General features: G+C 54.8%; 2 protein-coding genes and 1 pseudogene across 5 annotated transcripts; 1 reads left to right on the top strand and 2 right to left on the bottom strand.

Moving 5' to 3' along the window:
• Nucleotides 1-1,036: 1,036 nt before the first annotated feature.
• Nucleotides 1,037-2,425, bottom strand: LOC308226440 (ammonium transporter Rh type B pseudogene; annotated as a pseudogene). The gene has a single exon. The product of its transcript is annotated as an ammonium transporter Rh type B pseudogene (transcript).
• Nucleotides 2,426-20,143: 17,718 nt separating this feature from the next.
• SOX18 (SRY-box transcription factor 18) lies at nucleotides 20,144-23,622 on the bottom strand (the record flags this gene model as incomplete). Its single annotated transcript, XM_080628109.1, has 2 exons — nucleotides 22,858-23,622; nucleotides 20,144-20,994 (listed from the first exon to the last, which is right to left on the bottom strand). Exons 1-2 carry the CDS (start codon nucleotides 23,270-23,272, stop codon nucleotides 20,144-20,146), a joined length of 1,266 nt encoding a protein of 421 aa, XP_080484235.1. The 5' UTR covers nucleotides 23,273-23,622.
• A 14,253-nt stretch (nucleotides 23,623-37,875) lies between these two features.
• On the top strand, nucleotides 37,876-52,440 carry TCEA2 (transcription elongation factor A2). Of its 3 annotated transcripts, none has more exons than XM_080628013.1 (11): nucleotides 37,876-38,060; nucleotides 39,469-39,518; nucleotides 40,453-40,515; nucleotides 41,137-41,242; nucleotides 42,645-42,735; nucleotides 46,956-47,089; nucleotides 48,419-48,475; nucleotides 49,235-49,389; nucleotides 49,665-49,811; nucleotides 51,592-51,663; nucleotides 52,144-52,440. In XM_080628013.1, the coding sequence occupies exons 3-11, from the start codon at nucleotides 40,462-40,464 to the stop codon at nucleotides 52,150-52,152; spliced, it is 825 nt and encodes a 274-aa protein (XP_080484139.1). In that variant the 5' UTR covers nucleotides 37,876-38,060; nucleotides 39,469-39,518; nucleotides 40,453-40,461; the 3' UTR covers nucleotides 52,153-52,440. The 3 variants fall into 3 exon arrangements, with proteins under 3 accessions (XP_080484139.1, XP_080484138.1, XP_080484137.1); XM_080628011.1 differs by having other exon boundaries at nucleotides 37,926-38,060; nucleotides 39,310-39,518; XM_080628012.1 differs by lacking the exon at nucleotides 39,469-39,518.
• Nucleotides 52,441-55,339: the final 2,899 nt, after the last annotated feature.

Below are 55,339 nucleotides of genomic sequence, written 5' to 3'. Positions count from 1 at the left end.
GCCGCTCCGAGCCGGGCCGAGGGGATCCAGCTCTGCTCCCATCGCCTTGGCTTTGGGGACCCCCAACCATGCCGGGAGCCCCCTGCTCCTGTGGCCACCGCTGGTGGGGGGGGGGTTTGGCTGTCCCTGGCATTGTCTCTGCAGCAGCGGGATCCGTGGCAGTGCAGGGGCAGCGGTGACTCATGGAGGGGGATGTGAATCACAGCCTTGCTCTGCGGGCAGGATGCGGCCCTGTGCTCGCCGCATGCCAGCGATGGACCGCAGGCTTTGTCCTCCGCGGGGTGGAAGCGGCTCGCTGCCCGGGGAGGGATGGGATGGGATGGGATGGGATGGGATGGGGCTGCGGCTCTTCCTCGGGGCCTTGCAGCACCCTGGGATGCTGGCACAGCTTTCCCAGCCCCAGCTTCGGGGTGGGATGAGGGTGCTGCGAGGTGTGGGTGCCTCCTGGCTCTCTCCAAGGCTCCTCTCAGTGCTGGGGCTGGATTCTCATCGCTGTTTGCTGCAGTGGTGGTGAAAAAGCTGGTGCCTCCCTTGGCAAAATATCCTGGAGAGCCGATTGCCCATCAAAGGTTATCAAATCCATGCAAAACCCCTCCCCTGGGGCCGGTTCATCTTATTCCATCTCAGCCCACTGCTGCATTTCCACTCTGCAGGCAGTGGATGCTGAGCCTCCATCCCGCAGCTGAGTTTTGGGACAAGGCACCATGGGTGAGGCTGCTCATGGAGAGAGAAGCAGCCGGTGCTGGTGCCCTGCAGCGGTGCCATCCAGGTTAGCGTCCATCCAGAGGGAAACACTCTGAGTGTGTTGTTGCTGGGAATGGATGGATCCTGGGAGCAGCCAGGGCAGAGGAGGGGGTTCACAGCCACAGGGTGGGATGATGGAGGAGGGACTGGTGCTATGGTGCTGTCCCGGCTCTACCAGCATCCTCAGAAGCTGGGCAGGGGCTGGGAGCAGGCAGCATCTCCTGCCTGCAGCTCCTTGCCAGTGTTGGGGACAGAAAGGGCCGAATCCTCATCTGCAAGCACACCCCCGTGCCTAAACCTGCTCCTTCATTGCCAGAGCCTCTTCCTCACTGATGCCACCCATCCCTGTGCTCTCAGCCTCCTCCTGGACCTTAAAATACAGCAAGTCATCGAAGCAGAGCCTCTGCGGTGGCAGAGCCAGGCAGGGCAGCCGGAGCGCGGCACCGGTGAGCAGCCCGGTGAGCAGCGAGCCGCCAACAGCCAGCACCAGCCCCATTGCCTGGCACAGCGCCTGCCAGCCTGCCCCACGGCCCCCGAACTGTCCCATCACCGCCTCCTCGGTGGCATTGCCTCCAATGGGGGAGAAGTGGTACCCAGCGGTGACATCGGGTACCACCAGGATGGCCACGGCACTGGCTGCGGCTCCAAGGATGCCGGGCAAGCCGTGGAGGTTGTGGATGCCGCATTGGTCCTGCAGTGAGAGCTTCCTCACCAGGAGAGGGGTGAGGAACCTGAAGCCAAGGAGGCAAATCATGGCTGAGAGGCTCCCCAAGGCAAGGGCAGCCCCTGGTGCCATGGCCACGTCAGCCACCGCACCGATGGCCACCCCACCGGCCAGGCTGCCGTTCTGTAGGTGGCCAGGGCTGAGCTTCCCATCCCTCTCCATCAGGCTGGAGGCCACCACGGTGGTCACGGCGCTGGCGCTCATGGCCAGCAGGGTGTTGAGGATGGCGCGGTGCTGAGCATCCCCCGGTTGGCAGAGAACAGCCACAAAGCTGGGCCAGAAAACCCAGAGGATGAGCATCCCAACCAGGGACATGAGGTCGGAGCGGGGTGTTGGGGTCTCCTTGGGGTGCACCGGCTGCTGTGCTGCCCTGAACAGAGCCCTGGACACACCGAGGCCGAAATAGCAGGAGAAGACGTGGATGGTGATGGTGCCCCCCACATCCAGGACACCCAGATAGGTGATGATGGCCCACTCGCTGGTGAGGTAGATGGGGACTTCACATGTGGCCATGACGAGGAGCTGGCAGGGGCTGGTCCTCCCCAGTATGGCCCCCATGGAGATGAGCACTGTCACAGCAGCGAACTCTGCAGTGAGGATGTTGTGGAGGCCCAAGTGGACCTGGCCATGGTGGAAGCGATGGAGCAAGCCCTGCAGCAGCAGTGCCAATTGCATGGAGAAGTTGAGCAGGAGGAAGTTGTGGGTGAGGACACTGAGCCCATAGCGGGGCAGGAAGGTCAGTAAGAGCCCCAGCCCCACCACCAGCATCACCTGGATGTCCTGGAAGAAGGGGAAGATGCTGTAGAGATGGTTGGCCACCGAGCTGGCATCTTCTGCATGTGCTGAGGGCTCATCGTAGGTGACGAAGAGGGTGAAGAAGAGGAGCAGAGCAGCCTGGAAGAGCCCCAGGGAGAGCGGCAGGAGGCGGCGGGGGCTTGTGGATGGTGTCGTGGCCATCCTGGGATGGACAGGAGGGGACAGTGACCGGCAGCACTCTCAGGGTGAACTCCACTCACTCCGACACTGGGGGTTTTATGGCCATGGTTAATTTTTAACCAAAGATATGATTTTATGTGCCAGAAGAGGAGATTTTCCCCTTCCCTTCTTCAAACACAGCGCCCATAAATTGCCCACGTGCTCTCGTTTGGCCACCATAAAACGTGGATGATTTTGAGGGGAAACAAGAAAAACCTGCCATGGAGCAGAGAGGGGAGAAGGACGTGGGTACCATGGCATGAACCCCATTTGACCCATCCCTACCTGCCAACAGGGATAACACCACTGAACCCCCCAGAGCAATGCTGGAAGCTCAGATATCCCCAACTCCCAATCTGGCTCTGCCACATCCCACCCGGAACAGCTCTGGTGTCACCACCACTCCACTCTACTGGATGATGCCGGTTTTCTTTGCCCAGCAGCTGCCTGGATCTTAGGGAGCTCCAATCTCAGGACCCCAACGCTCATTTTCTCACAGGTTTGCATTGGTTTCAATGGCTGGAAATTCATTAACAACCCAGCGCGCGAGAAAAACAAAGGGCAGAGCAGCCAAGCAGCTCCCCCCAGGTTTCTGGGTTGCTGCTTCAGTGACATTTTTGCCAGTGAAATGTCTGGAAAAAAAAAAAAAGAAAAAAGAAAAAAAGAAAAGAAATTAGGGGAAAAAAAAAAAAAAAAGGCAAAGAAGAAGCCATCTCCGAGAACCACAAGAACAAAAGGCAGAGGGGTTGGTAAATATTTGTTCCAGAAAGAAGATATTTTTGTGCTGTCCCTGATCTCAACACCCCTGCCGCGGGCGCTGGCTCCGCGCCGCTCTTCGTCATTGTTACTGGAGGATGAGGCAGGCGAGGGCGCAAAATGGGAAACAATTGTTGAATAATGTGTGCGAGGCTCCCCTGCCAACCCCTCCCCGGGCCCGCTTTCAACCCCAAGAGGCTGGAAATGAGGGCAATGGAGAGGAGGAGGAGGTGCTTTGTAACGGGGGGGTTGAGGAAGGGTTGTGTTGCACCCAGCAGTGGTGAGAGCTGCGGGGTTTGAGGGGTGGGAGCTGGGGTGCTTTGTAAAGGGGTTGGGACTGGATGAGCTTCCAGGTCCCTTCCAACCCAAACCATTGTATGGTTCCATGGTTCTAGGTCTGCCCATAGCATTGGATCTAAGGAAGAAGTTCTTTACTGTAAGGGTGCTGAGGCACTGGAATGGGTTGCCCAAGGAGGCTGTGAATGCTCCATCCCTGGCGGTGTTCAAGGCCAGATTGGACAGAGCTTTGGGTGGCATGGTTTAGTGTGAGGTGCCCCTGCCCATGGCAGGGAGGTTGGAACTGGATGAGCTTAAGGTCCTTTCCAACCCTATCTAATCTATGATTCTATGATTCTATGTCCCTGCCACATGGATGGTGATGCTCCTGGCAGTGGATGCTCCCACAGGGATCCCTCACCCAAGGAAATGCGGGGCTGGGGTCCCCATGGTGCTGTATGGCTCTTTCTGTTGCCACCAGCATGGCTGGGGGTGGGATGGGATGAGTAGACAGGATGCTCCCATTGCCACAAAGGGGTTTTCAAGGGGACAGCCTGGCACATTAAAACCTCTTTCGTTGATGGCTGGTGAGATAAAACCCAATGGTGATGCTTGGAGCAGGTAGTGCTCCTGAAATGGAGGGGCCAGGCTGATCCTAAAGGGCTGGGAGAAGTGTTTTGATCCCATCTGAACAAGGGAGCTGCCTGCAAAGCAAGGGTTGGGCTCCCGTCGGTGTGCCTGCCACTGGGTTGCTCGCTGCTGAGCACTCAGTGCTGTGTTTTCGCTCCCCCCCTGCATCCCCACAGTGGCTCAGCCCTCCCCTTCCTGCTTTGGTTTTAAAGTGAGGTTAAATAAGATGCTCAAACAAAAAGCTTTGAAGAGATCGTTTACAAAGCAGAGCTTTGAAGATTTCAAGGCAATGGCACAGCGGCCTCCTGTGAGAAGGGAGAGGAAGATGCTGGAGCATCCCAGTGCTGCTGGAGAGGACAAGCATCGAGCTGGGAGGTTTGGGATGTAAAAGCCCTCCTGGATCTGACTGAGACCTCTGGCAATGGGCAGAGATGTGGGGACACAGGAGGTTGGGGTTGGCAGGCACGATGTTGGGGCACATAGGGAAGCAGCAGTGCAGGGTTACCGGCTCAATGCCCGGAGATGACACAACTCCTTATCTCCTTCAGCAGGAGATAGGGAATTGCAGGCTCAGCAGGATGTCCTTGGGCACGTGCTCCTTTTCCACCTGGAAACCTTGCTCTGGCAGCACATGGGGATTTGGGATGCTCATCCAGGCTCCAGAGGAGCGGAAGCCAGCAGAGGGGCTCCCTCATGACCTGCAGCCCCTCGCATCCCTCTCACATCCCTCCTGCATCCCTTCTGCAGGCTGGCTGTACTGCATCCACCATGAGGCTGAACCGTATCAGCACATGGAGGCTGGGACTAACCACCACCACGCTCCTTTGCCAAGCTGCTGGGTACCGCATCCGCTTCCCTTAGGGAAAAAGGCCATCCTTTATAGCCTCCCTGCTTCCCAAACCAGACCAGGTGCAAAGAGCAGCGATGCACCAAGAACCCCACTGCAGAGAGGGAGGGAAAACACCGCCGGGATGCAGATTAAAAAACAACCTTTATGGCACCCATAAAAGAAGGGCGAAGTTTCAAGAGGTCGCTGGGAAGGTGAAAGTCCCCCCTGGACCCAGAGCACCCCCAAGGACAGCAAATGATTAACCCCATGGTGCAGGGATGCCATGGTCCTCACAGCAAGAACCCGGCACAGGGAAGAAGGTCCAGGTCCCTCCAGTAACATTATCCAGGCACAGAGAGTTCTCTTTTGGAGCCGGGATGGAGGAAGCATCTGGCTGGGGTGGTGGGGAGGAGACCATGGAATTCCACCCCCCACGTCCCCCTTTCACTGTGGGGGAAGTTGTTTTATGGCAGGAGGACTCGGGGAACCATTTTAGCTTGATCCACGCTGGGGCTGCTCGAGGAGTTCCCTGCTGAGGGCTGGATACAAAGAAAAGCTGAATTAACCGAGGGTCATATAAGGCAACAGGATCCGACAGATCCGAGCCAATATATGCTGGCAACAGCCAGTCCATGGCACTGTGAGAAAACACTCCTGCAAGCTTAACAAATCCCTATGGTCTAGAAAGTCATGTACAAGAAATTACTGATGAAGGGATCTAGTCATATCTGGATTTCCAGACGTTGGTCATGCTCCCGCCGCGTTTTGCAGGCCATATAAGTACATGGATCTGAATCCCGGGTGCTGGAGACCGGCAGGATTGTTCCGATCGTCTTGTCTGACCTCCTGCGTCAGACCAGGGCTCCCGGCGAGGAGGAGGATGCTCAGCACAGCCGGGTGGTGGCGGTGGCCAGATCCTGCTGCTGGGATGGGTTGGGGTTGGATGGAGGAGTCCAAAGGGGTGTGAGGGTTGGGAATGCCGGGGCAGCAGCGGTGTGGATGGGTGCCTTCCTCCCAATGGCAACGTGCTGATACCCCAGCAGGAGAGAGCAGGAGCTCTGGCTGCATCCCTGCAGTGTGATGGGGAGGGATTGGCATCACTCTTCTCCCCATCACCCCCCTCTAGCTGCTTTCCTGAGCCCGGAGCACCCCGAAACTCCCCATTCCCTACAGATCCTGATGGAAAACCAGGCTCCACATGGAGCTACGCCTGGCTCCAGCTCCATCCCCTCTGTAGATCCCATATAAGCTCTTCCTGGCTTCTAAGCGAGCACCATGAGCGCTTTAAAAGCTCCCGTCCAGCTCCGACCCTGTCAGGAGGTGGGCAAGGGGCCAGACCCCCCCTTCCCCAGCCGGGTCCTACCGAGGACGAGGGGAGGGGGGACACACACACACATGCACACGACAAAGGGGAACAGACGTCACCCCGGCATCACGCGGTCCGAGTGGCCTTCTCCATCTTGTTAGCACATTGTGTAACACAACATGTGGAGGCGCTGGGACCGCACACGCATGAACTCCCTGACAGCTCAAACGGGGGGGGGGGGGGGGGGAGAAAAAGGGGGAGAAAAAATCAAAAACCCTCAAGAAAAAGAAAAAAATACACGGAAAAAAAAAAAAGAAAAATGAAAAAAAAAAAGGAAGCAATTTAAGCTTTGAATCTTTCTCTCTCAAATGTTCTCATGGCTCCGCTCGAATCTGCAGCCACAGAGGCTTTGAAGAGCGTGGTATAAGGAGTGAAACATCTGGAAAAATTAGGATTAATGAAAACATAATTCCCAAGACTAAAGGAAAGATTAATCCTGCGTTGCCACTTGTGTGTTCCACAGCTTTTCCCCAGCTCGTAACGCTGAACTTATTAAATCGCCCTGAGCTGAGTTTTCCTTTTTCTCTCTTCCCTCCCCTATTGAGCCCAATGGAAGCGAGTGATGCCAAACGTAACGATAACCAACTGTGCCAAGCAGCGTCCCCCCCCTGCACCCAGCAGCACCCACAGCCCATGGAGCACACCAGTGGGGTCCTGGGGTTGGGGGTCCTATGGGGTGGGGGTCCTGTAGGTGATTGGGTGGTCTCTGCACTAGGGTGATGGGTGCTGTGCCCCAGTGGGGTTGCACCTGCTTTCAGGTGTGCTTATGGGCAGGATGGGGTCCCATCGGCTCATGAGATGGGGGGTGATGGTGAGTTAAAGAATAGGTTAATAAATGTCCCTGCTCTGGTTTCTTTCAAATGCTTGAGACCAAATGGTACCAAGGCGGTGGCACCTCTTGGTGGCATTTGTGTAAGGGTCAGGCTAACCCTGGTGCTGTGCCGTGCCCGTGCTGGCACAACCCTCTGCTCCACAGTGACCGTGTCTCATTGCCACAGGGCCAGGCTTAGAGCAGGACATTGGGACACACCAGCCCTGTGACCTCTCATTGTGCTGTGCTCTGGGACTGCACCATGGTGATGGGGGCTCACATTGGCTGAGCCAACCCCTGCTCTGCAGCAGAGCGGAGGGACCAGCCAGGGAAGATGCTCTTGGGTGATAGACTCTTTGTCCCTGTATAATACTGCAGCAAACCCCTCTTCCTTCAGGGCAATGATGCCGCCAGCACACAGCACACGAGTGCCAGCGTTGGCCTGGGGGGGTCACATCCTGTTTGTCCCTGCAGCTTTATCACCACGGATGCTCATTTGCAATAAGGGATGGAGCCGGGGTCGGAGCGCGTCTCTCCCCGCTCTCTGCAGCAGCGCGGTGCTTCTGGAGGACAGTGAAAGAAAGCAGATATTTCACTTCATTGCGTCTTCATCCGCCCCACGCTGGGCGCGGGGAGGCCGGGCAGTGCCAGCTCTGCCGAGCAGCCCACCGCAGCTCCGCCGGCAGCCGGAGCCGGCAAACGGCTGCCCCAGCCGGCTGCTGCAGCCCTGCAGGGACCGGGATGCTCCGGAGAAGCCGTACGGGATGGGGATGGGGATGGGGAGGGGATGGTGACAAGGACGGGGACGAGGATAGGGAGGGGATGGGGATGCAGATGCAGAGGTTATGGGGATGGGGAGCAGCACTCACTCTGTGAGTCCCTATTGGTGTTTGGGTGGGCTTCTCAAAACCTCAGTGGGAACCAGCTGTGGTTTGCATCCCCTCCTCATCCCAGCTGCACCCAGCTGGGGCCAAAGGCATATTTGCCCTATGTACAGGGTGAAAAGGTCTCATTTGCCCCATGTACAGGATGAAAAGGGCTCCTTTGCCCCATGCACAGGGTGAAGGAGTGGAGCAGCATGCCCTGACCACCCCCGACAGACGGGAAGGCTCCCATGGGATGCATCAGGACCCTGCTGCCTCCTTCCCACACTGCTCCGGTGCTCCTGCTTGTTTTCCAGAGAGGAAACCGGGATCCCTGCTATTATTATGTTTCAAGTGTATATATATATATATGTATTGCCTTTATTCCCCTTGGTGCATGTGGGGCCCAGCTGGGGGGCAGCAGTGCCGGGTGCCGGCAGGACGGCGCGGGAGGTGCCCGTTGGCTGCAGTGGGGACAATGCCGGCAGCGCTCGCGGCTGCATTGTGTGTATGAGGAGGAGATGGATGAAGGTCACATCCTGCCCCTCTTCCGATGCCCGGCACCAGGAAAAAGCTGCGCTTTGTAAATAGCAAAACAAACAACAAACTCTTCCCCCCATTTACCACCTTTCCCCCCGCCCTGAGGACAACAACAACAGCCCCCACGGCACTGCAGCCACCTGCTTAGGGAAGTGATTTCTCATATAAGCAGGAAAAGGGGGTCTAATTAAACCTGGGGTCAAGAGCATAAAGGGAGAATGGAGGTTATTTAGGAGTCCTTGAGTGGGGATGGAGGGGTGGAAGAAGGATGCTCGATGCGGCTGTGGTTGCCTTCATTGGATGGTGCTTTGAGGGACAGCCCAGCGTATTTTGGCCCTGCGGTGGGTTGCAGAGCATCATCTTCCTCCTGCCAGTGCGTCCAATGTGCCATGGGCTGCACACCGGACCCATGGTCACAGACATGAGTGTTCTCTAAGTCAGGGATGCGCTGGGGGTGTCCCCGCTGTCCCCACGGATGGAGGAATGAGCGCAGGGAGCGTCACACTCAGACCTACAAGAGCGTCCCCAGCCTTCAGCGAGATCATATGAGGTTCCTGTTTCACAAGACGGAGGATGGCATTTCCATTGTGCTCGCCGGGGATGTGTTGCAACAGGGCAGCCGCTTCCATCCTTTGTCCTCCTCCCTGCAGAGGAGGAGTCTCAGCCTCTGCCAGGGTGACCCGTCACACCCTGGGCCCCCCCCAGCCACCAAATTCAGCTCCCTTGGCTGCATCAGCCCTCCTGGTGGGTCCTGGCTATAGGCATCACCCATATCACCAGCGCTACCCAGCTCCAAAGGTGCCTCCTTGTTGGCTGCCCTCGCCCACGGGGTCCCTGCCATGTGTGGGGACACTCCATGAAGGCAATGCCCATCTCAAGCCACTCCTAGTGCTGACCCCAGGGTGTTCTGGCTGCCTTTGCTGCAGGACTCCTGCCTAATTATCACAACCAGTTAACAAATGAGGGGCTGACCCCACCAAAGCCCAGTCGTGGATCCCTGGGTGCTGGCAGCAGCCCCAGCTCCCTTGGGATGATGCCACTATCCCGGCTCCTCTCCCCTGCCTGCCGCGGGCAGCTGCCTGCTGTTAGGAAGCGCTGCAGGAACCTTCGCCCTTGGGTCGGGTGCTCCCAGCACAGATCCGCTTTCTATTCCCCAGCCAAGGCCCAATGCTCTGAATATAAAGTAACACGGCATTGTTGGGAAAAATAATTAAACCCAACAAGAAGTTGAGCAGCAGCTGGAAGGGTGAATTCGGAACACGCTGGGCTGCCCGTAACCCTTTGTGGGCAGGCATGGAAGGCAGAGCAGGCAGGGGAGCAGCATTCCGCATCCCAGCTCTGCTCCTGGTACTTGTGAGATAGGAAGGAGAGGTGATGGGCTCGAAGTATCCCAATACAGACCATGGGAAGGATGGGGAATTGTTCCTCATGGGCAAGGGAACCAACCTATAAAACAGCAGGATTCAGGGATGCTGGAGTATGTCCCAATTCCCAAATCCCCACTGAACATGCAACATGGGGACCACTCAGCCCGAGTGCTGCCCATCCCCATCCCCAAAGCATCGGGTCCTTTCCACAACCACCAATGGGACACAAGTGCCACCCATCACACTGGGCACATGTCCCCTCCCTGCCACCAGCATCCCACCACTGAGCAGGGTACCAGTGGTTGTCGGCAGGGCTGAGGCCGCGTCCCCGGCCGCGGGCCTCGCTCCAGCTGGGCGCTGTTTTGTAAGGACTCCTGGGTCTCTGCGGCGCAGAGATAAGCCCAAGAATTCGCCGTCGGTTCCAAATATCCCGTCCGCTTCCTCCCGCCGTCCTCGCTGCCGCTCCAGCCCGCTTGTCTCATTTCCGCAGCAGCGCGCTGGGGACAGCTTCCTGTTTTCCCCCCCGGCCCCGGGGCAGCGGCGGGGGGCTGCGGGGAGGAAGGGCAGGACAATGGGTGCAGGCAGGGACGGGCAGCTGCCCACCTCCCAGCCTGGGGGGTCTGTACTGGGTAAGTGGGGCTTCCTCAGTGGTCTGGAATAGGGTTGAGAGAAAGGGGACAGGGCAATGGGGCTGGCAGGTGGCAGCGGCGGGGGTGTGGGTATGGCTGAGCTGAGATTGCGGATGGGGTTTCTTTCATTTCCTTTTGTTGTTTCTCTCTTTTTCCTGAAGGGTTTTGCTGTAAATCAACACAAGATCCCCCCAGAGCATCCTCTCTGTGCTGCCGTGGGTGATACCAGCTGGAGGAGCCCCCCAACTTCCACTTTGTCATCGCCCTGCCACCAGTATGGGGATGAAACTGGGTACCACTGCTCAGCAAATCCCTGTGTGGTGGGACCCTGCTCTCATGGGGAGAGGAACCTCCCCAAAGAGACACTTCTTAGGGTCCCTCCCTGGAACCATCCACCACAACCCCCCCTCGAGGCGCAGTGTGGGAGAGCAGCATCCCCAAGGGCCTGCCACCTCCCAGGATCAGGGAGCTGGGATGCTGCTCCCCCATCCCAAACCACAGCCGCGGGAAAAGAGGGATTTGCTCTGGATCTTTGCTCGCTCTGAGCCCAGCATCCTCTGGCCTCAGGTGGGATGGACCAGTGGGCATCCCTGCATCCCCCCTGGTTATGGGGAGAGGAGAAGGCTGTTGCCCCCCAGCTCCCAGGCTGAGTGTGAGTGTTTACCCTTTGCCTTTCTCACCGCTCACAGCGTGGCAGGAGTTATTCAAAGGCGGGCGGAAGCGAGCGCAGCAACTGAAACAACAATGAAAAGGAAACGGAGCTCGAAAAATTCTCCGTTCATAAATCAACTGAACTGCAGGTGATCCCTGGGCAGGAGCGAGCCAGGGAAAAGGCATGGATCAACACGGAAGGTGGCCTGAAAGCAGGGATGGGGGTGGTTCTGTGTGACGCTGGGGTTGGGGTCCTTGTCCCTGCACACAGGGGGCTTTGGGGCAGGTGAGGTGCAAGTAGCACTGTGCTGATTTATAATACCTATAAGCAAATCTGGATGTTAGAAGTGAAGGTGAAGCTGCTTTCTGCAGTGGGGATAGTGTCACATACACATGTACATGCACATGCACACACATGCAGCCATGCCGCAGCCGTGCTGCAGCCCCTCAGGGCTGGCAGAGTGGGGACATGGAGTTATTGTGGTGCTCAATGGGATGCAGAGCAGCCCACTGGCTCTTTTTATCTCCCCTGCAGCTTCACGCCTGCTTTTTGGGGTGAAACACATCACTTTGGATGAATCCAGAGCATGAATCCAGTCGGTGTCCATGGCATGGGGATGCTGGGGTTAACGGGAGATGATCCAGGGCTCTCAGCAGCATTGGGCCATGGCTCCTTGCTGGGATCTCATAAAGCCTTTTTCCTCCTTAGGAAAAGGAGCTGCTGTCTTGGGACGGTCTCCTCCGTGCTGGCAGCATCCCTGCATGGGCATGGATGCAAAAATCTTCCCCCCGCGCCAGGTCCTGCAGCATCTCGCTGCTGGCGAGATGGGGACCAGTTTGGACCAGGCATCCCCTCCTCACTGTCCCCTCTTTGCCAGCCCCTGTGAGCTGATTCCCGGTCTCAGGGACACCAAAAAGCAGCTCAGTGAATGTGGGATGGGACCAAGGACCAGGCTGGTGGCAGCAGGCTGAGCCTTACAGCAGAGGGAAGGATCTGGTTGTGATCCCTGCACTGGGAAAGCCGGGTGGGATTGCATGTCCCCCTCTGCCGCTCTGTGTCCCCCCTTCAGTGTGTTCCCTGTCGTCTTTCGGCAGAGCTGGAAAACTGGGAGACCACCGTAAATAAACCCTGTGTCTTTAAGCCGTTTTGTACAGTACAAGAAAATGCACTCGTTGAATTACAGCTTTTTAATCAAATACATGTAACCATGTCACTTAAAGTGCTCGCGAAAAGCAGCGAGGAAAAAAAACCCCAACACAATTGGAAGAGCACAAGATTAAAACCAGCTGCTCCCTTACCCCCACCACAGTTAATAGTTTTTGAATGTTCTGAATGAGAGAGAAACCAGAGCCAAGCTCCACTTTCATGTCCATCTTTCTGATCAAACCCTGTCAGACGGGGGGAGCCGGGCAGCCTGGCACAGAGGCGGGGGATGCGGGAGGGCTGCGCTCGCCTCTCCTGGTCCCTTGGGTTTTCTCTTTGTGGTGATGGGGATGGAGGAGCCTGGGGTTCTTCCTGCAGGCAAAGCAAGCAGCAGGAGGGCTGGAGGTACAAGCACAGGTTGCCCAAGCCCTGCAGTGTGAGAGATGCTGCCTTGGGACATCACCATCGTGTTGCATGTGTCCCCCCAGCCAAGCTTAACCCAACTTCATCTCCTTATGCTTCTTCCTCTGAGTTGGCATCACTGCTCATCCCCCGTGGTGCCCGTATCATCCCATTCCCCCATGCCACATCCCCGTGCCCCATTCCCTTAGGAAACACACATGTTGGGACCACCTCAATGCCTACCTCCGGCCTCGCTGGCCACCGACCCCCTCCAGCACAGCCTGCCAACCACCCCGAGCTGTGCGGTTCCCCCGTAACGTGGACCAACGCTCATTAAGCGTGAAGCAGAGACCACCAAATATGTCAAAACACACTTAAAATTTATTGTTTCATACCATACGTTTGAGTCTCTTGAACGCTGGCCAGTGTTTCTCCCTCTCTGCAATGGGGCCTATCTGCTGTCACCGGCGCTCCGCGTGGATGGTGAGCCCCGCTTGCCTGCTGCCTGTTCTTTTCATTCTCTCTCCCTCTCTCCCCCTTCTTTCTTTAAATGAAAAATACAAACAATTGATGGAAAATGTACATTTGTTCCATATGGGGACGGTCGGAGCGTGGAGAGGAGCCAGCAGAGTCATTTTTAGGCAGACTCCTCTCTCCAGCGGATGGCTGGATGGCTTCCCAGAACGGCCCCGCGCGGCCTGGCCTGACTCTCCTGACGAGCCTCAGACAGTCTGTGACGCTCCCGCGCTGGTGGGGGGGACGTGATTCAGTTCCCTGCAGGGATCGACCCCCCCTGGGGCTGCTGAGTGCAGGAGGAGGGAGAGGAGTCCACTGGGAATGTCCCAGAAGGGCTGCGCGGGAGGTGATGGGAAGACTTGCTCTGCGTGACAGGTTGGGTTAGGATGGTTGGGTTGGGTTAGGTAGGCTACATTGAGTTGGTTGAGTTGTGTTGGTTTAGGTTGGGGTAGGTTGGTTGGGTTGTGTTGGGTGAGATTGGTTAGGAGAGGTTGGGTTGGTTAGGATGGACTGGGTTGGCTAAGATGGGTTGGGTTGACTGTGGTTGGGTTGGGTTGACTGCAGTTGGGTTAGCTTATTTTGGGTTGGGTTGGCTGGGTTGGGTTATACTGGGTTGTGCTGGGTTGGGCAGGATTATTTTGTGTTGTGTTGGTTGTGTTGGGTTAGGTTGTGTTGTATTGGTTATGTTGGTTGTGTTGAACTGGGTTGGGTTTGGTGACCTCTGGAGAGCACTCCCAACCCTTCCATGGCACTTTGGCCACACAGCATTGCTGGCTGAGCTCAAAAGAGGAGCACAAAGTGGCTCTGATGGATGTCTGTGGGGCTCAGCTCTGCTGAGAGCCCCAAACTCTCCCATGACCCATGCAATGAGAACCAAACCTGCCTCTTATGGCCGGAAGGGAACCCAGCACATTTCTGGGTGAGCAGATGGATGATGTGGGGCCAGGGGCTGGTGGTGACCACAAGGCAGAGGGAGGAACATGAAGGGGGGTGATGCCAGGAGCTGGGGGACAACAGCCAGAGCTCCACCGGTGACGGAGAGGCTGAACTTCACAGTAAGGATAAAGGATTTTCAGGCTGTGCATCCTTCCCAGGGCACATTAGGGATTCCTCACTGGCTCATGTTCTCTTCCTTTCCCCAAACCTGTGTTATTTACGACACCACAGCCCCAGGTCCCAGCAGGGCTTTACCCTCCTCTGCCTGCAGCAGTGCTGGAGCAGTGCTCAGCATTCCTGCCTGTGGCTGGGAAACTGCTCTGGAGCAGAGCTGAGGAGAGCATCCATCATCACCCCGCGCTCCTCTGCCACCCGGCCGGCTGCTCCGGGCACGGCCACCGAGGAAATGGAGCCTTTCCTGTCCTGTGAGGAGCGTTGGGATTTTCAAACATTTCCTTTCCCAAACTGGGCTGCAATAAGGAAAGTTGGGGAAGGTTTGGGACGTTTTCCGCTGCTCGGGAAGGAAAGGTTGTGCTGGGAACGTTGGAAACCGCTTTTCACATTTCAACCTTTTCCCTTTGGTTAACCCCTGCGCCATGCAATGCCGTTACATCTCCAAACGGTTTGCCTCCCAGCTAAAAAAACCTGGAAAGTTATTTTTTTTTTCCAATGCTCTTTTTCTCGAGTCAGGAAATGTTTTGGAGCCGTTTCCCACAAACAGGTTTGGTTTTGATAAATCCTTTTGTGGTGGAAGACGAGGGGAAAAATAATCCCATCGCCAGCTCCAGAGCAGCTGCCTGATGGGGAACCAGCACCGGCAGCATCGCCCCGTTCCCACCAACATCCCCACCGCAGGGACATGTGGCGGTGAGCACCCAAAATGCATGGATTGAGAGGCTCAGATTCCCCCTTAACATCTCCAGATCCCAGCTGTGATGACTTCATCAGGGCTGCGTGTCCTTGGGCTCATGTCGGCATTCCCATCGCTCCGGTGTGCTCCGGGACAGGACGGCTCGGGCTGCCCCAGAGCCTTGGAGCGGCGTATCGCCGGCTGGCACATGCTGTTTTAATATGTGGGTGATGTCATCGAGCACTCCATAATGTCATAAAACCCCCAGAACGTCTATAAACCTGAGCAGTGAACCTCCAGCAGAACACACACGTGCACAGGCAATACACACACGTGTGCATGCACACAGATGTGCACACGCACATGCATACAGGGATGCACACGAACACGGATGCACACATGCATGCATGGAGATGCACACACAGACACACACACACAGACGTCGATGCATATGCATATGCACACATGTATACACTCGTGCACGTACAGATACATGGATACACATAGATGCACATGTAGATGCACATGCAGATGCACAAGGCGCATGCACATATACATGCTGCACACATGCACACACGCACTCAGAAGCACGCACATTGGTACCAAACACACACACCAATATGTGCACACATGGATGCCCACAATGATACATATATGCACACAGATGCACACACACAGATACATACAAAGGCATGCACTCAAACATGTTTGCACATGGGCACATTGGGATGCACACGCACACACTCTTCATGCCACCCCAACCCTCTCCTTGGTGTACCCGGCATCAGAGTCACTCACGCGTGTGGGTACCTCTGCAGAAGTAACCCCAGTGTGTGGGACAGTGAGCCCCTGAGGGATGCACAGCCCACATCCCCAGGGAGCATGGAGCAAATGGACCTTCCCAGGTCAGCATCTCCCCCTTTCCCTGCCCCACAGCCACCCTGGGAAGCAGCAGGATGGGCCTGTCAGGGTCTACATATACCTGTCAAATCTCTTCTCCATATTTCTGCCATTACGACCTGCTAAAAGCCCCTCGCTCCTCCTCCCTGGTCCAAAACCATAAGGCCTGGAGCTTTGGAGAGATTAAGTCATAAAAATCGGAAGGGGCTGTGTAGTAACAGCCCCGGCCTGAGCCATAATGGCAGTGAAATCATCCCCAAACTATTCCAGCCCGTCCATTTCCAGCCCCACGTCACACCTGAGCCACCACTGGTGGATGGTTTCCTGGCCCCAGTGCAGCCACAGGGGATGGAGGCAGGGGAAGGAGGTGATGTTGGGAGCACAGAAGCACTCCTGGAGCTCAGGGCTTTCCGGCTGTGCCTGGTCCCAGTGCCCGAGCAGAGCAGGATGTATCCCAATGGGACAGGGATTGCAGAGCTCCCACGGGCACGGCTGGAGCCGCTTGTTGCATCCCATCCCCAGTGGCTTTCCTGACCTGTGGTTAGGATTAAGTGACCTCGGGCTGAGCAGAACCACAAAATAGCCAAAGCTAAGGGAAACTGGGAGATGAGCAATTAGCATCAAACCAAATCCAGCTAATGAGTGCTATGGTTAAAGCTTGTCAAGGAGTCAGCACCCTTGCATGCCCTGCCCAGCTCTCTGCCCTTCTGATGGAGCTGGATCAACCGCTCAGTCCAAGCTTGGCTTTGGAGAGGGCTAAATCCTGCTCTGGCCATGGCTAAAACATGATGGAGCATCTCTGATGCCACTGGAAGGTGCTTGCCCAAACCCAGTACCAGTCACACACTGCCAGCTTGGAGGAACAGCTCCAGATAGGGACACTTCACAACAAATTTGGTGTCAAAACTGGAAGTTTAGGTGAAAAAGGCTGAAAAAGGCCCAGCGCAACACCAAGCAAAGGGAGGAGGCAGCGTGCCCCGAGTCTGGCACACGTCCTTCTGCCTGCTGTTATCTAACCTGAACCCATGCTCCTGTTTTCTTCCTCTCTCCTTTCCCTTCTTTCTCATTTCCCCGTGACCTGGGGTAGGGCTGGCCAGTGAGACGGGGCAGCCACACATTGTTCGCAGCCTCAATTGCAATTAGGCTTTATTATTAATGAAAACACCCAGGGCTGGGTTAGGCAGGAGGGTTGGCAGGGCCCTGCCTGCTTTTGTGGAGATGCAAGCCAAGGCTTTGGTAGCAAAGCCATGAGGTGTTGGAGTGATGCAGACCCAAATCTGCTGCTGGGTCTTGGTGACCTGTGGATGGGTGGGCACAGCAGGATGCTCGATGCTTTCACAGTGACTCAGCAGCCGTGGTTTCGATATGATGCATCCCTCGTGTGCTTATGGATGGGAGCGAGCATCTGGCACCAGTCTTCAGTCTGGTACCAGCCCCAGCCCCATGCAAGCATCACAGAATCATGGAATGGTTGGGGTTGGAAGGGATCTTAAAGCTCATCCAGTGTCCCACGGGCAGGGACCCCTTCCACTGGAGCAGGTTGCTCCAAGCCCCTGTGTCCAACCTGGCCTTGAACACTGCCAGGGATGGGGCAGCCACAGCTTCTCTGGGCTCCCTGTGCCAGCGCCTCAGCACCCTCATAGTGAAGAGACCCCTGATCCCCTCCCATCCCCACGGCAAAGTTAGATTCCAAGTTTGCAGCTTAAGCACTTTGGGAAAGCTCCTGCTCATTCCCAACCATGCTGCTGGTGCTGTCAAGCACCCGAACCCAGGACACGCTGTACCAGAGCGAGGAACCACAGCCAAAATACCACCCCAAGGATTTCTGGCCATGCTCTGAGAACAGAGGCGAGCTGGCACAGCTGGAGTCATGGGGAAAGAAGGGAATTTCTATGGCAGAAAAATGACCTAAGGTTTCCTCTGTGATGTGGTCCCCAGCACGGCAGGGCAGCTGGGCCAGGACCAGCGTATGCATCGCTCCTTTGAACCACAGGAAGTGATCGCATCCTCGCTGGGAAGGTACCTGGAAGCTGATGGTGGAGAGGGGGGGGGAAGCTGGAAAACAAGTCAGAGCTTTCTTGTCCCCAATCTCCTTCCTCCCAGGCCGCTTCGGGGATGGAGCCTATAGACGGCTGCTTCCTTTCATAGTCATCGGCGGCGGCACAGGATGCTTCTCATTTGGTGTTGTGTTTGTTTGCTGCAGCGCGGGGTTCTGGCACCCGCCGGGCGCCCGCCAGCCCTCCCGTGTAGGTAGTGAGGTCATTTTTCCATGTATTCCCCCTTTTTACATACTGTATATGGAAAGACAATGAAGCGCCTTTCTGGCGTTTAATGGGAACGCGCCGCCAGCCCCCGGAGTTGGTCCCGTTTATTGGTGCTTCACATGAAACAACAACACCCCCCACCCCCCCCCAAAAAGAGAAGTGAGTCAGGATTTAGTCGTGTTAACACTAATGTGAATTTAATTCAGGAGAAGCTTGAAAATTAATGTCATTTGTTAAATATCCATTTCCCCTAAAAGGCAATTCTTTGCCAACAACAACAACAAAAAACCCTCTTCTTCTATTCAATTTGATGGGGGGGGGGGATGTTAAATAGCCTTTTTTGGCGATATCAGCCTGGTTTAAATCACTCAGCGTTCAAGGAACGGATGCCACCAGGCTTTTATGCAACAGATTGTCATTGCTCCTCTGCAAATGGGACAGAAACATAGCTGTGTATCATAAAATGATTCATGGGAATGGGACAAAGCGCCAGTGGCTCCATGCTGAGTCCAACAGGGCACCGTGACCTCTTGGCAAGACCAGTGGAAGCAGCCAGTGAGTGAAGTGGAAGGGCTCCGACACAATGGGTTTTATTCCAGCTCCTAGGAATAGGAGGGAAGGTGTTGGAGGAGCCCGGCTCAGTTTTGGGGGTGTTTAAGTGCCGAACCCAGGGCAATGGGATATGGGGATGAGCCATGGGGACCTCGCGCTGCCAGCTTGGCAAAAGAACCACACCGAGGCCGTTTTAAGAGGCGGATATCGCATGTTTTATTGTGTTTCGATGTGGGAACAGCAGCTTTTCCTGCAGAGCACATCTCCAAGGAAAGGGGGGGGGACCAGCAGCATCACCCCATCCCGCTGCTGGCGCTCCGGAGCCGAGCAGAGCCACGCTTACCGAGCCCGAGGCGGCTGCCGGGGCGGGCGGGCGGCAGCCTGGAGATTAATCCATTTGCCAGGTTGTCAGAGCATTAATCAACGGATACAGCAATCTGGAACCGGTTGGGACAACATGGATTTGCGGAAAATATGTGTTCACACAACAAGCACACAAGATGGGAGCAATTAGATGAAGATGTTTTAATAATTAACCAGTATAAAACAGTTTGCTCTCCATACAAGAAGAAGTGTTTGCAGTCGTAGTTCCCTTTTGTACAAAAATTCCAGTCGATTGTTCCACAATATTTACATTGACATTCCCTTTTCCACAAAATATCTCCTTTTTTTTCTTTCTCCCCTTTTTCCCCCCCTTTTTTCCTTTTTTTTTTTTTTTCTTTTAAAATCCAGCTTTGCTACATAAATGCTTTAGATCTCATGGATATCCCTTGGTTTCTTTTGAAAAAGTCTAATAAAAAACCAACCCCGACACCCCAAAAGACATTAAATACCATTTTATATATAAAAATGCTTAGTAAAAATATAGTTTTGTTGCCCAATTAAAATATATTGCTGAGAATACAGTAAAAACTGTCCTAAAGCCCACCCCTAACGGGCACCGACTCTTTAATGGCCCCGGCAAAGTCTTCCTAAAAGTGATGGTTTTCCCCTCCCTCCACAAGTTTTCCTGCCCTTGGGTTAAATACTGGGAGCAGGTCGCTTCGGCTCATGCTGGTGGTGGTTGTTTCAGGCAGGATTTATTGGGATTGGCTTCAAAATGCCCCTGGGAGCTGCAGGTACGCCCTGCCGAGGGCTGGAGCGGGAAGCGGGAAGGCAGGCGAGTGCTTGGGAAAGGCGTCTATCTGTGTTATATAGTTATATGGTATATCAGTGAGTTCAGCATGGAGTTTTGTCTTAAAAAACCCATAAAAAATAGGAATAAAATTTAAAAAGAAAAGGAAAAGAACCAAAAAGAAAGCGATGCATTTAATGAGATACTCTAAATATGATGGAGCTCGTGGTTAAAGGAGGATGGCTTTTTGTTTCTAGAGGAGAGTCGAGGCTCTCCATTGTGAGCATCGGATGGTGGGGCCAACCTAACCGGTGATGCATGGGCTATAGTAGACAGCGCTGCTGGCATCGGACAAGGCAGATATCAAGCTGCTCTCCTCGCAGGAGATGCTTCTAGGAGTCACTTTGGACAGGGAGACATGGTAAGGGAGTCCCGAGGCTTCGGGACGAGTCCTGCTCATGTTCAAATACTGGTCAAACTCATTGCGATCAACGTCTGTCCACAGCTCGGTTTGGTTCAAGTGATCCACGCTCTCCATGTGATGGGCTTCAGGAGGGGGTGAGAGCTGGCCCAGGTGGGCAGAAAGCCCGTTCTGAGTTCCCGAGCACATCTGGTTGTAGTATATGCTGGAAGGATGGGGAGTCCTCATGGCGTCGGCCAAGTGCGAAGGGGTCTGCGCATAGGGCACTGCCACGTCCCGCCCCATGCACTTCTCCTGGGGAAACTCCATCTGGTGATGGTGGTGGTAGCTGCGAAAGGGCATCATGTTGCAGTCATCCTGCATGTGCGGGGGGAAAAACGCCGGCTCGGTCTGTTCCAAGACATCCAAGGGAGACATCTCAGGAGTTGGCAAGCCATAGTTTTCAATATCCGACCCCATGGAGTGGAGTTCTCTGAAGTGGTTAAGTGGGGGAGGCTGGGGGTGGCCCGGCTGGCTGCCACCGTGGTGACTCATGCTGAAGTTGTCACTGCAAGGCTGGGAAAGGTTATGCAGGAGGATGTTGGGTTCCATCCTCTTGATTTTCTTGGCTTGCTTCTTTCTCCTTGGGCGGTACTTGTAGTTGGGGTGATCCTGGAGATGCTGGATGCGCAGCCGCTCGGCCTCTTCCACGAAGGGACGCTTGTCGCTGGCGCTCAGCGCTTTCCATGACTGGCCTGGAAGGGGAAAGCAAAGCTCTTGTCACATCAGCTCGGCCACCCGCTGCCGGTCGGGGCATGGGCATCAGGGGACATGGAGACTTTGGAGTGGGAAGGGCTCCCTTGGGCAATGCAGCACCTGAATGGGGTCCTGGTGCTGGCACAAGGAAGGGCTGGGGAATGGGAACCCAAGCAGGACTGTCCCCATGTCCTCACGTCAGGCTCAGCACTGCAGCACAGCAGGAGAATGGGGGTTCAAAGCCAGGGCTGGGGATCGTGCACCCCACTGCCCCTCAGCACAGCCCGGTCCCTGGTGTGCCTGATTCCCTGCATCCCGCATCCACAGCCCCGCACCTCTGCAGCCTCAATCGCCCATTCCCAAACCCAGCAGTCCCGTATCCTGAGTCCCATGTCCCTGCAGCCCTGTGTCTCTGCATCCTGCTGCCATATCCTGCTTCCCGTAGTCCCGCATCCTGCAGCTCCGTCTACCCATATCCTGCTTCCCGTGTTCCCACATCCCGCATCCTACAGTTGTGTATCCCGCATCCTGCAGCCTTGTATTCCCATATCCTGCATCCTCACAGCTGTGTACCCCACAGCCCTGTATTCTGCATCCCGCAGCCCCATTTCACTGTGTTTTGCATACAGGCAGCTCTGTATCCTCACATCCCACAACCCACAGCCCCATATTCCCACATCCTCTAGCATCATATCCCACAGCCCTGTAGCACTGCACCCTACAGTCCTTGATTTCAAAGCCCTGAACCCTTATATCCCACATCCCTGCATCCATGCCTCCGTTCATTCCATATCCCTACAGCTCACATCCCGCAGCTCTCTAACTTTGCAGACCACAGCCCTCTATCTCACGGCACCTGATCTACACACCCCACAGCACCCCATCCTTGTAACCCAGCTTCTGCACCACCGCGTCCTCACATCCTGCATCCTGTAGCCCCATATCCTTGCAGCCTGCATCCTGCAATCATGTACCCTCGCACCCCGGCTAGCACAGCCCTGTATCCTTGTATCCCGTGTCCCGCTGCCTCAATTCCTCTCAGCCTGCATCCTGCAGAGCTGTACCCTTGCAGTGTACTTCCCAATGCCCTCTACCCCTTCATCCCACACTCACAGCCCTCTATCCCTGCATCCCAACACCCTGTACCCCTGCAACTCACATCCCCAACCCCATATCCTTGAATCCCAGCATCCCATAACTCTGCAGTGTATATCCCCAGCCCTGTAACTCTGCATCCCACTGCCCCATACCCCTGCAGCCCACATCTGAAGCCCTATATCCCTGCATCTCGCTGCCCTGGATCGCTGCAGCCAACGTTCCCAGTCCCACAACCACCTATCCCTTCATTCCCAGCCCTGTATCCTCACGTTCCTGCCTCTTCAGCTCCATACCCCTGTATCCCACAGCCCTGTACTCTTGCAGCCCACATTCCCATCCCTGTAACCCCACATCCCTAGCTCTGTATCTCCATATCCTGCTGCCCTGTACTCTTGCAGTCTGCAACCCGAGCCCTGTACCCTCACATCCCATTGTTCTTAGCTCAATACCCCCATATCTTGCAGCACTACTCTTGTCGCTGGCATCCCTAGCCGCATATCCCTACATCCCTAGCTCCGTACCCCGGCATCCCACCTCTCTATACTCTTGTAGCCCACATCTCCAGACCCTTACCCCCGCATCCCCAATCCCATATCCCCATATCCCCACATCCCTGGTTCTGTACCCCTGCATCCCGCAACCTTCCACTCCTGCAGTCGCATCCCCAGCTCCATCCCCCCTCATCCCCGCATCCGTAACTCCATACCCCCTCATCCCACATCCCTGCCCTCCCGCACCCTCCTCCCGCGGCCCTCCCCGCTCACCCAGCATCTTGCTGAGCACGGCGTTGTGCAGGTCTGGGTTCTGCTGCGCCAGCCTCTTGCGCTCATCCTTCGCCCAGACCATGAAGGCGTTCATGGGCCGGCGGATGCGGGAGTCCTCGCCGGCCTTGCCCTCGGCGCGGCCCGCCGGGGGGCTGTATCCATAGCCCGGCTCGGGGCTGGGCGAGCGGCTGGGGGCCGCGCCGGGGGCCGCGCCGGGGGCCGCACCGCCGGGGCCGGGGCCGAAGGCGAAGCCGGGCTCGGGGCTGGGCGTGCGGCTGGCGGGGGACGCGGCTCCCGGGGGGCGCGGGAAGGCGAGCCCGGGCTCAGCGGCCGGCACGGCGGCGGTGACCCATGAACAGTCGCCCCGGGGTTGCGATATCTCCTCTCGGCAGTAGTTAGACTCAGATATATTCATTCCAGCTGGACAGCACTTTGTGTCCGACCCGACCGGGTGCCGGAGAGAGAACCGGGTCCCGCCGCGTCCCACCGTGTCCAGCAGCCGCCGCGCAGCAGCCCCGCCGCTCTCCGCCCTCGCCTGCGCTCCGGGGGAAACCTGCGCTCGGTCGCTTTGTTTTGGTTTCTTTTCTTGGGGATTTTTTGGTTTTCCTCTTTTATTTTTTTATTTTTTTTCCCCTTTTTTCCCCCCCAAAAAAAAAAAACTTTTGGGATGATGTTGGGCTGGAAAGGGCAAAATATAGCAGGGCTGGACCAATCAGGGCGAGGAGGGGAGGAGGAGGAGGAGGAGGACGAGAGGGAGAGGAGGAGGAGGAGGAGGAGATGAGGGGGAGGAGGAGGAGGAAGGGGGGCGTCCCCAGGCACCAGCAGGAAGAGCCACCCGGGGAGGGCCGGGCTGGGACCGGTGTGGACGCTTCTGCCCTTCTCCCTTCCTCCCAAGGCGAGGGCTGTTCGTGTTCTCTCTCTGCCTTCTTTCCTTTCTCTCCTTTCTTTTCTTTCTCGGCTGGCTGCGACCCGCCGAGCCGAGCCAGGGAAGTGTTTAGATTCGCCTGCCAGGCTCCCTGTTTGCAAGTGGACAGGGATGCTGAGGGCTCGGCGTTGAGTTCCCTTAGGCTTTATTTCGTGTGTGTGTGTTTTGGCCGGCATTCCCTGCCCGGGGTCGGGAGCAGCCCTGGGGTGAAGCAGGGGCAAACCCCCTTCCCCTGGCATTTTGTGGTGGGAATTTCAGTGCCGGGATGGGGAGAAACAGCTCTTTTTGAGCACTGTTCACATGGAAACAAACGTATTTCCAGCCTGTCAGCAGAGGGACTTGAGGAATTGGGGGTTCACCAGCAGCACGGTGATAGCAGCTAAAACCTCCTGAGCTGCGCTGCTGGGGCTGACATGGCCATGCCATTGCCACACAAGTCATAGGGCACCGCAGCATCCCTGCGGCATAGCAGCATCCCTGCGGCATTGCAGCATCCCTACGGCATGCTGCCATCGGCAGGCAGGTTATCGTGGCATGGCTGCATCCCCATGGCACAGCAGCATCTCTGTGGCACACTGCCATTAGGAAGCCACCAGTGCCAAGCATCAGGCTCGGTGGTCTGAAGGTCCTTCCTGCTCTTGGCACAGGGGAGTTATGATCTCTGCAGGACACGTTTGCAAGCAGAGATGTGCTCACACAACACCCTGGCTCCCTGACTCCCTCCAGGCCATCGGGTTGATGTGGGAAGGATGCCCCGGTTCTGGGTATCTGCTCCAAGCCCCCCCCAGCTATGGAATGCCCAAGCCTTGAGCCCAAAATGTGACCCTCAGCATTAGGAAGACTTGGGGCACTGAGTTGCGCAAGCGCCCGGCTCGCAGCCTCCTTGCAGCAGTGGGGCATTGCATGCCATGGTTTCTGTGTGTCTGGAAGTGATTTGGAGAAGCCGATCACTGTTAACCCTGAGCAAAACAAAGGCCTTGCAAAAAGAAATACAAATACCAAAGCCTCATCTCGCTTGTTCCTCAAGCGCTATCCGGGAGCGGCGGAGGCTTCGGGAGAGATTCCTTTCACCTTCCTGCAGCCTCTTATTAATGTTTCGCAAGAGCAAATCAGCACCAGTCCATGGGAGAGCCCGTGCGGCTGCAGGAGCCTTCTCTCTGCTCTCCCCATCTTCCAGGGAGCCGGAGCATCGCTGTCCCGGAGCTGCTGGAGGCTTAGGCTCTTTGCCCCTGCCTTAGGGAGCAGCAAGGTGGGTGCTAGGGGGAGATGGGGGTCCTCAGGCCAGGGCTCATGGCTGCTTGTGGGGTGAAGTGAGCAGCATTGGGGCAGTTAGTGTGGGAAGCTGCTGGGGATAGCCCAGCATTATCCCACTGCTACCAGTCCTGGTTCTTCTCCCCGTGGTCCCAGCAGCATACTTGGCCTCTAGGATCAGAGCTGGCCTGGAGCTGAGTTTGGAGTTGGTGGCACTAGCTGCATTTGGGATGTGGTGGGGATGAGCTGCAGTGGGGTGGGACTGGGGAAGCTCAGACTTTTCCTGCCCTGGAAAAGATGCTGAGAACCAGGACCAACCCACAGAGCCTCGTGCCTGCTGCCATGCTTGCTCCCTGCAACCACTCCGAGCGTGGATCTCCTCTGCAGGGAATGTCATGGGCTGGGATCAGAGCAGTGCCACTGTCCCTGTGGAACTAGGTGCTTTGGGACCTCCTGGAACAAAGCCCAGGACTTGGACCCTAGAGCACGCATGCAGTGCAAACCCTGCCTTGCAGCATGTCTGCAAATCCAGCACTTGCTTTTGGTGCTGCATCCCAGTGCAGGGGAAAGAGCCAGGGAGGGTGGTGGATAGGAAAAGGAAGGGCATGGTTGCTGGAGAAGAAGGGATGAGGGATGAAGCAGGGAGAGAAGGGAAGGAAAGCTGCAAGGAGGGAGGGAGCAGCATCCAAAGCACCTAAAAATGCTTGGGTGCGACAATGTCAGGGTGCAAAGCACCCAGAAATGCCTGGACCAGCATGGAGGGGCTGCGCTGCCTGCCTGGGCAATGCCACGCTGCTTCACACCCACCCTGGTGTGGAGCAAAAGCACCATCACCAGCCGGGGTGCAGGGTGCACTGCATGGGGTCCATACTCAGGTTCCTGGTGGGGACGGACACAGAAACCCCCTCCCATCACCCTGTGCCCCGGCTCCTCGCTGACCACAGCACAGAAAGAGGAAGCTCAGGACATCCCTGGGCAGAGATAACATCGGTGAGCACCAGCGAGTGACCTGTCCTCGCCGCGCTTGGCGTCGGGCGAGCAGGACCCCAGCAGGCACCCGGCACCAGGGCTTTATTCTCTTATTATTGCTTTTCCTTCCACCCCCTTCAGTTCTATTGGGCTGGAGACTCTCTTCCCCCCCCCCCCCCCCCCCCCCCCCCGGCCTCCGCTTCCCTTCCTCGCATCCCAGCACCACACCTAAGAGAGGAAGCGGGGCGGGACGGCCGCGCTGCGCCCCGGCACAAAGGCGCTTTCCCTGCCTGCTCCCAGCCCGTGCCGCGGGTTGTTCCTGCCAGCCCGGCTCCCACCCGCCTAAAAATAGATGTGGCACCACCGGGACCATCCCAAGGGGTGGTGGGGGATAAAAGGGGGTGGAAGAAGGCAGGGATGAGCGTTGGTGTTTGAACGTGATGGTTATTTCTGGCTGCGGGTGGGTGCAGGAGCCCCAGGGGCTGTGCAACCATGATGGGAAAGTGGCATTTTATTCCCACTTTGCAGAGGGTGCAAGGCACAAGGGGAGAAATCAGTGGGGCAGGGGCAGGATCCAGCCCCTCACATGGACCAGTCTTACTTCTAGAGGTGTTCACACCGCGAATGAATCAACCACCACGTAATCACCGGTGTGGGGCTGGTGCCGAGGTGCATCCAATTGGATGAATGAGAGATTTCACAGGAAGAGATTTGTGGTTAATCACAGCTCATCATTTTCTTTAGGCTGCACCACACAGGTACCCAGCACCATGTGGCCAGGCAGGATGGATGCATGCATGCATGCATGGATGGATGGACCAACACCCGTTTCCGCTTCTTCACCCCAAGGGCGATGCTCTTTCTTGGGGTGGTCAAGGGGAGCAGGGACATATGTGGGACCCTTGCAGGGCTGCCCAGCCCGGTGGCCCCCTCAGCACCCCGAGATGTGCCCCCATGCAGGCGGGTTCTGTGGGGTCCCCCGGGGCTGCTGCAACCTTGGTGGAACAAAGGCTTCCCAAAGAAAGGCGCTTCCTGCAGAGCGAAGGACTCAGGGCTGCGGGTGTGTGTGAGCCCTGCCGGCACTGAAGTCATCTGCTGGGAAACGCTCCCTGCTCCACCAGAGCCTCCCCTTTTCCAGAGCCCAGCTCAGCGCCTGGTTTCCTCCTGCACAAAGGGTTCAGTGGGTCAGGCAGAGCCGACCATGCCGGGGAATGCAGGGCGCCAGCAGATGCACTGTGGCATCCGTGTTAGGAGCATCCTGACAGCAGCCACCTCTGTGCAAGGGTGACACGTCCCCATGTCCCCAGGCCAAGGACTGGACTCTTTCCCACCCAAGCTGGGGCAATGGGGAGAGGATGGGTGGTTGTGGTCAGCCCCATTGGAGAGGGGCTTTTCATCAAGGACTGTAGCGATAGGACAAGGGGTGATGGGTTCAAGCTGAAACAGAGGAAGTTCTTTAGTTCTTTTAGATATAGGGCAGAAGCTCTTTCCTGTGAGGGTGCTGAGGCGCTGGCACAGGGTGCCCAGAGAAGCTGTGGCTGCCCCATCCCTGGCAGTGTTCAAGGCCAGGTTGGACACAGGGGCTTGGAGCAAGCTGCTCCAGTGGAAGGGGTCCCTGCCCGTGGCAGGGGTTGGAGCTGGAGGAGCTTCAGGTCCTTTCCAACCCAGACCAGGCTGGGATTCTATGAATGGCCGGCTCAGCAGTTTTCTTCTCATTTGCTCTTTTTCTTGGCTTCCAGCTCCATCTGATGAGCAAAGGGCACTGGGGACAGAGGGAAGGTGCCCTGGGGCACGGTGGCACGGTGCCGGCCAAGCCCGGCAATCAGGCACCGCATCCGAGGAAGCGGAGAGAGTTGTCTTTCTCTTTCAGCTCTTTTCAATAACCAGAGGTCAGCCTTGTTTATGCAGGATTATAACTGGAATGACAACAGCCATACCCGTTGTGCGAGCAGCGAAATCCACAGCTAACCCGAAAAGGCTGCTTGCTCCGCATGGGCAGCAGCCAGAGCTCGTGGTCCTCACCAGGGCCATCCTGCATCCCTTCCCCTTCCTGCACTCCAGGGATGGTCCTTGGGGTGCCTCATTTACACCCACATCACCCCATGTTTGCTCCCCAACCTGCTCCCTGTGAAACCCAGAGCTCCCAAGCTGCAAATCCAACCAGGATAATGCCAGGAAAGGCTTTGCTGTGTGGTGCAGAGCTGGAGGAGCTTCCCCACAGCTGATCACGGCAGCAGTCATTGCTTCAATGCTCGGTTCCCATCACAGGGAGAGCCCAGGCTTTTAGGAAGGGAAGTCTTACACTTCTACCAAGTATTCCAAGACTCCCATAAACACATTTTTGGTTCAGCATTAATGAGTTACCTCAATGTGGAGCTGCTCATGCCAAATACATGAATACAGAGCGCAGAAAAGCCACCGAGGAGCAGACTTGGCTGCTGTTCAGCTGCTCCCATCAGCACAGTTTCTTCTCTCAGTTACAGGAAGCAAAGGAGCTCTGCCTGTGGCATCGTGTCCCTGCAGATCCTGGGCACACAGGGGTTCCTCGTTGCTTCCATCCCTCAGATTGGCAGAAAATGCTGCTCAATGGTGTCTGTGCAGGGGATGCAGGCAAGAGATCCTGCTCTTTCCGCATGCCCAGGCTCACTGCTCCGCACTGCCTGACCATCACAGAGTTCCAGCCTTGTTTGGGCTGGAAGGGACCTTAAAGCTCCTCCAGCTCCAACCCCTGCCACGGGCAGGGACACCTTCCACTGGAGCAGCTTGCTCCAAGCCCCTGTGTCCAACCTGGCCTTGAACACTGCCAGGGATGGGGCAGCCACAGCTTCTCTGGGCACCCTGTGCCAGCGCCTCAGCACCCTCCCAGGGAAGAGCTTCTGCCTAAGAGCTCATCTCAGTCTCCCCTCTGGCAGGTTAAAGCCATTCCCCTTGGCCTGTCCCTACAGGCCCTGGTCCAAAGCCCCTCTCCAGGTCTGTTGGAGCCCCTTTTAGGTATTGAAGACTGTGATAAGGTCTCCCCGGAGCCTTCTCCTTGCTGGGGCTCTGCTCTGTGTGCTCCCACCTCCGCTGGGTGTTCATCCCTTGCTCTTCAAGCACCATCCAACTGAAAGCACCATGGATAAATGGGCTTGTGCTACACCCAGATGAGGATGCCACTTTCAAACAGGGGAGGGGAGTGGGATTCAGGCAGTCAATGCAGCGATCACACCTCCGTTGCTCTGCTCATCAGCAGGGGCTGAGCTGGTTATTGCCTCTCTGCAATGGGAAGCAAGCAAGGGAGGGCGGCTGCTGGCTGCAGGGGGGGACACCCATCCTCTCCCTCACCATGGGGGCTGATGCAGCAGCTCAGGATGTCTCCATCTGGGGAAGGTTTGCTGTTCTCCAGAGCTGCTGTGGCTCCTGACATGTTCCAACTTAGCACAAGGCATTACCTCACCGCACTGCCGCAGATGGCAGATGGCTGCTGGCTGTGCCGCGCTCCCCTCTCCCCTCTTCCCACTTCATCTGCAGCCTGAGACCAGCTCTTTCTGCTTGGGTTTTTCCACACAGGAGCTGGTTTGCTTACAGGACCCTGGGGAGGAGGTTGTCAGGTTTCTGAGCATCACCCTTGCCCAGGTCTGGAGGAAGGGGAGCCCTTTGCAGCATCCCTAAAGAAGGGGAACACTTTGCAGCATCCCTGGAGGAAGAGGAGCCCTCTCCTGCATCCCTGGAAGTGGCGACCTTCACTGAAGCTTGCAACCCACCTCCTTGCACATGGGGTCTTGTGGCCACCCCTCTGCTTCGCCAAGATTTTCACTGCCTAGCAGAAAGGATGGTGGTGATGCTGAGAGCATCCTCACCTGCATATAGACAGGGCAACCCTTCAGTGCCAAACACAAGTAGAAAAGAGAGGGGGGTTAGATGTTGCTGTGACTTTGTGCCTCAGTTTCCCCATGTGCTGTGCAGGGCATGGGGCAACCCAGCCTCTCCTCAGGCCCCTAAGAGACAATACCCTCCCTGGCAAAGGGCAGGATGTAGCAGGGTAATTCCCACAGAATGCTTCTTTCCTGAGAGAGAACAATAATAATAGTGACAGGAATAACGCTAAGAATAAAGCAAAGGGCCTGAGAGCTTTTCCTCCCTGCAAGCAGAGGAACAACTTTTGCTTTTCAGTGCTGTATGTGGACATGAAGGGAAGGGAAATGTTCATGAAGGTGCTGCATCTGCAGATCAAAACCCCAAGAGCTGTGACATCCCCCCTGTAAACTCGCCTAAAAATGAGATTTAAAAGCTTGCCACGGGCAGCATCTTTGCTTTCTGGTTTCAGCGCATCCTTTGTGCTGCAGCTGAGGGAAAAGGGCATCTCAGCAGCGGGGCTTGGGGATGCTGTGACCCGGGGGATGCAGGGTGTGAGGAGGAGGATGCCGTGGCCCTCCATGGATGAAGGCTGCTGCCGGGGAGCAGGCGGGAGGCAGCGGGGAAGGGCTCCAAGGCAGAGGCTTTGTTCGCGGGCCAGCCAGGAGCGTGCGAGGGCCGCCGGGTTGCAGCGCTCCTCCTGCGCTGCGCTCCTGCTGTGCGCGGGAGCCGCGCCAAGGTGGAGCCGGGCGGGTCCCTAAGGAAGGACCGGGACAGCCGCGCGTTGAGCCCTTAAACTGCCTGGGAAAGCGGCCCCATGATTCCAGCCCCCTCCAGGGCTCTTCCCGCACCAAGGCTGTTTCCCAGGCTGCTCGCCCCGAACACCTCCATCTCCCTCCTCCTCTTGCTTGGATCTGGAAGCGCTTGGGAGGATAAGGGAAAGGCTCGCCACAGCCCGGTCCTTCGTGGTGTGCTGGAGGTGGAGAAATAAGGTTAAAGGCTCTTATCTGATGGAGCCGCAGCCTTGCCAAAGCCTGTTGCTATCAGCTCGGGACACATGTGCTATTGGCAAAGCTTCGGGGACACAATAATACAAACAGTTTTCATTGTCGAGTCAACAATGATGGGAGAAGGAGCCTGGTGCTATTACCGGTATAAAGGCTGAACTGTAGGAAAGCGCAGGACAGGAGGATGCCGTCGGGATCAGCAGCAGGGTTTAGCAGATTACAGTTATATTTGTGCTTGGGAAGGAGAAACCTTCCATCCCCAGTGGGCTGGAGCCAGAAGGATGGAGCCGGGGAAGGGGGGGGGGGGGGGGGTTAGGTTGGGAAAAGCTCTTAGAGCAGCATTGCTGGAAGCAGCTGCAGCAAAGTGCTGATGGCAGCAGGTTTAGGCAGGGGCAGGAGGCAGGTTTGCGACTCCCCTGTCAGTCTACATGGGGGGTTTTGGAGAACATACGGTACTGGGCTGGGTTGGATGTGCAGGAGGATGAGTGGGATGGAGCCATCATCCTGCCCAGGGCAGCAGCACCTCCGAAGCAGCATCCATAGGGCTGTCGCATGCCCCAGTGCTGCACACTGGTGAGGGTACAGAGAGGGTGCTGAAGGGATGCAGGGCCCAGAGCACAAGACAGAGGGTCTCCAGATAGCCACATCACAGAGACTGGGAAGAGGTACCCAGCACATGGGGCACAGATTCCATCCCATCACCCCGTGAGGTGGTGAGGAAGAGGATGCAGGTTTGCCAGCTGCCGTGCCATGGTGGTGGGGGCTAGCATGGAGCTCTTTGAGAGGCTGGAAAGCCGGGCAGGAGGTCAGGAACTTATCGGCTGCTGTCAGGGGCTGAGCAGGGCTGGGGAGGACATTCCCACCGGGAGCAATGATGTCAGCCGTGGCCGGGGGGCAGGAAGCCCGATGCAGCCAGCGAGTCTGTCCTCCTCAGCATCCCCCATGTGTTTTTGTGAGCCGTGCATCCCGTGCCGGCCCTCCCCCCCCACAGCAGCCTTGCACCCTTGCTGGCATCCCAGCCACTGCACTGTGCCGAGTGCTGCTCCCCATCCCTGTGGGCTGCAGGATGGTGCTGGTGCATGTGTGGGGCAGAGAGGTTGGTTGCCCAGAGAAGCTGTGGCTGCCCCATCCCTGGCAGTGCTCAAGGCCAGGTTGGACCCAGGGGCTTGGAGCAAGCTGCTCCAGTGGAAGGTGTCCCTGCCCGTGGCAGGGGTTGGAACTGGATGAGCTTTAAGCTCCTTTCCAACTCTAATCATTCCATAATCCAGCCGTGCCTGGTGTTCACATATTCCAGCTGGAAGCTGCAGTGATGATTACTCAAACATGCTGAGGAAAAGCTCCAGCAGACTGAGGCGCTCAGTGATGCTGCGAGATGCAGAAGAGCCTCTTGGAGCTGGGGGTCCACTGGGGCCACGGGAGCCACGAGCCCCATCTCTACCCTCCCAACCTGGGCACTTTGGGCTTGGTGTTGCCTCTTGGAGCCCTGAGCATCCTTTGAGAACCCAGCAGGCACTCAGAACAGGCAGGGTGATGGCAGGCAAGCACAAATGGGGTATTTGGGATGGGGCAAAGCACTTGGTGGTGAACACCCAGAGGGAGAGGGTCTTCCTGAGCATGACCAGCTAAAGGATGCCCCGGAGGGCTCCTGCTCAGCCTCTCCCCATAGCACACCCTTGTTTTGCCTGCAGAGCTGGGGCTGGCAGCGCTGGCAGTGGTGTCCGTGCTGGTGCCGACAGGCCGGCTGGCACGCTTCCCCCGGGAGGCTCCGGCGGGAGGCTCTGTGTTTCTGGGAATTGTGTCGGGCAGGGAAGGAGGTCATTGTTGGAGCTGCGAGTGTGCGGTGCGCTGATGAGATCAGGGCTCGGGGCTCGGCCATGGGGCTGCTGAGCCGGCTGCAGTGCCGCTGGTGGGGTGATAAGAGGGAGAAAGCTCTTATCTGCGGTGCCATGGCTGCGGGTATGGTGAAACCCCAGGGACAGGGCTCTGAGCGGGCTTGCCGTGTGGTGTGCAGGGGGTTTCTAAGGGAATAATGAAGGCAATGAGGTAATATTGGACTTGACGATCTTAAAGGTCTTTTCCAACCTAGCTGATTCTGTGGATGAGGTAGGAACAGGCCGCCTTCAGCCTCAGCATGCCATGGTGCTGCCACCCACCCTGCTGACTTCACCCATCAGACTCTTCCTCCCAGTCCTCCCAGTTCAACCAGCAGCCCTTTCAGGTACATGAATGCGTATCCATCCCTAGAAGCTCCAATAGGTTTTAGGTCACGGGCACCTTTGCCATGGGGGGAATCTGCCCTGCACAGCTCCCGAAGCAGTGCCAAAGCAGCCTCCACTCCAGCCGTGGATGGAGGAGGCCAGACTCTGCCTGTTCGCTGCCTGATTTCACCCTCTGCCTCGCTGGTGGGCAGTGAGGTGTGTGTCCATGCATGGGCAAAGTCCTTGTGTCCTCATCATGGTGGTGATGGAGAGCTCCCCAGCCCATGGATGGAACCCAGAGGGCTTTGTGCTTTGCCAGGGCAGCTCAGGGAGGGTATTCCTGAGAAAAGCCCCTCTGTGCTGCCCTCTCTGAGCACCTCCTTCCTCCCTCTCCGCCAGTCAATCCCTGTCTCCATCCCCTCTAAGGTCTCAATCCTAGCCCCGGCTGCTCTGCCATGTGCTTGCTCCATTGCAGACAGGACACAGGTCCCATCAATCCCAGCCTCTGCAGGAGACAACATCAGAGCTGTGTATAACCAACAAGAGAATGGGCTGGGGAGGTGAAACCCCTTTGCAATCCTTTGCTATGGGTGAGGGATGCCCATGAGGAGCTGAGCATCCTCCTCCTCCTCCTCGGGAGGATGCCTCACTCCATGCACCGTGGCTTTTGACACAGAGCAGATCACGAGAGCCCAGGGAGGACCGAGCTGGTGCCATGGCGGGGCACGGCCATCCGGAGAGCTGGAGATCGAGCCGGGACAGCATAGGAAATGCTACATGGGAAAGCCCTGTGTGAGAGCCCAGGAGCCCCTGCCTTCCCACAGCAGACTTATCACGGCCCCAGTTCAGAGTGGCGCTTTCCATGGGCCAAAAGGGAAGTGCAGACACACCAGACTCCTCGGGGTCAAGGATGCTGGGCAAGCAGCGAGGCTGCAGGGGGCAAGGGAGGGAACCGGGGCGTGGGGAGGGAGACACAAATAGCAAAATGAATGGCTTCGACTTCCTATGTTTTATGGAGGAGAATAAAAGGAGACAGAGAGGGGGAGAGAAAGGAGCCCTGAGCGCTCACACACACAGGGACCAGCCCCAGAGAGCACTGGTGGCCGGTGTGGCACGGCAGCATGGACCCATTTGGCTGGCATGGCTCTTCTGGTCCATTATCCCCCTAAGAGCATCTCACAATGAGTGATGGGCTCAGCACTCGTTCCTGCCCCTGTCGTTATTAGTTTGAACAGCAGCCAGGTTTAGGGAACATCCAAAGGGCCTCGTGAAGAGCATCTGCAAAGCTGGAGGTCCCAAACCTCACCCTGGCGCTCACAGTGAGCAGAGCCCAGAGGAACAGACATCTCCCTTACATGCTCCCTGTTTCACATGGGCTCCCATGCAGGGCAGTCCTGGCCATGTTCCCCTTCATCCCTCCATGGCTGCAGCCCTTCCTGGTGCAGGACTTGTCCCAGGAGGACCAGATGGCAGCGTCCCCAGGCACCAGCAGCTCCGGGACAGATGCAGTGGGAGGTTGTGGGGCTCCTCGGAGGAGAAGACAGGACGGGCTGCAAGACAGAAATGCCAAGTCACCATTAGCACTACATTCTCTGGGTTTCTTATGGGTTTGGATGGAGGATTTTGGTCTCCAGGGTCAACTGTCCTGGTGTCAGGGCTGGGAGACAGAGGATATGAGACAGTTGCAGCAAGGACGGGGACAAAAGGCAGATCCCTGCCTCTATTCTGTGGCTGGCACAAGCTCATGTCTAGGGGATTGTTCCCTTGGATTTCTCCTCCTCCTCCCACAAATCTGAGCTAGGAAGAAGCGCAGGATCAGCATCCCCAGCATGGCCAGTGCTAGGAATGGTTTCACCATCAGCATAACCATCCCCAGCGTGGTCAGGAATGGCTTGACCACCAGTGCAGGAGGCTGGCCGGCTATGGGCACCCTCACCAGTGACGCACAGAGGTCCTGCTGTGGTGGCTGCAGTGCCAATGGAGACAGCCAAAGGTCAAAGCAAAGCACCCAGCACAGCCAGGAGCCTTCTGGTGCCAACAAGGCAGGTTCATGAGGGTGAAAAGGAGGGGAGATGCACCAAAACTCCTCCTCAAAACCGGTGTTGGCAAAGCCTATGGCGGCTGCCCCCATCTCCTGCCTGGTGTTCATGGCGCTGGATGGGGGCTCAGGGTATTCCAGCTGCTTCCTGGTTGATGTTCCCTGGATGGGGTGTCTCTACCAGCTCAGAACCCAATGTGTCACCAAAGGACAGCCAACATGAGCTATTATCCCAAGGTCCCTATGAGCTTTGATCCCAAGGCTGAGATCCTGGATACCCTGGTCTCAGGATAGGTGTGTGGGCAAGGCTGGGTCCAGGAGGGCTTCTCCTCTCTGCCTTCTCCTAGAGTGGACCACATTGAGCCTCCGGTGGTTGGGAGCAAGACAAAGGCTGTGGTTTGGTGGCCCATCTCCAAATGAATAACGGTGACTTGAATCTGCTGGGGATGCTGGAAGCAAGGAAAGCTCATTTGACCTGATCCAGCCCATCAGATGGGGTCAAATTGGCTGAGAATCACTTGGGAAACACAGGAACCGGGTAGGAAAACCAGGTGAGCTTTTGTGGGGCTTGATTTAGCAGCAAGGTCTGCCTCTTTAATGGTGCCTCTTGGTGTGCAGGGTCAGCTAGAGCCCCTTCCCAACCTCTCCCCCCCCAAGCCCAGCTCCAGCCTCGCCCCTGCTCTGTTTTTAGCCCGTTCAAGGAGCTGCTCTCACAGAGAGGTAACGGAGAGTTCACGGCTCCGCTGCCAGAGCAGCCCTGAGCGGGAATTTCTCTGGGAATTCCTGCAATAGCAGCCCTGCTCCCGCGGAGGTGGAGTTTCCTCTGCATCCACCTCCACCCAGGCTTGGGGAGCGCTCTGGCCACCGGCTCCGCGCTCGAGGGGCCGGGCTGAGCGACGCCGCTGCTGGTTCCCAGCCAAGGTCAGGCAGGAACCCTCCCTGCTCCGCTCTGTTAACCCTTGGCAAGAGCAGGGTGATGCCGCTGGCTGCCCGCAGCGGCGATGGGCACGCTTCCATCCCAGCAGGCAGCAATGGGGTTGTACATAAGGTTTCCATACCATGGCGTTCCTCAGGGATACGCTGCCCATCACCGGGCAGTCATAGGGCCTGGGGGAGGCTGGTGTTGGTGGGGTGATGGGTTTCTCACTCGGAGGCAGGGAGCAATGGGGTGATGGCGCTCGGCATCGGTGACTGGGAGCTCTGGAATCCGAGACACGTCCCCGGCCATAGCTGTGGTCAGGAACCATCCTGGCGTTGCAGAGGCACAAACCGCAGCTCCAGTGGCAGCAGTGCCGCTCGAGCGTGCCTGTGACGCCAAGGACCGGCGTGACCCGACCCCACACATGGGTCCCGCTTCCAAGGAGCTCCACAGCTCCCCTTGTTGGGACTTGTTTCTTCCTGCCCTCGCAGAGGTGGGCCCCTGCAAAATGGCATCCCCTCGCTTCCCAGCCAGCTCCTGCCAAGGGATGGAGGCTTTCCAGATGCTGCAGAGGCTCCAGACGCCGGGTTGGAGGGAATTGCGTGTGCAAACATGGGGCCAAGCCAAGAAGTTTCAAGGTAGCTCCAAGTGCCATGGCAAGGAGAGGGTCTGGAGCTCAGGTTTGGTCTGGGGCCACCTCTGCTGGTTTGGGGCTGAATTGAAATGTGTCTCGCACATCTGGGGAGCAGCTCTCACTCAAGGGGTATGTCCAGCTCTATGTGAGCTGCTGCAAAGGTGCCTAATGGGTGGGTTTGGGGGACAACCACAGTAGAGGTTTAACACTGATCTGTTCAATGCTCCCCACCTTTGTGTGCTGGATAAGCTTAAACTCTGCTCTCGGTGACTCAGTCACCGCAGGACAGAGCATGGACAGAGCTGAGCACAGGCAACCCTGACGGCGCAGCCTGAGGCCACACAGCAGCGCATCCTCTGCTTCCCCCTGCGCTGCAGCCGCGCCGGGGCAGGATGCGGCCGCTCTTTACCAGCGCAGGCAGGGCCGGGAGGAGGCCATGGAAGTTCTCCCGCTGCCAGGAACCAGCTGGAGGGAACAACAATATCCAGAGTCCCACCGCAGGTCCCGGGGGACGCGGGGCGCTCGCACAGCGTACGAGTGCCACCTACAGGGGGGCTCCGCGCCTGGGCACCCCTAAACCATCCAGCCCTGCTCCATCCCATCCTTCTCTCAGATACCCCCAAGTTCACACTGGACCCGTTGCAAGGCTCCGTGTCTTAGTCCAGTGGGGATAACCAGAGCGCTAAGGGTCACCCGATGCAGGGCTGCAGCCATGGGTGATGCCCCTGTCGTGCTCAGGGATGGAAAAGAGACTCCAACACTGATCAAACACCCAATTCCAGCCGCCTTCCAGGCACTGCTCCGGGCTCCATAGGGACCCACTCACCTGCGGCTGCTGCAGGCGGCCAAATGGGGCTCAGCTGTGGCAGGGGCTGGGCAGTTCATAAAAGGCTGGGCTCTACGGGCCAGTGCTGCAGTGCTCAGCATTCCCCTTGGCACTCACCTGGGAGCCGTTGGGGGATGATGGAACCCTGCGGGATGGGGCAGCTCGGCCTGGCTGAAGAAGGAGGCGGCCCGGGGTGCCCCACAACCGGCGTGTCCCTACTGCTTAGGGGAGGCCTGAGGCAGCACCCGGGGGGAGCCATAGGGACCGCGCTCCAATGCCGGGCCTGCGGTTGGGGGCTTCGGACTACAGCCCCCACAGTGCCCCGGGGTGAGCGCGGGGCATGCTGGGAGTTGTGGTTCTCCACCCTGCCGGGAAGAGCCTGGCTCGCGCCCGGAGGACTACAAGTCCCATCGTGCCCTGCGCGCCGCCCGCTCTGCCTGAGGGACCGGGGGTTGTGGTGGGCGCCGGGCAGCTAGCGACAGCTCCCCCGTCCCGGCCGGGCCCCGGGACCGGCGGCCGCGGGCAGTGGCGGGATGGGCGGGGAGGAGGAGATCGTACGCATCGCCCGGCGGCTGGACAAGATGGTGGCCAAGAAGAGCGCGGTGAGTGGCGGCGGCCGGGCCCCCGCTGCACGCCTGGGGTGAGCGGCCTCTCCTTTACGCGATGCCGAGGCTGGCGGCTGCAGCATCCATCTCCGCGGAGCCCCCGTCCTCGCTGCGGGCCCCCTGCTTCTCCCTCTGCGCCCGTTGTGAGGGGGTCTCCTCCTCCCCCAGCCCTCATTTTGGGGGCTTCTTTCTGTGGGCACCCCCCCTGTCGCTATCGCGATAGAGCAGAAGCCCCCTCCTCTATCAAGGTGCGGTTCCCTCTCCCAAACGGGGCGGCACTGAGGGACAGGCCCCATGTCCGTTCCCCATCCGTTGCGGTGCTGCGGGTTCCGCCCGCTGGCCGTTACAGGGGGGCGGCCTCCGTGCGCCCCTGTGGTGCTATGGGAGCCCTTCCTCCCCACATCTCAGCATCCTTGGGGCTTATCCTGCTCCTGTTGGGGTGCTCCCCTCCTTGGAGCTTCCTCAGTCTTTGAGTTGGGAGCCATTGGGAAGGGGGATCCTTGCACATCCCTCCCAGCGCTGCCCTTGGAGCTCTGTTGTGGGCCCTCAGGGAGAACCCCAGTGCTCCTGTACTTGCCTGCTGCATCCCTGTCCCATGCCAGCACCACTTCTGCTCACTCTCCTGTGGTGTTTGAGCATGGAGCTTTGGCCTTGCTGCTGTCTGCACAGCCGGGGTCTCACAGGGTGAGAAACTGTCGGGGGGGGGACATTAGGAAGTGTTTCCCTGACTAATGGGATGTGTCTGTTAGTGCTCATACAAGTACAAACAGCATCAGGAGTGCTAAGGCAGCAAGCTGGCTGATGAGGGTTTGTGACGGTGGCCTGCTGTACATCTGGGGCTGGGGAATGGCGGTGGGGAGTGGGAGGGGATGGGTGAGGAGGGGATGGGGTTAGGGAATGTGGTGTTTGGGTGATGGGATGCTGGCTGCTGTCATTGGAATGCCAAACAGGCTTTGCCAGCGGTGAATGGGGTGAGCACTGATGCTTGTGTAGCTGTAACAGCCCAGGAGAGTGTGTTTGGGCTAAACCACAGCCTGTGATGTCTGTTCCTGGTGATGGTAGATTTTCAACATCATTGTTGAAATAGGAAAGGAGCAACTTTTGCTGAATTTGCTTCCAAGCTTCATTGGGGAAGAGGCAGCTTCTTCAGAGCGGTATGCAGTGCTTCCTCTCAGCTGGCATTGATGTGGTACTGAACCATAGCATGTGTCTTGTACATCAGCTAATTTGCTAACTCTTCCTGCAGGATGGTTGCCTGGAGTACCTCTTTGTTGCTCTAGTTTTTGCATGGATCCTCATTTGCTGCCAGTGTGCCAAGTGACTCCCTTTCTGATAACGGAGACAGGAACCACCAGGTCATTTTGTATGTTAAGGGCTGGATTTAATGGAGTCCTTTTGGCTGCAGGAGGAACGGGAAGGTGTGAAGCTGCCCGAGTGGGAAGCTGCTCATTCTGGGTATGGTAACGTGTGGTTTACACTGGTGTGTGTTGCTTTTGTGCACGCTGACAGCTTTGACTCTGCTTTGGCTTTCTCAGCATCTGTTCTGTAGGGTGGCACTTGGCAGCTGGATTGCTTCCTGCTGTGAATCGGGAATGTAGGGAGGATGGGATCCGAGGATAGGGCCAGTGCAGGCTGCTTCTCTTCTCCACAAGCCTGGGCTCTGTAGGCCTTGTGCTGCCAATGAGCTTGGAGTGGTTGGTGTTTTAAATGAGTTCTGAAATGGGAACACTAGAAGGCCTTGTCTGATAGAAGGGAATGGGAGGAAAGAGCCAGCTGAATTAGACAGGCATACTGCAGGCTGTGATCCCTGCCGTTTCTGAGTGACTATCAATTTTAGGTACCTACGTATTGCCTAGCCATATTTTTTTTTAGATCCAGGTTCTGGAATGCAGAACTGATGCAAGGAAACCTCATATAATGAGTTTAAGTGACCTGCTCTTCAGCATCACTGCTTGATGGCTTTGCTGCTGGTATCAGCTCTAGTCCTGAGCAGAGTGGGGTATTAATATGAAAACTAGGAAACAGCTACACTAAGTTTCATGCTCCAAGAGGATACTTTGAGCTCTGGACAGTGATTCTGAGCTTTAGGTGGGTGACTGAAGCTCTTGCAACTATGCAAATGGTTCTTGTGAGCCATTACTTGCCAGGTAAGGACAATAAGCTAATGCTGCAGTTGTTCCATACACCAGCAAAGACCTGTAGTGCTCCAGTGCTCTCTTGTTCTGCCCATCTCAGGTGCTTTCAGATTGTAGGATCTCCTGTCTGTCCGGAACAGCAATCCCCACAGAGTGCTGGTGGTTTTCCCTTTGGATTCAGCTTTCTGAGTTTATTCCCATTATCTCTTTACTAAGAGCTGAGGCACTCATTGAGTTTCTCTTTTCCTCTCCAGGATGGTGCAATGGATTTACTGAAAGAACTGAAAAGCATGCCTATGACTTTAGACTTGCTGCAGGTGAGTTGCACAGGGTCAGAAGTTGACATCTGCATCTGGATGAGCTCAAAGTGTCTAAATAAACTTAACAGATTTATTCTTGCTTGTTGCCTTAAATCAAAGTGTCAAAATAAATGTTAAATGTAGAAAATAGTGCTGAACCTGGGGTTTGGAGCGGCAGTTAAATAGCTCTGTGCCACAGTGTGTAGCTAATGAGGCAGGTGTGGGCAACTGCTCCTTTCTTAGGCTTCAAGAAGAGGAAAAACCAGATTGAAGTAGCAATCACAGAGGGCAATGATGGGAGAAGTTATTTAAGTCTTTGTGATGGTAATATTTAGGACAATGGGGAGTGTGAACAGAGTTAAGATACGCATCCTGAGTGTTTTCAGTCAAGGTTCAGTGTCACTTCCAGACCTGTAGAGAAGGTATTTGTGGGTGAGTGAATGTCTGCTTCTGGTCAGTTTGAGCTGGAGTGTCATCTCACTCTAACAAGAAGAGATAATCGCTCTGCAGATCCTTGGATACTTCATTGGTATCCATATCTTGGTCATTGCTTTGACTTCCTCACGCTTGTTTCTGGTTTGGGTTAGTAACAAATAACAAATGTGGCTTTGAGTGATTCATTTGAATGTTCACTTGCAGTCCACCCGCATTGGGATGTCAGTGAATGCACTGAGGAAGCAGAGCACAGATGAAGAAGTGATCTCTCTTGCCAAATCCCTCATCAAATCTTGGAAGAAACTCCTAGGTAAGGAAATCAGCATGTTCCTGTCAGATCTGACCTTCAGCTGCAGGCTGGGTTTCTAGGATCTATTCATCTCTAGATCTGAAAAGAATATTCTGGCAAACCAGCCTTTACAATTGCACCCTCTGGCTTTCGGGTTTTGTCTCCTACCATTGGTGCTGTAGATGTAGCTCCTGTTCAGCTAGCTCATCCTTGAAAAAACATTGAAAGCTTCAGGACTGCATGAACTTACCCATATAACAAGTAGTAGCATTATTTGTCTGTGTTCTGAACCCTTTGTCCCCACTTCTGTGCTGTGTGTCGTTAACACAGGGTGTGCTGTCAGCCTTGTGCAACCACTTGGAATGAGAAATGCTGGAATGCATTTGGGTGATGAGTTATAGAAGGACTTCAGTTTAACACCTTGTAGAGAAATTCACATGGACTGCTTCCTGCTGGGGAGGCTTTCATGGTGATGGATGCCATGAGCAGGAGCTTGTAGTTCTGTCTGAGGAATCTTCATGCTGATACAGCACAGACTAATGTCAGAATCACAGAAGGGAGGGACTGCAAATATGGGTTTCGTGGTTTCCTTTGTGATAGAAGAATGAGGCATCTGCAGTGCTGGGGGTGGAGGGGCAGCTCTACCTGTGTCTTGCTAGTGGGACCCTGTCTCTCCCACTCTATACTGATGGCAGAGTACCTCAATGTGAGATTAAAATGCTGCTATTTGAACAGATCTTTTGGGGCAGCTCTGTGTACAAAGAACAAGAACAATGTAGTGTTTGAGGCCAAGTGAAATGTGCCTGACTCTACTTTGCACCCCAGGGCTCCTCATTTGATAGACTAAATGAATGCACTTTTCCTGCCCTGGCTGGGACTGTCACTTGCACATGATGGGTATTGGCCAGGCTGAGACACTTCACCTCTGGGTCAGACTTGTTCTACAGCCTAATGAAAGTCCTCTCCAGGGTTGTGCTATTGGCTTTCAGCAGCACTTGGGAAACAGCAGAAGCTGTATTCCCAGAAGGACCAGCCCATGCTGGCCCATCAGGTGGTGTTGGCTGGAAATGGTGCTTTAGAGAACTTGATATAATCAGTACTCTGCAGCCAGGGTGTCTCTGAGGCTTTTGTGCTGAGGCTTGTCTTGTGAGAAGCCTGTGTCTGAGGCAGGGAAGGTGATTGCACTTCAGTTTAGTGAGGAAAGCTTTGGTTTGAATCAGTTTCTACTCAAAGACAAGAAAAGCTCTGTTGGAAATCGCTGAAGGCCATAAAGGTGTTTCCTCCTGATTCTTTTTGGGGAGTAATAACTTTCTTTAGGCCAATGCTGTGTAGCATTAAGACATTGATTAGTGTGTGCAGGGTTGTAGCTTATAAAGGCCAATACTGAACCCTTCAGCATACATTTCTCTTCTTCTGAATATAGATGCTTCTGAGGACAAAAGTGAGGAGAAAAAGAAAGGCCTGCCCTTGCCAACATCCTCCTCGAAGGAGACTGGTAACTCAAGAGACCAAAGGTAATGCTTCCTGGTAACCAAAGAGGGTTTGGTTAGAGAATGTGACCTTTCTTAAGGTATCTTACATTGATTTTTTTCCTCTGAAGTATGTCAGTTGTCAATTTTGTGTTGTGGTGTTTCTGACCAGGAATTTGACAAGTGAAGACTTGTGCAGAGATGTGTGGTGTCTTTAATAGTGTAATGCAGAAATATACATCTACAAAATAGAGTGGCTTTAGTGAGTGCTGTGATTTTCCTCACTTCTTATTCTGTGTTTTTCTACTCTTAAGTGTGGACCTGGTAGTAAATTCCTTGGTTTTTCTTTTGCATTTTCATCTATTTTTGCTTATTTCTAACTTTGACCTTCTTAGAATGAAGATGATTTTTGGTCTTTGCAATCTCAAGTGATGGATGGGATTAATACATCACTATAGTGAATCATTTCTTTGTCCTTGACACATCCCAGCTTACTGGTAAAGGAGGCAGATTTCCCTCCAGGGTAAGGGCAGAAGCCTGTTTGGAATTCCTATTGGCTGTTTGTGATGGGGAAAGGAGAGGGCAAGAATTTGGCTGGTACTGCTCAAGCCAGGAATGAGTTCAAAGAAATAGGAAAGCTTCTGATTCAGCCTTTGGAAACTTGACCTTTTGGAATGCAGACCCTTAAGGGAAGGAAGTGTGAGACATTCCCTGGGCACATTGCAGTAGGCACTTGATGAGCAAAACAATCTGGGCCTGTTAGGACATCTGGTTTGAAGGCTGAGGCTCGTCGTTTCACTTGTAATAGCATCCTGGCTGCAGGTAGAGGCAAACCCCTGCTGTGGCTCCTTGCTTTGTCAGACAGTTACTGTGGGGTATGTGGAGCTTTCTGGCTTGTCATTAGTGCTCCCCTGTGTCTTGATGCGCTGCAGATACTGCAGGGTTTTTTCTCCTTGATGATTTCTACACGTATTCAGCCTCCATCTTCTGAGTAGCAAAGTGTGCCCTTTGCTGGGAAGGATAAACAGAAGCAAATGGGTTAGTGTAGCGTAGACCAGCAGAAGTGGCCAGCTCCTGAGGTCAGCTTGAGCCAGGCTCTCTTTAGAGACAGGAATGCTCCAGTGGTGCGAAAGAAACTACTGATCTGCCTTGACAAAAAGAGGATTTATTAGCAGTGAAGAGTCTTTGTTCTTGGAAGCACAGGCTGTGATGGAGAGAGGCTGACTAGCTGCTCAGTGTGTGATAAGCTGGTTCAGATGAGGCTGCTCTCGACACACCAAAGAGATCAGCTTGTAGTCAGTATTTCAGCCACTTAGTCTGATAGATGTTGGCTGGGCCTTGCTCTTCTCTCAGAGAAACTTGAACAGTCCTTGGCCTGAAGCTTGCCTTGCTTTCTGGAGCACAGATGTAGAAATCCCTCTGTAGTGACGAGAGAGCTGCAAGACCTGAGGGCTCAGAGCCAGCCAGTGTGGGGCTGGCACCTGGGAACTCGCATTGCTGCATGACTGTAATCCAAAGCATATTCTGCTGTGCTGTAGTATCTTAGCCTATTAGTGTAGTACACTTTAATGGGCTGTGTCTGATGTTTCTCTGGCAGCATCAGCTTTTCCTCTTCCAGGGTTCTCTAAGCTGCTTTTATGAGGAGGTCTAGGATCTGTGGCCTGAATTCAGCTCTTCTCTGGGACTTCCTTCCACTGCAGTCCCTGGCTGTTGCTTTGCCACCATTTGTTCCAGCGTAGGCTTTTTATATATGAGCTTTTGTTGCCTGGATGGATTTACAAGCTCTTTCTCCTGTTTAACAGCAGCAGTGTGAACCACAAGGAACACAGGAGTCTTTTAGGTGTGTTTGAGCTCTTTCACAACTCTTCTAATTACGAACTAACTTCGAAAGCTTAACAGACTTTCTGTGCAGTCTTTGGAATGGCTGAAAGTCTGTTGTCATCTCGGGGCACATAGGCTATGTATGTAGGTGAATGTCTTTACTTTTCAGCTAACAGCAGTGGGATAACCATGCATCTTTAACCTTTTTTCCCCAATCTCCATCCCAGGTTTTTCAGTATTTCAGGACTTCCTTGCTGCAAACCACTCCAGTTCCTTCAGCCTTTCCCTTTATTGTAGGTATGTTTCTGAGGCTTTTTGCCTTTTTCCTTTGGGAAGTCTCATTTTTCTAGGCTGTTTTATGCAACATGATCAGCTGTGATTTTAAGCAGAGCTATTTGAGTCATGGATGCTTTGCTATGTACACCCGATGTGTACTGCCTGTGATCTGTACACAGCAGCTCCCTAGGTACAAAAGTACCTGGTGGTGCTTTGCAAAGCCCAGATGGGAGAAGCTCGTGGTCTAATTGACTTGTAAGCTAAGATGTTTGTCTTTAACTTGTGCAGTGTAAATCCTATTGAGTGCTTTGAGCTGTTTGGACACGAATCCGTTCCTTAGTAGCATCCTGCAGTGCTGCCCAGTAAAACAAGCTGGTAAAAAGAGATTTTATTCAGCTGCTGGTCAAAGATCCACACTAAGCTTGCAATATAATCCTTCTCAGAGTTTATCTATTTCATCTGAGCAAGAAATGAATCTGCTCTGGTTTGACCTGGACAACTTTCTGAAGGTGCACTGGTGGATGCTGCTTAAAAGGGCCTGGTGAGGTTTTTGAACTGTGGAAATCCAGTAGCCCTAATGATGATCTACAGGCTTTAAGGCACTGCAGAGCCAAACTGGATCTGAACTCAGCAGAAGGGTCTCCCAGGATAAATCCTGGGAGTTGTCTGGCTCACTCTGTGCAGCCGCAGATTCGGATGGTTTCCAGCTTAGCACAGTTTCATTGGGGGCTGACTAATCCCTTCCAGGACAGTGAAGTGGAAGTGCCTTGTCATAACACTTCTTTTTGCTGGCAAAGAGCTGGTGGTAATGACCCAGCTGAAGAGCAATTGTCAAACCACTTGGATCTTCAAAGATGTGTTGCCAGAATGGCAAGGGTGAAATACCAGGGTTTCTCTTTCTTTTACTGCATTAATATTACCAGGCATTGGCCGTAAATACAGGGCATTTTATGAGCCAAACTCCAAAGCTGGAGCAATGTCTGCTGAAAAAATTACTGTTCTGTTGATTTAAGGTGGAGGGGAAGAGCTCTATAAAATCATCTGGGAATCATAATAGCCCACATCAGTGCTTGCAGGGCTAACTAACTCTCCATGCAGATGTTAGGCTTTTTGGGCAAGATGTCTTGGCACTGTGGGTGTAGCATCAGCTGAACAGCTCAGTGAAGCTCCTTTCCAGCATGCACAGTGTGTGCAAGCCCAGCCTGTGCAGTGATTCATCACTGTGATCGTGCAGGCAGCAGGTCTGGGTGTTGATTCTGTGCCTCCAGTCTCCCCAGCCAGCTCCCCTGGCAGATGACCTGAGTCAGTCACAGCAGGCAAGTGTTTGCATTCACTTGCCTGTGCCCATGATTGCTTGCAAGTGGAAATGAAGCTATCTTTGTGAAGGAACCAGTATTTCAGTCCTGTACAAGCTGTGTGTGGCTTGCAGAGATGCTCTTCTGAGGTGAGTAATCAGTCTTGTCCAGGTTACAGGAAAAGGATCCTCTTATGTATTATGCTTTGTTGGTTTAATATTGGAGCTGAAGGAGCCTTTTTCTTTCCCTTCCTTGGCATTGCAGCTCCTTCTTTAGGCTTCTCTGCTTTCTGCCCCTGAAGGCAGCCTCCTGCACTCCTTGTCAGCTACAGAGAGCTGGAGCACTGATGTGTTCAGTTCTTTCCTCTTGCTGACATCTTGGCAGCAAAAGATGTGAGATGTGGAACCACCTGAGATTCACTTTACTGGTGGCTTCTGCTCCCTTTCTGCTAAGAGCAGTTATGGACTTGGTGTCCTGTGAAGTAAGAGGATTAATGTGCCATGAGTCTGCACTGCGCTACCAGACTGAGATGGTCACAGCAAGTCCTGAGCGCATTTGAGTTACGGATGGTGTCCAATGGCTTTGTAGTATTTTCACTTCATGCCCAGTGATGCAGTTGTGTGGGTGAATAACAAGTTGGTTGGCATGGATTAAATCCTCCATTTACAGCTGGCAGAGTCACAGGAGAACTCGTGGCTGGGTCGATGGTGTTGGTTGCTGTATTGTGCTGATTCGGGCGTGTATCTGCACTGTTTTCCTTTGACTGGCTTTGTGTTGTGATTAACAGGATGCTTGGCCACATCCCTGCTGATCCCTTGTCTGCTCTCAGTGCCCCAAACTGAGCCATTCTGACAGATGAAGTTTCTCTTTTAGCTCCAACAAAAGGCAGGAGCCTCCGAAGACTCCGACCACCCCCAAAATCACCACCTTCCCCCCGGCGCCCGTCACCTGCGATGCTGTCCGCAACAAATGCAGGGAGATGCTGACAGCAGCTCTGCAGGCTGATGGTAAGTGCTGGGGAGGCAATTCCTGCATTGCTTAAAGTGCTTCACAGCTCCTGGTGCATTCTGCATGTAGGTCAGTACCTATAGATATGCTCTACCGAAGCAGCCTTGTCAAGGGGTTATTACCAGCAGCTCCACTGGTCACCCCTTTGACACACATCCCTTAGACACTTCTACGTGGACTTGGTTTGAGCCAGAGGCTCAGCACTGTGTCAGGTAATGGATGTTAAGAGCATGGGGTTATGCTCTGCAGCCTGAGGTGGCCTGGCCAGTTTAATCTTCAGGTGTGCAGGTATTTGCTTCCCTTTCTAGGTCTCAGTCTTGTCTAAAGTGAAGCTGTCATCTCTGCTTACCCTTGGGCACAAAGTAGAGCTGTAACTCGATAGATGGAAACTGTTGGTAATGGTGCTTATGCCAATTACTGTCTGCTTTTAGACTCCATCCCTCCCTTTACAGACTGGAGCCTCTTAAGTACTCTGGTCCTGTGTGGATCTGGGGTGGAACAGGTCTCTCTTGTGCTCAGTCTGTGCCATCTAAAATGAAAGGCAACTGCAGGTGCTCAGCATCTCTGACAGGCAGATTTGAAACACCTCAAGCTGAACACATGCTTGTCTCCATATTGCAGATCCCTTTGGAAAAATGGGGTCTAAGCACTGTAGAGTTTTATTCATTTGGAGCCAAGGAATCCAGACAGCAGATGGAGAAGTTCAAGTCTTTACTTCCAGCCTTCCTGTGCATGTATTTATGCTGCATTAAATACTTCGTATACCTCTTAGGAAAAACCCTTTCCATATGGAGTCTGGGAATGAGTCCACTTGAGTCTTTCACTAAGCTCAGTTCTGTTCTGCCCTGTGATCCTTACTTCATGGCACTGGTTGCTGCACTCTATGTGATGCTGTTTAGTTGGTGGGTGAAAGAAGAGGGAGAGCAGAGTCCTGAAGTGAGAAGAGAATGAAGGCTTGATTCCAATGCTGCATGCTTTTGTTCCCTGACAGATAATTGGTCCGAGTAGAGCTACTTCTCCTTGGCATCAGTATCTGATGAGACTCAATACCTGCCTGTATATGTTTGATTTCAACTGCTCCAAGAATATACTGGGAAACTATGTTCTGGGTTCTAGAGAGGCAGAGGGCATAGACTGGCTGGACTGGTCTATTCTCATCACTGCCGTTTGCAGAAGGGTTGAAGGGTAGGTAGAGCAAAGGCCATTTGATGCAAAGAGCATCTACATCCAAAGAGAAACAAATCTAGAGAGCTATCTCAGAAATGCTGAGCCTGGGGACCCTTTGCCTCGTTGGAAGTCACTGACCTCATGTCTCTCTTGTCTTCCAGATGACTATGTTGCCATTGGTGCTGACTGTGAGCACATAGCAGCCCAGATTGAAGAATATATCCTTACTGCACAGGGCTTCCTCAAGGGCCTGCATGCCTCCAGGCCATGAAATGAGTGTGCTTGGAGGAGAAATGGGGCAGTTTGTCTTTGCATAAACGTTCTGCTGCAGCTCTGCTTGTTGGAGTTCTGATTCTGTCTCTGCTTGGTTGAGTCCTGGCTCACTAAGGAGCCAGCAGTGTGGTGCTGGGAGCTCAGGGCAAACTCCTTCCTGATGTGATGGATGTGGTTGTTTCTTTCCTGTTCACACCATAATGATCTGGAATTCCCAGTTTGTCCTTCCTATCAACATCCTACTTCCTGCTCACCTCTGCTTTCAAATACATGCAGCTTCCCTGTGCCTCGTGTTGAGGAGCATATGCTGATAGAGACCAAGCAATGGGAAGGATGGAGCAGTGAGGGTCAGGTTCGTGTTGATTTAAGTCAGGAGTTTGCTTGGTTTGGGGACTGTGGGCCCTCTTAGTGGAGGGTTTTGTGGCTACAGTACTGAGAGGAAGAGCAGGTTGAGGAACCTGAGTGTAACTGAAAACAGATTACATCCAGCACAGTGAAAAAGCCAGAACTGAAAGCCCTGGATCTGGGATTGCATTACCCTGCTCCCAGATCCATCATTAACCTCCCCGAGCAGACACTGCTGTTGGGTCCAGCACCCTCATCTGTGCCATGCCAGCAGGTAACACCCCCTTGCTACTCATGAGTGGTGTAGAAGGTGCTTGGAGGCCTCTGGGTTGATTGCAGAGCCCTTAACTGCCCTGTACGCATATACCAGGATGTCAAGAACACCGACATGAAGTACAAGAACCGAGTGAGGAGCCGAATCTCTAACCTGAAGGACTCCAAAAACCCTGAGCTGAAGAAGAACGTGCTGTGTGGGGCCATCACCCCTGAGCAGATCGCAGTGATGACCTCGGAGGTGAGGAAGCTTGAGGAGCAGGTTTGCTGCTTACAGGGGATGCTCTGCTGTTGCTGAGTGCACAGGGAATGAGTAGCAATGGGGTTTGCAATGTGGGGAGCAGTCGGGGCCTTCTGATCATCACAGGGGCCTAGGTGTGAACCAAACACCAGGAATGAAAGGCTTTCTGTCTTAACAACCATCTGTCAGGCCACCCTGTCCTGTTGACTCCACTGTGGTGGGTGTGGAGGTAAAACTGGACAGATGGGATTAATATTGCTCTTTTGTTTCGAAAGGAAATGGCCAGTAATGAGCTGAAAGAGATCAGGAAAGCCATGACCAAAGAAGCGATCCGGGAGCATCAGATGGCCAAGACAGGAGGGACACAGACTGACCTCTTCACCTGTGGGAAGTGCAAGAAGAAGAACTGCACCTACACCCAGGTTGGTCTTCCTGCTCCTGCAGCCTCCACACTGACCCCTGCACAGGACATGATCCATCACAGTCATGAGCTCTTATGGCTCCATGACAGCATGAACTTTGCTGCTGGTGGAGAGAACCCTTTTGTGTGGTTAAAGCTCTCTAAAGGTACTGCTTTTGCCCAGTGATTTCTGCACGTTTCCTTGGAGCTTGTGTAGCTTCTTTTGGCTCTTTATACAAGAGCAGCACCAAGGAAGCTTTCAGAAGCTGTGTAGCTCCTTGGAAGCAGGTGCTGGCAATGTGTTGATTCAAAGGAATGGGGAGTGTAGAGGAGAAGCTGCAGAAACCCAGTGCGTTGATGGTGTTAAAAGAGCAAATGCAGACTGTAGAGAAGACAAATCCCAACTTAGTTAAAAATCAAACAAGGAGCAACCAAAGCAGTGATGTGAGCAGGTAAAGGGGATTTTCCTTCTCAATGGGCAGCTGCTGGAGGGCTTATGTGTTACCAGTGCTTTTCCTTCCCATGTTCTTGCCAGGCATCTGGAGATAAGTGTGCCTTTGCCGTGAGTCAGTGCATTAGAATGTGCAGAGACCCAAAAATGCACCAGCAACCACACGATCGCTACTGAGTGGGTGTGCACAAACTGCGTGTGCTTGGACCTGATGTGCAAGAGCAGATGAGAGCCAGGCAGCTGACCAGGGATTTCCCTTGGCTCAGGAGTGGTTTTGCATCCGACAGCCTTGCTCTGCATTGAGTAAATCAGTTGGAAGCAGTGCCTGGAATATCTCACCTCAGCAGCATATGCAACTCAGTCTCCTCCTGTATTGAACTGGAGTCCAAGTGCCTGGAATTAGGCAGGTGACAGCAGTGTCTTTTAAATAGAAATATCAGGTTTTCTGTATTTTTGTTAATAAAATCACCATCCGGTGACTGAGCTCTAAGTTCCAAGTAGATGAAGTGGCATTTATGAAAGCACTGGAAGCCAGGCAGGAACATTGGGTGAGAATTCCAGAGTTTAGCCATCCAGCCTGCTTGCAAAACTTGCTTAATGTGCATCATGCAAATAGTGACTCTTGCAGAGTGGGTAATTACACACATAGCTCATAATTACCCCTCAGCACAGTTCTGCTGCCTGACTTGAGCAGGGAGTGCCAGCGTTTCCAGTGTGGATCTGCCTTGTGGTATTCAAATGCCATGAAAATCTGATCTTTAGCAAAGTATGTGTTTCTGGCGAGGGCTGGTCAGAGGCAGCAGCCACATCTGGGTTAAATAGCAGAGTTCCTGAATGGCTCCAATACAAACCAGCCTCGGAATGTGCAGGACCTGGTAACCCAGAGCATGCTCCTGTGAGGCTGGTCTGTAAGTGGGGAATGGCTCAAGTGCTGCTGTTACGGGTTGCTGCTGAGCATGTGTTTGATGGGCTGAGGGATTTGTGGTCTCGCTGCCTGCCTTCCCAGGGGCAGCACAGGGAGGGATTTGCAGTGGGTTTGTTCATCTCTAGAGCCACACACAGAGAATGGGCAGCAGAGGGGGTGAGCAGGGCAATCTGCTGCCCCACAACACATTCCTCTGGGTAGTGTCAGGCTAGAGAGGGGCCATAAGGTGTGCATAGAGGTGTAAAACATAACCAGACTCATCTTACGGGGAGGCTCCTTTTGCTGTCCCAAGCCTCAGGGTCTCATTGATTTGACAGTTTGATCCCAGCATAAATCCGTGGTGGCCAGAGGGACAGGGAGCTCCCTGTGACCCCCATGGGGTGATGGTGATTGCTTGGCTCTCATTTCCTTTGTGTGTCCCCCCAGGTGCAGACCCGCAGCTCGGATGAGCCCATGACCACCTTCGTCGTGTGCAACGAGTGTGGGAATCGCTGGAAGGTACCACACCAAGGCTATCACTGGCACTGGGGGTGTTGGGTGGCTGCACCGTGACCTGCAGATACTTGGCTGCCCTCAGAGGTGTTTGCCAGGCACTGACTGCCTCTAGCAAGTGACCTGTCCTTCCCAGCACAGAGACTCCTGGGTTCATCCCATCTCTGCAGAGCTGGGTCAAGTCTCACATTCCTTGTCTCCCTCCTCACATCCCTTCTTCCATGAGCAGCCTCACAGTGCTTCCCATGCTCCCTTTACCCCTGAGAGATGGTGGTGATGACACTGAGGATTCAAGTGCCGAAGAGCAATGGCTGGGAGAATCAGTTTGGTCCCTACTCCAGGGGCTGAGCCCTGCCTCTGCAGAATCCCAGCTTCAGAAACAACACATCACCTGCATCCCTGTCGTGTGTGCAGCACGTGCATGCCCCAGAGCTCCCTTTGACAGTGAGGTTTTCTAACGAGGGTTTAAACTCCCTTCTCTTGCAGTTCTGCTGATACGTGCCATGGCCTGAGAGCAGCAGCCTAAAGCAGCTCAGAGCGTGAACTCCATACGCCAGCTCCAGTTGTGTTCTGTGTCCCAAGTGAGTTTGCATTGTCACACGCTGAGAGAGCAGCAGCGGGGAGGCTTCTTCACATGGGCCTCGGTGGAGAGCCACAGCCACAGGCTGATGGGGGGAGCTCACTGCACACACGTAGTTATTATTTTCTCATCTAAGCAAATCTGGTCACTTTTCCTTCAGAACTAATATTAAACATTTTTGTCAGTTTCTGACTTTTATTTGAGCTGTGCATGTGCAGCACTTTGATTTTTGTGGTGTGGAACTGAATGGGAGCTTTACAGGGGGTCAGTGTCCACATGGATGGGAACTGAAGAGTGCCCAGGAGTGCAGCATTCAGTTGATTTTGCAGTGATGTATATACCTTGTCATGGAATCACAGACTGGTTTGGGTTAAAGGGACCTTAAAGCTCCTCCAGCTCCAACCCCTGCCACAGGCAGGGACACCTTCCACTGGAGCAGCTTGCTCCAAGCCCCTGTGTCCAACCTGGCCTTGAACACTGCCAGGGATGGGGCAGCCACAGCTTCTCTGGGCACCCTGTGCCAGCGCCTCAGCACCCTCACAGGGAAGAGCTTCTGCCTAAGAGCTCATCTCAGTCTCCCTCTGCCAGGCCTTGAAATGCCAACAGCAAAGCCTGCTGCAAAGAGAATGTGCTGCCCAGGTTGTGACAAAGTAGGGTGACACCAGCCACATAAAGGATAGGACAGGGAGGAGAGAGTGCTAAGCCCCTGTTGGTGTTCCCTAGCACTCCATCGCTGTGTGGAAGGAGACCCTTGTGGCCAGGATGTGGAAGCAGGGAAGGTCAGCAGCCTGTTGTTATTCCTGCTGCCCTGAAGACTGCTTCCCATCGCGCAGGGATCCTGCGCACAGTTAAACTTGCTGCAGGGAGAAGCCATCAGTAAAGGAGGTGGAGGGAATCCACACAGTGGGAATGTTAAAGGGAGTCCCAGCCACTTTCCTGCTTGTCCAAGCTCTTCTTCTGGCTTGGCAGCTGAAAGGCAACCTCAGTTTTCAGAGGGGTTTGCTGGAAAGGCTCTGAAGGACAGGAAATGCTGCAAATACAGGAGGAATTCCAGAGGCTTGGACCTGGAGTGGGTATGGATTACAGCATCAGTGGGAGCTGTTAGCACTTGGCTCTAGAAACAGATGAAGTCTAAAGTGAGCTCAGAGCTTGTTGTTTGGAAGGGGTGAGATAAAGGAGCCTGGGATCAGAGCAAGCCTCAGGTGCCACCTCTGCAGGGAGGACCCTGGGAAGGAGCCCTGCAGCATCAGGCTTGTTCTGTGAGGTACCGAAATCCCTCTTTTCCTACCCCTTAGCTGGGGTGATGCAGCTCCAGCGGACCCCACCAGAGCCTCTGGGTTAGGGGCTGCTCAGGAGCAGGCCCATGCGCTGTAGCTCTTCTGCTGCCAAGCAGTGCAGGCCCATTTGCTGTCGTATCTTGGGGCATTGCTCCCCTGTTCCAGAGCAAAACCCAAGTATTTCCACTGCCTTTCCAGCAGAGACCTTGGAGCTGGTGGGAGAGGAGCAAGCAGCCACATGAAAGTGCTGGGAAACGTGCTCTGAGCCCCTTTGAGGGCTGTGTTCTTCCAGAGGCAGGGATCCCAACCGGCTCCTTCGCTCAGGGCTCTCGCATCATGGGGTGCAGCCGAGTTTCCCAAGAAGAGAGAGTCCAAGATGCTGACAAGTTGTTTTCTTACTCCTGAGCCTTGGGGTGAAGTGGGATTATTCAAGCCAGGCTCGGGAGGGAGCAGGGTCCTCACAGGAATGCTTAAAAGCCTCAGGATCCAAAGGCTCTGGCTTGTACCCTGTGAGCAGGAGCCAGTGTGTTCCTGGTTGCTGTTGCTGTTGTGTGCCTGTGAGGAGGGGTGCAGTTTGCTGACGAGCCTGAAGTGTAGGGATGGAGAGGCCTGAGGAAGTGAGGGGGAAAAAGTCCTGCTTTGGGGCATTTTACAGTGCCATTTTCTGGGATAGGAGGGAGGAGAGCCAGGGAGGAGAAAGCCACTGGAGAAAGAGGTGGCTGGGGAGTAAAGATGAAGAATAGAATAAGTAAATTAAGTAAAACTACATAAACTTCAGTGAGGGCAAATGAAACAAGATTAAGTGAAGATCAAGTACCAGGTATTGAAGTGCCAGGATTGGAAGCAAGAGACAAACTCGATTTGGTCTTCCCTGGGTGAGCCCTTTGTGGTGTGGCTTTGAGCCCCTGCTATGCTCTTTGAATGGCCCTGGGGATGCCCAACTTCCAGTCCTTGAGCTGGAGCCACATTTTGGGAATGAGATATTTCCTTTACAGAGCAAACCCAGCACCCAGGCCTCAAACCTCAGGGTGGGGATGCTGCAGTGGCGCAGACCCAGGGCAAACCTGCCAGGAAGAGCTCAGGAATAACAATACTGACATTCCTGAGCAAAGGAGCTCTCTCTGGTCTCCCTCATTCGCTTGAGCTGTATTTCCAGCTTGGCAAACACTGCATTTCCTGACATGAGTTTCCGTGCAGCCGTGCCACGAGGAAAGAAGGGCACAAACCAAACCCAGAAAGCTGAGAGGTTTTGGTTGCTTCAATAGTATCTTCAGTCAAAAGATCCAGTGCTTGCTTGGGAGGGAGGGAGAGGGAAGGATGGGAAGGGGGAGAGAAATGGGAACCCAGAGGTTGTTCTGGGTTAGGAACAGTGAAGAGGAGTGTTGGTGGGGTGGTGTTGGCTTTGTTTCACTGTGGAGGGCAGGAGCTGCTGGTGGAGATGTGTTAATTCTGGGCTCCAGGAGCACATTCCTTGTACCATACAAAACCACATGGATATTCTGTGTCTTCCAAGCCAGGCTGGATGGGGCTTGGAGCAAGCTGCTCTGGTGGAAGGTGTCCCTGCCCAGGGCAGGGGTTGGAGCTGGAGGAGCTTTAAGGTCCCTTCAGCCCAAACCATTCCATGATTCCCTGTGATTTTTCCCAGTGGGCTTGTGCAGGAGGGGAGATAACAGCTGCATCCATGTTCTCCCCTTCCCTGATGTCCATGAAGTGAGGGTGCAGGTACCCCCTGCCATCCTCCAAGTGCGTCCTCATGGCCCCATCATCCCTTGCAGCAGCTTTAGAGACAGGGGAGCTGCAGCCTCATGGCAGGGGCTGCCTGCCC

This window comes from Psittacula echo (genome assembly GCF_963264785.1).
Source record: "Psittacula echo genome assembly, chromosome: 12".
In the NCBI taxonomy this organism is placed as follows: Eukaryota; Metazoa; Chordata; class Aves; order Psittaciformes; family Psittacidae; genus Psittacula; species Psittacula echo.
This window is presented reverse-complemented; position numbering and strand designations above follow the sequence as displayed.

What these genes read in the sequence shown, in the direction of transcription:
- TCEA2 (XM_080628011.1), top strand. Translation starts at nt 39,351, where the DNA reads ATGGATCCTCATTTGCTGCCAGTGTGCCAAGTGACTCCCTTTCTGATA. An exon ending in TGACTTTAGACTTGCTGCAG is followed by an intron (nt 40,516 to 41,136) that starts GTGAGTTGCACA and finishes GTTCACTTGCAG; the next exon opens with TCCACCCGCATTGGGATGTC. An exon ending in AGAACTGCACCTACACCCAG is followed by an intron (nt 49,812 to 51,591) that starts GTTGGTCTTCCT and finishes GTGTCCCCCCAG; the next exon opens with GTGCAGACCCGCAGCTCGGA.